Source organism: Podarcis cretensis (genome assembly GCF_951804945.1).
Source record: "Podarcis cretensis genome assembly, chromosome: 6".
Lineage (NCBI taxonomy): Eukaryota > Metazoa > Chordata > Lepidosauria > Squamata > Lacertidae > Podarcis > Podarcis cretensis.
In genome coordinates this window covers 5553574-5625393 of record NC_137175.1, presented here as the reverse complement: position 1 = coordinate 5625393, position 71820 = coordinate 5553574, and the positions used below count along the sequence as shown (strand labels likewise).

The 71820-nt window shown below is 47.4% G+C and overlaps 1 protein-coding gene across 1 annotated transcript; it reads right to left on the bottom strand.

Moving 5' to 3' along the window:
* Window positions 1-29808: 29808 nt before the first annotated feature.
* STK35 (serine/threonine kinase 35) lies at window positions 29809-55495 on the bottom strand. The gene is made up of 4 exons (XM_079979485.1): window positions 55264-55495; window positions 54379-55005; window positions 46957-47706; window positions 29809-35595 (listed from the first exon to the last, which is right to left on the bottom strand). The coding sequence occupies exons 1-3, from the start codon at window positions 55478-55480 to the stop codon at window positions 46994-46996; spliced, it is 1557 nt and encodes a 518-aa protein (XP_079835611.1). The 5' UTR covers window positions 55481-55495; the 3' UTR covers window positions 29809-35595; window positions 46957-46993.
* Window positions 55496-71820: the final 16325 nt, after the last annotated feature.

Below are 71820 nucleotides of genomic sequence, written 5' to 3'. Positions count from 1 at the left end.
TCTCTGTGTATGTGTGCAGGGTGTATGTGTGTGTCTTATGGCTGTTTTAAAGCTAGGAGGTTGTCTTTATCCCAGTATTGCTGTACCCTGCACTGCCTTTCTGGGCACCAAAAATGAGTCGTAGAGCACCACCCTAGAGCCGGTAATCGGATGGCACCGTGTATGTGTGCCACTCTGCCAGTGCAAAGAATTGCACTCAGGTTGCCAGACACCCCTCTGCCCTTCCTGGCATATCTGTGAAAAACTCTGTGCATATAGACGTTCCACTGGTGGCATTCCAATGGTTTTAGGATTGAAGGGACAGCCATGGATTTGTAGGTTCTTGAGTGCCCTCATTTTCTTGGCACAGTCAGAAGTGAGCTCTCAGTATGCCAGCTCTAGAGGTGGTGCCATGACCATCGTTTACTCATTTGTTGTTGTTGTTTAATCGTTTAGTCGTGTCCGCCTCTTCGTGACTCCATGGACCAGAGCACGCCAGGCACTCCTGTCTCCCACTGCCTCCCACAGTTTGGTCAAACTCATGCTGGTAGCTTCGAGAACACTGTCCCACCATCTCGTCCTCTGTCATCCCCTTCTCCTTGTACCCTCCATCTTTCCCAACATCAGGGTCTTTTCTAGGGGGTCTTCTCTTCTCATGAGGTGGCCAAAGTCTTGGAGCCTCAGCTTCAGTATCTGTCCTTCCAGTGAGCACTCAGGGCTGATTTCCTTCAGAATGGAGAGGTTTGATCTTCTTGCAGTCCATGGGACTCTCAAGAGTCTCCTCCAGCACCATAATTCAAAAGCATCAATTCTTTGGCGATCAGCCTTCTTTATGGTCCTGCTCTCACTTCCATACATCACTACTGGGAAAACCATCACTTTGACTATACGGGCCTTTGTTGGCAAGGTGACACCACTTAATGCCAAAATAGAATTCTTAAGTAGAAAGGTTTCCAAACCAGTCCCTTTGTCGCGGCAATGGCTTTGGCTGACTAAAAAGCACCATGATTAGCATAACAAAAGAAGTTGCTCGGTGCCTTGTAACAAAATTGGTGGGCCTTTCCTCCACCCCCTCACCTAGCTATACTGGGTAGGAGAACAGTAGCCAGTGTAGTGTGAGTGAGCAGAACTGCAAACAGGCTGGGAGCTGGAGACACAGAGACCTGCTTGCTCTGTGCTGGATCCAAAGCTGTGACTAATGGAGAAGCAAGAAGTGTTGGGGCGTCTGTGCTGTGAGCCCCTGCACCTTATGATGTAGGTTGCATATGTGTATAAATAAAACCATATATTCATGTTCTCCACTGACCTTCATTCCAAAGAAGCCAAACTTGAGCAAGTCCTGGAGTTCTCTCATCGCTCAAAGATTGGGGGATGGCATGTAGCAAGATAGACCAACGTGGTGTAGTGGTTCAGAGCGGTGGACTCGTAATCTGGGGAACCGGGTTCGCTTCCCCGCTCCTCCACATGCAGCTGCTGGGTGACCTTGGGCCAGTCACACTTCTCTGAAGTCTCTCAGCCCCACTCGCCTCACAGAGTGTTTGTTGTGGGGGAGGAAGGGAAAGGAGATTGTGAGCCGCTTTGAGACTCCTTAAGGGGAGTGAAAGGCAGGATATCAAGTCGAAACTTCTCCTCCTCCTCTTCTTCTTGTAATACAAAACGCAATCAAAACACACAGCAACCAGAGCAGGAGACTTGGTTCAAGCGATCAAGGAGTTCCCTGTGCAAACAGGTGTCTTAACACCTTCCCGTTGACTGCAGGGGGCAAGGGAGCAAAGGAATTGGCAAAGGAAAAATAGTAAGAAAAAGCTGCCCTCCAACATGCCCTGGATGTAGCCAGGGCTGAAATGGCAGTAGCTGTACCATGGAATTTACCCACCAATGGCACCCTAGGGGACTTACCAACTTTTCTCCTCTCCTACCACCCCCACTGATTGGTTTCCATCGTATATCTGCCACTCTGGATGTCTTATCCAGAGCCCACTCACTTCACCTTTCGATTCCCCAAGCACCTGAGTGATGCTTTCTTTCATTTCTGAGCCACCCGCCCACCCACCGCTTTCCTTTTATTTTTAACCCACTCTCGTCAGTTTCAGAGTTCTTGCTCAGTGCCCCTCACCTCCAACCCACAGCTTTGACACAACACATTTTGGATTGCTGTTTCAACCCCCCCCCAACTCCATCTCCATCAGTGAGCGAAATACAGACCACATCTGAGTGCGTGTGCTTTTGAACTCCTGCCAAGACGGAAGCCATTTCCAATGACAACTTGTGTGGGAGATGAAGAGATCAAGGCACACTGCATGTCCTGAGGGGAGGGGAGAAAGCTGGCATACAGGGCAGTCCTAATCACGTCTACTCGGAAGTAAGTTCCATTGAATATTGTGGGACTTATTCCTAGGCAAGCAGGGTTAAGATTGTGCTGATGGTATCAAGGTGGTTTTAAAGGTAAGGTAAAGAGACCCCTGACCATTAGGTACAGTCATGGCCAACTCTGGGGTTGCGGCGCTCATCTCGCTTTATTGGCTGAGGCAGCTGAGATACAGCTTCTGGGTCATGTGGCCAGCATGACTAAGCCGCTTCTGGCGAACCAGAGCAGTGCACGGAAACGCCATTTACCTTCCCGCCAGACCGGTACCTATTTATCTACTTGCACTTTGATGTGCTTTCGAACTGCTAGGTTGGCAGGAGCAGAGACCGAGCAATGGGAGCTCACCCCGTCGTGGGGATTCGAACTGCCAACCTTCTGATCAGCAAGGCCTAGGCTCTGTGGTTTAACCCACAGCGCCACCCGCGCCCACAAGGTGGTTTTAGGCCATCCCAATTTCAGTGTTCATGCCTATGAAAGCTTCAGGGTGGACAGACAGCTTCATTTCCAGTTAGTGCATGCCCCATAACTTACACCACAAAGGTTCCAGTTAACATTTTGTCCTATTATTTGTTGCTATAGCTCAGGAGAACCCCTGTCAGGGACTGGACTGAGAAGGAATGGTGGGGACCGCCCTCCCTCCCTCGCACCTTGCCAAGAAGAGGAGGACAGTATAGATTTAGAACAGCGGTTTGCAGAAGGTCACAGTTCAGAGGCTGCAGTGGGGAGAAGCTGGGAAATATTGGGAGAGCAGCGGGAAGAAGAAGTACCAGGGGAGAGACAGTTGACAGACTCGGAGTTTCTAGAAAGCATTCTTGACCCCCCCCCCCCCCCGACCAGGTGTGCCTAGAGAATAGTAGAACAGAAAGCTCAGAGGCAGAAAGCACAGATCAGCTGGCACAGGGGTGACGTAGAATAGGAGGGACTGAGGGGGTGGGACTTTACTTAGAGCAACGCCATTATCTAAGAAAGACCATATTCCTTCATCTTTCTCTGTGAATATTGAATAAACTACTACTTGGTAAGAACTCTTCTTGTTTTTCTGCTTCTTGGCATCCCACTGTGGGAAGAATAGCATTCTCTGAAGCCTGACAGCCCCTCCAGAAAGCAATAATGCTGTAAAGTTGGGGAAGGACCACAGAACAGCTAAGAAAGTGGAATGATGTGTGGATATGGTCCAGTACAAATCCACCACTAATTCCCTATTATTGCTTCAGTGACATGTTGCAGAATACATAGACACGGACACACAAAACCTACCTGCCTGGAAGGACCCTAGTGTCATTGCATACGAAACTGATCTATCAAACCTCAACTCTGCCATGAACTCAACAGGTAGCCTTAGGGTCCATCCATATTTCTGTTTTCCCTCCTGATTTCAAGTTGAGGATCCAAGGGGACTTATTGTCTTTTCCTCCTGCTACTTCCCCTGGGGAAACCTGTCTACTGCTGAATCAGAGCAAACATCAATTGGCAGAAAACCTGTGACTTGAAATCACACGACAAGTGTAAGTGTGGGAGCTAGTCTTGCAGCCAGGGGTGCACCTAGGGGTTGGATAGATTGGCCAATGCCAAGGGTGCAGGGCCCAGGTGGGTGCAAAAATTGCATCTCTCCACTCTGGCTCGGAGTGGCTAGGAGATCTCACCTGCCCATTCTCTCTTTCTGGCTTTGGAGATGCACATACATCTCTGTTATGTACTGAGACAATAGGATCCAAAAGGCAGCAGTCTGATTGGTCCTAGAACAATAGGATTCAGAATGCAGCAGTCTGATTGGTCCTAGAACAATGCAGCAGTATAATTGGTTGGCAGGAACCACCCAATCATGCTCCAGATAGAAGTGAATCCACAACCTGATAGGCTTACAGTAGAATTCCGGAATTAGCCAATCATGTGCAGCCCATTGTGTAAATAATGTATATAAAGCAGATACTTTGAGGGGACTTTCATTCATTCCTCCTCACCAGTATGAGCTGAATAAAGAGCATGAAATCACTTTGCGACTCTGAGTATATTTCAATCTCCATGCCACAGGTGGCAAGGGACCGGTGGTGGCAGTGGCCACAATACAGCTCTTTGCAGCTGGAGTCTAGGAAGGCTGACTATGTGTGAAACAAAACAGAAAAGGAAAAGCTCCCTTTGCATTCTTGTTAAAAGCATGTGTTAAAAGCAGGGGTTTGCTTACCTACCAGATGTTCAGTTTAACACATCATCAGCATATGGCTCACTGCTATATAATCAAAACAGCGATAGTTGCAATGCAATAAAGCGATGTTTCAATGGATGGAAGCGCTGTGTTTGGCCACAACAGTTCCTTCCCCAGAAAACATATATAGGCAGCTGAGTCCTATTTCCGAGTTCTTTGAGTAGAAGCCAGAATGTACAAATATTGCAAAACAAGCAAGCGGAGTGCCAAATTGACCAGCTTCCATTCCGATGTCCCAAACCTGCTTCTAGTGGAGGAGACTCCAGAACACCTTTAGCACAGATGTTGGGATGAGGGCTGCAGGTGCCTGAAGTGGTGAAGCAGAAACAGCACAAGAAAAACTAGAAAGTACAGAGCAAGGAGAAGGAGAGGAATATTTATTTCTTAGGCTGGTCATATTTTTATCTTTTTATTTCCCAGCGGGGAGGGGAATGACACAGTCAAAAGCGATGATTGAGCTTAGGGCTCACGTGCTTCAAGAAGGGACCTCCTCCAATATCTGCTGACCTGAGCCTGGAGATCGGCAGGGAAGCCCATCAACAGTCACATTGACAGGCGTAGCCTGTTTGGCACCCTGGAACACGCCCCCCCCCCCCCGGATTGTGGGATGTGAAACACAGGAGCAGTCAAGTACAACATTCTTAGAGTGAACATGTTTACACATGGGGAGGAATGTTTGTCCAGCCAACAGGTAAACTTCCTGTTTCCTTCTGGGCTGGGACAGACTTCCTCTGCATGTAACTAGAGGTGGGCGTGGCCTCACCTGTGCAGGTAACGACAAAAGCACAGGGCAGGGCAGCCATCTCTCTCTGTTTGACTACATGCATCGAAGAAGCAACATCTGCTTAGCCAAAGATGCTCTTGGCTTCCAGCCAAGAGAGGACAGAGGGACTGTCTCTTTATGAGACAGTTTCCAGGTATATGTTACTTTTCTAAGCTAAGTCTGCCTTATGGGATCTGATTGTGAACAGAATGTGAGTAAACTCTTTTTATACTTTTATAGAAGACTGTGTCATGTATTATCTTTTATGAGGGAATAAGGGGAAAATACCAGAACAGTTATTATAGAGGCTTTAGTGAGCCTGAGGAAATGTATCCGCTGTGAGTTTAAAAAGGGGGACGTTACTCTGCTAAATTGTGAACTTGTTAACACAAGTTGGAAAGGCTATAATCAAACAATATATCCTCTCCTGCATCCTTGAACATTCCCACATGGATTTATTTTTTTGTTTCATTTATAACCCAACTCCCCCCACCAAGGAATTCAAGGTGGTGTATGTGGTTCTCTTCCTCCCCATTTAATCCCCACAACAACAACAACCTTGCAAGGTAGGTTAGGTTGAGAGGCAGAGAGACTGACCCAAGGATATCCAGCGAGCTGGGCACTTGTCCCCCCAGCTGCCAACATTCTGGCATCGACCCAAGACGCTTATGTTCTCCTGAGCAGCTACTATCAGACTCCCATCATGCCTTGCAGCCAGAGTGGCCAAAGGTCAGAGGTGCCAGGTGTTGGATTCCTGCAACATCTGGAGGGTTGTTGATTAGCTCCCCATCCCTGATGTAGGGGAATAAAAATGAGAAACGATTTGGTTTTTACAACAAGTTACAGAACGTAGCTCGGTTGTACTTTTTTTAAAAAAAAGGTTTTATATTTTAAATATCTTTTTCTTAGCTCCTTCAGGAGGATGGGTGGTGTAGAAACATAATTAATCAAAAAACAAAACCCCAGATGCTGCTATGGTTGTTGTACAATTGTTGTTGTTTATTGGTTTTATTGGTTTTTAATTTGCATCTCTGTGATCTTTCTGCCCTGGGCAGGAGATAGACTCACTAAACAAATAAAATACATTTTCCCCCCTGTACTGCAGTCTATGCTTTATCCTGACAGGTCCTGCATTTGGGTAGATTGAGCCTGCGACATACTGGGGCATTGACCCAGTCATCACTCAGAGTGGCGATGAATGAGCTCGGTCAGCTGTTTCACAAGTCACTTGTGGAGAGTAAACACCTATCAGAGATACTGCAAATACAGCTTTTGCGCCACTCGGACATCGTCATTATCTTTGAACTGACAGCTTGAAGCATATATCTGGACGTTGACAGCGCGTGAGAGCATTCATCAAAAGCGAAAGGCTTCCCGTGGCCCAGGAACAGACCGCTGCTAAGTCTGTGAGAGTCCCAAAGACTAAAATGCAATCTTCCTCTGTCCAGGAATTATTCTTCTCGCCTTTATGGAATAGGCACTCTGCCCACGATGGTCAGAATGGGTGGTATTCATCCCACCATGAATCAGATTCAGGTTAGAACAGCTACAAGCAACTTAGATGCTAAAATCCTCTTTTTTAACCTGCTTAACTTCAACCCTGAGAAGATCTGACAGTGTCTCCAAAATAGAAAGTCTTTCATCTCATTGCCTCTTTCTTTGCCTTGCAAAGCCCAGAGAGAAGGATCTCGGTGGGACTAGGCTTTTGGTTTCTGGGAGGTTTTTCCTTTAGCTGAGCTGCGAGAACTTGTAGCTTGCCAAGTTAATCTTTATTTCTGGAGAGCAGAGGCAGCTGCCTGAGTTGGCTTGTGTGAAAGGAGAGGGGGTGGCAGGAGGTGTTACAGTCAGACATGGGAAGGTTCAGGCTTGTAAGCTTTCAGGCAGAATTTCCTTTCCCAAAAATGTGGGAGGTAAAAGAGTCTGCCTTATTCTGAGCCAGTCCAATTGACCCAGTTGGCGCAGTATTGCCTGTTCTGACAGACAGCCGCCCTCCAAGGTCTCTGGCAGAGGACTGTCCCAGCATCTACTGCTACCTGATATAATAATAATAATAATAATAATAATAATAATAATAATAATAATAAATTAAATTTATACCCTGCCCATCTGGCTGGGTTTCCCCGGCCACTCTGGGCAGCTCCCAACAGAATATTAAAAACAATAAAACATCAGACATTAAAAACTTCCCTAAACAGGGCTGCCTTCAGATGTCTTCTAAAAGTCAGATAGTTCTTTATTTCCTTGACATCTGATGAGAGGGCTTTCCACAGGGCGGGTGCCACTACCGAGAAGGCCCTGTGCCTGGTTTCCTGTAACCTCGCTTCTCTCAGGGAGGGAACCGCCAGAAGGCCCTCGGAGCTGGACCTCAGCGTCCGGGCAGAACGATGGGGGTGGAGACGCTCCTTCAGGTATACTGGACCGAGGCCGTTGAGGGCTTTAAAGGTCAACACCAACACTTTGAATTGTGCTCGGAAACGTACTGTGATCTCTTGGGGAGGGGGTTATGCTTTGAGCCCCACTCCCTTCTTATGCTCAATTTGTATTTATGTGTAAATGAAACCTTCTATCCTAGAGACACTGCAGTCTCTGCTGATCTTCATTCCAAAGAAACCAAACCCCAAGCAAGCTCTGGGAACCCCGGGATTCTCTTGCCTCTTGGAGACTGGGGCAGCATGTAATGAAGTCGTCTAAGACAGATGCAGACAGGGATAAGAATTGCAGTTAAAAGGCTCGCCGGAAAAGGAAGGTCTTCAGCAGGCAGCCAAATGACAGTAAAGATGGAGCCTGTCTGATGCGCAATGTGAGAGACTGCCAAAGGGTTGATGCTACCAGTTCCCACATTGCATGAAACAGACCTCCTGGGGAGATCGCACCTGCAGGAGGCCGCCTCCTGCAGAGCACAGAGATCGATTGAATATATAAGGGGTGAGACAATCTTTTAGTTCTGTTTCGAGCTGCAGTTTGCCTTCTTCCATAACCGAAGATCATAAGAACAAGACGTAGGAACATAGGAAGCTGCCTTGTTCTGAGTAAGAGCATTGGCTCATCCACCTCAGTACTGTCTACACTGACTGAAAGCAGATCGCCAGGATTTCAGACAGGGAGTATAGTAGTACAGTGGATGCTCGAGTTGCGAACGTGATCCGTGCGGGAGGCACTTTTGCAACACACAGCGCCACATCTGCGCAGGCGCGGGTTGTGATTTGGTGCTTATACGCATGTGCAAAGTGCGACTGCCAAAACCTGGAAGTAACACGTTCCGGTACTTCCGGGTTTTGGCGCTTCCATAACCTGAAATAACGCAACCTGAAGCGGCTGTAACCCAAGGTATGACTGTAGTAATAGTAGTAGTAGTAGTAGTAGTAGTAGTAATTTATTTATACCCCACCCATCTGGCTGGGTGCTCCCATCATCATCATCATCATCATCATCATCATCATGCGATAAAACATCAGACATTAAAAACTTCCCTAAACAGAGCTGCCTTCAGATGTCTTCTAAAAGTCAGAGAGCTGTTTATTTCCTTGACATCTGATTGGAGGGCGTTCCACAGGGCGGGTGCCACTGCCGAGAAGGCCCTCTGCCTGGTTCCCTGTAACCTCACTTCTCGCAAGGAGGTAACTGTCATTAGGTGGTGGACCTCAGTGTCCAGGATGAGCGATGGGGGTGGAGACGCTCCTTCAGGTATACTTGGCCAAGGCCGTTTAGGGCAGGCTTCCTCAACCTCAGCCCTCCAGATGTTTTTGGCCTACAACTCCCATGATCCCTAGCTAGCAGGACCAGTGGTCAGGGATGATGGGAATTGTAGTCTCAAAGCATCTGGGGGGGGGCGAGGTTGAGGAAGCCTTGTTTAGGGCTTTAAAGGTCAGCACCAACACTTTGAATTGTGCTCAAATACTTTGCCGACAAAGGTTAAAGCTATGGTTTCCCCAGTAGTGATGTATGGAAGTGACAGCTGGACCATGAAGAAGGCTGACTGCTGAAGAATTGATGCTTTTGAATTATGGTACTGGAGGAGACTCTTGAGAGTCCCATGGACTGCAAGAAGATCAAACCGATCCAATCTGCAGGAAATCAGCCCTGAGTGCTCACTGGAAGGACAGATCGTGAAGCTGAGGCTCCAAGACTTTGGCCACCTCATGAGAAGAGAAGACTCCCTGGAAAAAACCCTGATGCTGGGAAAGATGGAGGGCACAAGAAGGGGAAGACAGAGGACGAGATGGTGGGACAGTGTTCTCAAAGCTACCAGCATGAGTTTGACCAAACTGTGGGAGGCAGTGGAAGACAGGAGTGCCTGGCGTGCTCTGGTCCATGGGGTCATGAAGAGTCGGACACGACTAAACGACTAAACAACAACATACTGGGAGCCAAAGCAGATCTCTCAGGACAGGTGTTATATGGTGCCAGCGCCCACTCCCAGTTACCAGTCTAGCTGCTGCATTCTGGATTAATTGTAGTTCCCAGGTCACTTTCAAAGGTAGCCCGACATAGAGCGCATTGCAGTAGTCCAAGCAGGAGAAAACCAGAGCATGCACCACTCTGGCAAGACAGTGCGCAGGCAGGTAGGGTCTCATTCTGTGTAGGAGCTGGAGCTGGTAGACCATATCTCCCAACCCCATCTGGAGATACCAATGGATTGAACCTGAGACCTTCTGCTTGCAAGGCAGATATCGGCCTTGAAATTGGAAATCTCTGTAGGAAGCGAACATGGAGATTCAAGCTGAGCAGCTGGTGTGCGGGTTCGCAGAGGTGTCAGTTCTGGGGGGAATGCATAAATTTATGTGAAAGGGCCTGTGCCAGCACACAAATGAACTTCAGAGACATTACACCAGACCTCCACTTGGCCCAGTAAATTTTACAAGGCTATGAGTCTCTGGGAACTAATGCAAATATAAATTTATATGAAGGCGTCTCATCCCACGCTCCGCTTTATCAGCGAGATCTCCCTGTCAACGAGCTGCTTGCCGTTGTCCGAGGCATTAATCAGCCCGACCTTTTTGCAATCAAAATTAAGTGTGTGTCATCGTTCCTGCCTTCGGGATCAAAATATAAAGGAGCCGGATTGATTCTGCGCCCCCTCCTTTCTTGCTTGCTCTCTGATCTGACACTTAATAAAACATTATATTTCCTCGTGCCAGGAGTAAGCAAAAACGCTCGTATGCCACCTGTCTGCCGGGCCCCGACACCCGCGATCCATCTTCGTAGGAAATCGATCTCTCGGGGCGGAAGAACTAGCTGAACCCAAATTAAAAGTCTCTTGCAATCTCTGCCCTCGTAGTTCATGTCAGTTGAGTTTATGGGACAGCGATGCAGGGCGCTTGGGAAAACAGAGAGAGGAAAATAATGGACAGAGTAGCTTCATTCTGTCTCCATTTTGGGGGCATGCAGTGCCGGGGGGGGGGGGGGTCCTTGGCATCGTGATGTCAGAGAGGAAGAGAAGCAGGTGAGTAGCTATGATTCCTGCTTTTATTAAAGTTTTAAAAATTACAGAAATAAAAAGTAAAAATACCACATTAAACAAAAACAACACATCACAATATATATATATATATAAACAAAAACAGAGAAATAAGACCCATTAAACAAAAACAAAAACGCAGAGAAAAAAATACATCAGATCTCCTCATTACTAATCTTTCATTAGCTTATTTCCATGACCTCCTCACACCTCCCTTTTTTGTATTCTAGGTCAATTATCCATTTCAGCAAATCCTTTCCCTCTTTTAAAATTTTTGTCCTGTAAATTGTCTTAATATAATGTAACTTTACTTTTCCTCCTTTCACCAATTAACAGTCAGTTATTCCCAAATCCTTTATATCATTCCTGCTAAAATCATATAATATTATTCCAACATCCTTCTAACAAATATTAATTTTACAATGTTTCTGTAAATAGTCTTTAAATTTCCTCCAATCTTCCTCCACCGACTCTTCTCCCTGGTCTTGGATTCTGCCAGTCATTTCTGAGGGTCCTAGTTTTTTTGAGGGTAAATTCCCCAAGCCTAAAGACCACTTGCCTCTCATTTTGCTACAACTCCCAATTTCTGGGCTTGCTGGGAGTTGCAAACCCTATTTCTGGCAGGGTTGCCAAATGTCCAGACATACGTGATCCCAGTGATGGAATCAGTGTCAGTGGGAAATTTCTGGAAATTGTAAAAATGTCTGGGTTTTTGAAAGTTCCCCTCCACCTAAAAAACAAAACAGAAAAACAACTTCCCCAAGAAAGCTCGACGACTTTCTTTGGGTGATATATAAAAAGAAGCACAACTTTTTGCGTCTGGATTTTTACATCTTGCAATTTGGCAAATATTTTATGGGGGAATAAGAGGCAATGGGGCAGCTGGGGTTTGTGTGTGTGCTGGACTGCCTTTGGACAGGTACAAATGACTCTCAGACTTTTACTGGAAAGCTTGTATCACTGGATCAAGTCCATCCATTTTATTGAATTAATTCAATAGTTTTAATTGGGTTTTGAATAAATGTGCAATGAATTGCTACTGCTTTGAATTCCATGGTGCTGTTATCTTCTTTAGTGGGTCGTGCAAACTGCTATTCTGAACAATGCTTTTTATAGGGTAGGGGGCACTGGGGATGGGTTTATGGAACCAAGGAGGCAGTGGCCCCCAAAGGTCTGGGAACCATGGGTCTAGGGGCTGGTAACTGGTGGGCACCTGTTTGCAAAACTCAAAACCCGTTGAGGATGAAATGCTCTGCTTCCCACCTCCAGGCTTCCCACACTCAAGTGCCCATTTCTTGATTTGCAGTCCTCTCCGCAATGCTGTATTTTTTTGCACTTGTCACCCGAGCCAAGACTTTAATTTACTACCCCGAATGCACCTTTGTATAAGCAGCATAAATCGACGCTGAAGTTCTGCGCCCAAGGGGAAAAAAGAATGAAAGAAAAACAATACAGTGGTACCTCTGGATGCGAACGGGAGCCGTTCCGGAGTGCTGTTCGCATCCAGAAGTGAACACAACCCGTGTCCATGGGTCGCGATTCGCCGCTTCCGCGCATGTGCATGACGTCATTTTGACCATCTGCGCATGCATGAGCGGCGAAAACCGGAAGTAACACGCTCCGTTACTTCCGGATCGCCGCAGCACGCGACCTGAAAATACTTATTCTGTAGCTACTTCAAGCCAAGGTATGACTTTAAGTAAATTTAAATGTAGGGTGTGAATGTGGCCAGCAATGATGATGGATATGCCCCCCCCAGCATTCCAAAAGTGGGGAGAACAGTTGGGGGGGGGGAGGCAGCGGGCGGACCATTTCGGCAGCGTGGAGCCTGCGGGCGCCCAAGCCACAGTGTCTCTCCCAGGAGAGACACATGGCTCGGACACGCGGCAGGCCTTGCAGTGAGTGCCGCCTGGCATTTTGTCACCCCCCCCAGTGGTGACACCTGGGGTGAGCCGCCCCCACCGCACCCCCTTCCTCCGCCCCTGCCCCAAATCCAGCAAGCATCGGTAGCATCAAAATACTCCAAAGGCAGATGAACTTCCAGGGACCAAAGTTTGAGGCTGGAGGGGAGGAGGGGGAAGAGAACCCCAGAGCTCGTTTGGGGCTTCTGCTCCTCTGCCAAGGGAATGAGCTTTTAATTGTCTCATTTGCTCCGGGCTTTAGAACTTCTCTTCACAGGTGCTTAATTCTCAGCACTCTGGGCAGAGCAAAGAGCCGGGCTATTAATCCTGCATGGCAAAAAGAGCTCCGCTGGAGAACAGTTTTATCAGCCTGCTTCCCCACTGAGTCAGAATCAGCTTACAGAGCTACAGAAGTGGATGTCAAGGCGTCTGGTACCTGTTGTGTCAAGTGGATTGTACGTGCATCGCAGCCTCTGGGGCTTCAGACCAAGCAGAAACAACTTTGTCTTGTGTCTAATCCTAGGCCAACAACACCTTACACAAACTGCTTCAATTTCCAAGAAGTCTGCTTGCTACAGAACCTTGCAGAAATAATTAGCCTTACCATCTCACACTTTGTTCAAACTTACATTTATTTTATTATTTAAATACAAGTACCCATTGCTACAGGGACGCGGGTGGCGCTGTGGGTTAAACCACAGAGCCTAGGGCTTGACGATCAGAAGGTCGGTGGTTCGAATCCCCGTGACGGGGTGAGCTCCTGTTGCTCGGTCCCTGCGCCTGCCAACCTAGCAGTTTGAAAGCACGTCAAAGTGCACGTAGATAAATAGGTACCCCTCCGGCGGGAAGGTAAACGGCGTTTCCGTGCGCTGTTCTGGTTCGCCAGAAGTGGCTTAGTCATGCTGGCCACATGACCCGGCAGCTGTACGCTGGCTCCCTCGGCCAATAAAGCGAGATGAGCACCGCAACCCCAGAGTCGGCCACGACTGGACCTAATGGTCAGGGGTCCCTTTACCTTTACCTTACCCATTGCTACAGGGAAGGATCCCAATGAACACATTACGTTAATACTGTTGTCTGCACCCCCGTCTCCAAGCAGCAAGAGACTCCAGGGTTTCCAGTGCTTGCCCAGGGTTCGGGGTTTATTTGGAGTAAAGATCAGTGGGACTGTGGTGTCTTCACATGGTTTTGTTTACACTCATATATATCCTGAGCATAGGATGGAGGAGGGCTCACAACATTAACACCCCACATGATCTAGATTCACTGTTAGGTTCCCAGGGACATCTTTAAACCATTGTTATGGGTCTAGCATGCAGCAAACTTCTGGCATCAGCCAAAACTCAACCTCTCTTTGGCCTATTGTTCTCCATCCTAGGATGATGTGGGGTCCAGCTGGGCGAGGTGACGAAAAGCCCTCCCGTTTGTCTCTACGGCAACATAGCGACTTCTTTGGACATGTAAATGGCGGTGCTTAACTGGCCGGCTAAGGCCATCATCTGACCAGTTCATTGTCTTACTTCTAGTAGATTCTAAACCTCACAGACACAGGGTCACAGGTCTGGAAGGGATCCATAGATATCATCCAGACTGACCCCCAATCCTGTAATGCTTTGCTTAATGTATCTTTCTTATTTGCATTCTGAAAGGTGGAGCACAAATAATTGATAGGAATAAACTAACAGGGAAAAGGTGGGAATGGTTCGGGATCAATAAGTAGCAGTGGTGGGAGGAGAGGGCAGAAAACCCTAGCTGGAGTATTGAAAGGTTTTCTGCCTACTCGTAAGACAACCTGGGATGATGGTTGGAACCTGGACTGAGACAGAAGAAGAGACATGCCAAGGAAGAATGCCACAACTTCCCCTGCAATGGTGTAGCTAAAAGGGGGTCAAGCCAGGTAATGTGTGCATAGGCAGAGCTGTCATCCAGGCTGAGTCCCACCCAACACCAGCTAAAAGGACCAAACTCAGATGAGCCTTCTGGATCAGGCCAATGGCCCATATAATCCCACAGGTAGCATGGCTCAGAAATGACCCTTCTTAAGACCTGGGACAGCCACTGGCAGTAAGAGAATATTAAGACACATCAAGGAAGTGGTGACGGGTGACAGTGTGGTGGCCTGGGACTCGGGCTCGGACTCGGAACCAGAGGAGTCTCAGTCTGCACCAGATCCTCTGCCTAAGGTGGCATCTGAACCAAGTCTGGGGCCTGATTCTGAAGAGTTCCAGTCTGCACAGGTTCCCCTGCAACAAACACCAGCTGGGCCGAGTCAGGGGCCTGAGCCTGCCCTGGCTCCAGATGCGGGGATTACCTTGTTGCCTTCAGTTGGGTCAGGGGAGGCTGAGGCGGCCTCTGGGTCTAGTAACCCACCGACGTCTCCCGAGCTGCAGAGACTAAGGTCTGAGAGAAGGAGAGACCTGAGTACTTGCAGGAGGAGTGCTTGCCTTTGGGCGAGACAGGGAGGTGAGTCGCCGGGGGATCAGGACCGGCCGTTACCCCGACAAAGATAAAAGGCTGTCAGACCTCGCCCCAGGTTGCGGGAGCAACATTGCTGTTTGCTAGAACCTGCCTGAGACCCTGTGCCTGACCTAGCCTGGTTTCCTGCCTCGTGTCCTGCCTTGGCCCTGTCAGACAGACTCCTTGTGGAAACCTTGGATTCGGGACCGGACCTGGACCGTGTCACTCGGTACCAGCACAGACAGTCACGTTGTAGTCTGTCTTCACCCCAGGGCTTTCGAGGCTGCTCTTTAAACCCTTACATGTAACATAATTTTTGAAGTGTGACAATTAAAAAATAAACAAGGAATATTTGGAGTTATGTTGGAGGGGATGCCAGGAAACAGGGAATTATGTTCACATATGGTGGAGGTATAGTGGAAGACAGGAGTGCCTGGCGTGCTCTGGTCAATGCGGTCACGAAGAGTCGGACACGACTAAACAGCAACAACAATGTGGTGGAGGTGTAAATATGTACATATTTTTTTTTTTTGGCAAAGGGTGTTTAAGGCGATAACTAAAATCACTGGGTTAAAGCTGACCGAAAGTCCAGAGGTAGCATTATTATCAACTTACGACTGGGTGGGAGGTTCGCAGGCTATGAAGGGCTTGCTCACAAATTTATTGACAGCTGCACGAATTATTATTGCTAGGAAGTGGAAGGGGCAAGCAGAATATAAAATGGAAGAATGGTATAAAGAGGTGTGGGACATAGCTATTACTGATAAATTAACATATGCCATTAAAGTAAGACGGGGGATATGCAGGAGAAATGATTTGGGGGAGATATGGAGGGTATTTGTAGAATTTGTACTGTTAAAACGGAAAGGGGTCAAACCATCGCAAGAGGTGTTGAAATTTTGGGAGGTTGGATAGTTACAGTGGAATGGTCTCGGTGGTGGGCTGCACATTCTTATTCTTATTTATTTATGATTATTACAACAACAACAACAACAACAACAACAACAACAACAACAGCAACAACAACAACAACAAATTAATAAAAAAAGCCTCCGACCTCTTGCTTTGGATTCGGGTTGCAGGCACTCACATGTCTGCAAGGGGGCGCATGAGCCTTGGTTAAAGATCGGAACAATTGTGAGTCATTTCGCTGTGGGAAAGTTTCCTTACTCAGCTAAGCTCAGGTAAGCATAATGCCATTATGCAGCAGCTGGATGAATGAGACTGGATTCAGAAACCCAAGGATGCTATCAGTGAGTGGACTTTATCTCTGTCGCTTTTTAAAAGTTATTATAATAATAATTATTTTTTTAAAAAAACCATTATGACAGTGAGAGCCGTTTGGCAGTGGAACAGTCTCCTTCAGGAGGTGGTGGCCTCTCCCTCCTTGGAGGTTTCTAAGCAGAGGGTGGGTGGCCATCTGTTCTGGATGCTTTAGCTGTGATTCCTGTATTTCAGGGGGTTGGACTAGATGACCTTCGGGCATCTCTCCCAACTCTACAATTCTTTTTTTTAAAACTTTTTTATTAGGAATTTCAACATGACAATTTATCAAAAACACATAATCTTCACCCCCCCCCATTTTTTCCCTCCCCCCAAAATACCCCCCGACTTCCCTCAATTCCTCTCTCTGGTTTTTCAGCACATGTTATTCTCTGCATGTTGTCTTTGTCCATGGAGTTTTCTTGGCAGGGATACTGGAGTGGCTTGCCGGTTCCTCCTCCAGGTGGATCACGTTTGGTCAGAACTCTCCACTATGACCTGTTCATCTTGGGTGCCCTGCACGGCATAGCTCATAGCTTCTCTGAGTTCTTCAAGCCCCTTCGCCACGGCAAGGCAGTGATCCATGCTTTTGAATTATGGTGCTGGAGGAGACTCTTGAGAGTCCCATGGACTGCAAGAAGATCAAACCTCTCCATTCTGAAGGAAATCAGCCCTGAGTGCTCACTGGAAGGACAGATTGTGAAGCTGAGGCTCCAGTACTTTGGCCACCTCATGAGAAGAGAAGACTCCCTGGAGAAGACCCTGATGTTGGGAAAGATGGAGGGCACAAGGAGAAGGGGGCGACAGAGGACGAGATGGTTGGATAGTGTTTTCGAGGTTACCAGCATGAGTCTGACCAAGCTGCGGGGGGCAGTGGAGGACAGGAGTGCCTGGCGTTCTCTGGTCCATGGGGTCACAAAGAGTCGGACACGACTAAACGACTAAACAACAACAATTCTCTGCATATTATAAAATTGTAAAGATCCTGAAATATACTCAGAGTCACAAAGTGATTTCATGCTCTTTATTCAGCTGATAGTGATGAGGAGGAATGGAAGTCCCCTCAAAGTATCTGCTTTATATACATTATTTACACAATGGGCTGCACGTGATTGGCTAATTCCGGACTTCTCCTGTAGGCCAATCAGGTTGGGGATTCACTTCTATCTGGAGCTGGATTGGGTGGCTCCTGCCAACCAATCATACTGCAGCATTGTTCTAGTACCAATCAGACTGCTGCATTTTGGATCCTATTGTTCTAGGACCAATCAGACTGCTACAGTTTGGATCCTATTCAACTCAGTACATAACAGATCCTTAATTTAACTATCTATATACTACCAATAAAAAGTTTGTGGATGTTTATTCAAAACCTGCCAAGGAGTCCAGTTCATTTTGTTATTTCTTTAAGTACTTCGTAAAAGGTTCCCATACTTGTTTAAAGTCACAGTTGTCCTTATCACGTAGTTTGTGTATCAATTTCGCCAATTCTGCATAGTCTATTTCTTAGTTCTTCCACCCTTGTGCTATTAAGACTCTTGCCCCCGTTGTTGCGTACATGAAGATGTTTTTCAGTTTCCTTGGCAGGTCTTTTCCTACAATCCCTAACAAGAATGCTTCAGGCTTTTTTACAAATATTAATTGGAACATTTTCTTCAACTCATTGTATATCATTTCCCAAATTTTTTAAATTTTACCACAGTCCCACCACATATGGTAAAAAGTCCCTTCTTTTTCCTTACATTTCCAACATATATTTGAGCAAGTTTTATACATTCTTCCTATCTGCACTGGTGTTATATACCATCTATACATCATTTTCATGTACCGTAATTTTCTTTCAGCAAAGAACCAACTCTACAATTCTATGATTTATCTCTACATTTAATTTTTGCTTTTGCCCCTCTCCTCTAAAATTGCAAATTGTTTCTCTGGAGACACTGGCCAATAAGAGAGACACTTTGCAAGTGCTGAGCTGCAAAATACTGTCGAGTCTCAAGAGCAGAAGGCAGCTTTGCAAGAAGTCAGCTCTGAGTGTAGACCGTGAAAGTGTAAGAGATCAAAATTATTTATATTTCTTAACAGGGATCATTCCGGAAGGCCTTACTGAACACCTTTTGCAGCCATTTAGTCAAGTCAAGTCAAGTAACCTTTATCGGCATCACATAAGAACATTCAGAATAGATAGGTCAGTGTGATCTCGTCGCATGGCCCTTAAATGTGAAATGTATGATGATCTCTGCCAACAGTTTTTAGACCATCTAAGTATTCCAACATGGAAACCAGAGATGGAGGTTATGCATCCATTTAGGGCAATAACAGTGGAGACTCCTAGCTCAAGGCCAATAGTAGGGTTGCTTCTCTCCCCAACCTCTGCAACCCTGCCAGTGCTCCTGTTCCTTTAACATCTCTTTGCAGGCAGAAATTCAATAGGTGAAGCTTCTTTCCAGTAGGAGGGTGTGGGGCTGGGGTGAGTCCCACACAGTTTACTCTTTACCTGCTTCAGAGTTCATTAAAGAACCAGAACTGAACCAAGAAAGCAGCTGTTAAGGAAGGAAAACAATTAACAATAAAATAATAATAATAATAATAATAATAATAATAATAATAATAATAATAATAATAATATAATATTATTATTTGTACCCCGCCCATCTGGCTGGGTTTCCCCAGCCACTCTGGGCGGCTTCCAACAAGGATGAAAAATACACTAAAATGTCACATATTAAAAACTTCCCTGAACAGGGCAAAATCATCTGGACTTTTCCAAAGCACGACAGATGAAGGAATCTCTTCGAGGTTGTGCGGAGATGGAGGTGACCTGCGAGGTTTGTGAGGATGGAGCTAGCAAACTGCCAGCCCAATGTGCTCCTGTTGGCATGGCAACCCTGCTGGACCTCAACTGGGAGGTGGCGTTTAAAGTTATGTCTCTGTCAATCTCGAATTGAGGGTTAAACAATGAAAAATGCGGAGATACAAGAAACACGGCAAGGGAGGGGAGGACTGGCTTGGAAGCACACAGGTTTGCTGCTGCCACCTCTGTTGCAGTGGGCGTTTATTCTGTTATCAGCAGGGCGGTTGATGCTGGGAATGGGCATCGTGGTGCCTTTGCCTGTAGCTGAATGCGTCTGTCTGATCCAGCGCAGAGAGCAATTGCGTAGTGGCTCATTCAGAAGTGCAGGGTCCCTCCATGATAGTCACAGCCACGCCCCCTTCTTATACATAATCTCATGTAATAATAATATTAATATTAATAATAATAATAATAATAGATGCGACAGGAAGGATTCAAAGCTTGCGGGACCAGAGATTTACAGAAGATTGGAAGAAGTATATGAATTATTTGAAGAGCAACTGTAATCAACAAATTACGCTAGTAGGACTACAAGAAGTTTTGTAAGGGGAAATATACGCAGTGTTACAAAGTAGAAAAAGATAGAGATATTGGTTATGGGTTTGAAATGTAATAGGGAAAATAAGAAATGCATACTAAGAGACTAGATTGGAAAATTTTCAGACAGGATTGATGGAAGTCAAAAAAACTGAATAAGATGTAAAAGTATGTTTAATTACTGTTGAAAATGATATGTTAAAAAACTAATAAATTTATATATATATATATATATATATGATATAATGGATGCATTTCAACGATCAATGCAGATCTCCATTTGCAGCCATCCAGCTGGATATGCCATTGTCTTTGCACATTCATGGGCAATTGTTTCGGAGCGCTCCAGTGTCTTACTTTCGGAGTGAATTAAGTTGTGTTTCCCTTGAAGTTGCCACGGAACATGTGCACCGTACTCTGGAAGCAGAAGCACTTCCATTCCCTAGCATTGGAGCATGGAGAACAAATTCCTCCCCAGTGTTATTCCTGTACACTTACTCCAGAGTGACCCCAGGAGCCAATCCTCAGTGGCTGACCCACCTCCTTTCATTCTGATTGGCTCCAGAACTTTCCAAGTTCTAGCCAGGAACCAGGAAGCAGCCTGACCACAGCGAACTGAAGGGAGCAAGCAAAATGTTTGGGGTGTGGGAGACTCCCTGGTCTTGAATGGGGCAACTGTGCCCCTGAAGGACCAGGTGCACAGCCTGGGAGTCATTTTGGACTCACAGCTGTCCATGGAGGCACAGGTCAATTCTGTGTCCAGGGCAGCTGTCTACCAGCTCCATCTAGTACGCAGGCTGAGACCCTACCTGCCTGCGGACTGTCTCGCCAGAGTGGTGCATGCTCTAGTTATCTCCCGCTTGGACTACTGCAATGCGCTCTATGTGGGGCTACCTTTGAAGGTGACCAGGAAACTGCAATTAATCCAGAATGTGGCAGCTAGACTCGTGACTGGGAGTGGCTGCCATGACCACATAACACCGGTCCTGAGAGATCTGCATTGGCTCCTAGTATGCTTCCGAGCAAAATTCAAAGTGTTGGTGCTGACCTTTAAAGCCCTAAATGGCTTCGGTCCTGTATACCTGAAGAAGCATCTTCAGCCCGGACACTGAGGTCCAGCGCCGAGGGCCTTCTGGCAGTTCCCTCACTGCGAGAAGTGAGTTTGCAGGGAACCAGACAGAGGGCCTTCTCGGTGGTGGCGCCCACCCTGTGGAACGCCCTCCTTTTAGATGTGAAGGAAATAAGCAGCTATCCTATCTTTAAAAGACATCTGAAGGCAGCCCTGTTTAGGGAAGTTTTAAATATTTAATGCTGTATTGTTTTTAACACTCAACTGGAAGCCACCCAGAGTGGCTGGGGAAACTCAACCAGATGGGCGGGGTCTAAATAATAAATTTATTATTATTATATTTGCCAGCGGTGGAAGTCTGGGCTCCACAATCTCCTCTGTTTCTATAGTGCTTGGAGGGACTGATGAAGAAGACACTGGTCTCAGGACCTCAGTGGCCCCTGCTGCAGACCAGGTATACCATGAGATGGCCTAGGTCTTCTAGCCACGATGGCTATGTCCTGCCTCCACAATCAGAGGCAGCAACGCTTCTGAATCCCAGTCGCTGGAAGCCACAAGATGGGAGAGTTGCTCTTGCACAAGATGACGGACTTAGATGACCCATTCTCACATTCTTACATTGTTACAATGCTGGACAGACCCAATGACCTTAAGGAGAGAGACATTACAGTGGTACCTCGCAAGACGAATGCCTCATAAGACGAAAAACTCGCAAGACGAAAGAGTTTTTCGTTTTTTGAGTTGCTTCGCAAGACGAATTTCCCTATGGGCTTGCTTCGCAAGACGAAAACATCTTGCATATTTGTTTCCTTTGTCTTGCAAGTTTGTTTCCTTTTTCTTAAAACCGTGCATTCAGGGGGTGCAGTTGCGACTTGACTTCGAGGAGCAGCTCATAGCACGCGGTGTGGTAGCCTTTTTTGAGGTTTTTGAAGACTTTGGTGATTTTTGAAGCTTTTCCAAAATCCGTGCTTCGCAAGACGAAAAAATCGCAAGACAAAAAAACTCGCAGAACGAATTAATTTTGTCTTGCGAGGTACCACTGTATTCTTCACAACTTTTTCTTTGGGCTTGTTTTGGTGCTGGAAAAGAACTCCTAAAACGCCAGCCAGAGGGCCTTGCAGTGCTCCTGTTCTTTGAGCAATTGTGCTTAATGATCTATAAGGGGTTTGGAGGGAATAAACTTCACGCTCATGCAGGCACCTGGGGGGAAAAGCCATTAGGGGGACGGTGCTAATGGCAGTTCCCATTACGGTCTTCCAGCACCTTGAGGAAGAAGGGAAGAACAAGAGTTGGGTGGACTCTCCTGAGACAAGAGCAGAAGGAGGCCGCCTGTTCTTCACTGAAAGGGGAAAGAGGGACGGAGGGAGGTCATGTTTCAAAGAAGCCGTGTGTGCAACAACTAGGTGGGTGTTTCAGTCTTGCGCTTTACCTCCTTTTTACGATACGATACAATAATCTTTATTGTCATTGTCCCATACAGAACAACGAGATTGAAAAATCTACATCAGACATTCAAAAACCAACAAGCCTGCTATCCCAGCTATCCCAACCTGGTTAGCCTCCTAAAAACTCTGATACCCCATTTTTAAATACAATATACTAGAGACACTCCTTACACTGCATTTAGAACCTAATTGCATTTGCGTAGAAACTGTTTCTCAGATGGCTAGTCCTGGTCTTTATAACCCTGTACCTTCTTCCAGAAGGCAGAAGCTGAAGGAGATCGTTTCCGGGGTGCGCACTATCCTGCACTATCTCTGCAGAAATCACTGGGTTAAATATTTGATCCAAGATGGGAAGAGTGCACCCAATTCTTCTCTCCGCAGTCTTTACAACCCTGGACAGCATTGTTTTTCCCCTGACCGTGCAGCTCCCAAACCACACAGAGACCATAAGTTAATACACTCTCAACAGTACAATGGTAAAATGCCATCAACAGGTCCTTTGAGAGATTGTTTTTCCTGAGGATTCTCAGAAAATATAACCTCTGCTGTGCTCTCCTCATCATCAGGTCTTTGCTGTTTTCTCCCCAGGTTAGGTCATCTCTCAACTCCATTCCCAGAAATCGAAACACCGAGACCTGTTCCACGCACTTCCCCTCAATAATCAGTGGCTGAATATTCAATTTACATTTCCTAAAGTCCACAATAATCTCTTTTGTTTTGTTTGAGTTAAGGAGTAAGTTGTGGGTTGCCTGTGGGATACCCGCAAGCAGGATTTGAAATGAAAATCAGCCTCCTATTCCCCTGTCTCCGTGGAAACAGAGCGCAGCCACCTTGTCTAGTAGCCATTAATAGCCTCCTCCTGCACTGCAGGGGGTTGGACTAGATTGCCCTTGGGGTTCCCTTCCAACTACAATTCTGTGATCCTTCATGAGTTTGTTGAATCCTCTTTCAAAGCCATCTAGCTTGGTGCCCATCCCTGCCTGCTGTGGAAGCGAGTTCCACAGTTCAACTACTTGGTACACGAATATGTCCTTTCTTTTATGTGTCCTGAATCTTCCAACATACGCAGCTTCACTGCATGCCCACGAGCTCCAGAATTAGGAGAGAGGGAGAAAAACTTCCCTCTATCCTCTTTCTGCATGCTATGCATGATTTCATAAACTCCCATCATGTCGCCTCCTGCTTGACTTTTCTCTAAACTTAAGTCCTAAACCAGGGCTGTCGAATTTTTTCACACCAAATGGGCTGCTAAAATACAGAACCTGCAGGTTGCACCCTGAATTAAATTTCCATCTTGTAAATTGAAGTGTTTCCAATATATCTGATATTATTTAATATGCGCAATCTATTTAACTAAATATATCTAATTAAATGCACAATAGATTTAATTATCAAATTTAATACACAAACAGATGTAAGCGCTTCCGTTAACAAGGCATCTTTTTTTCTGGGATGTTGCTATGAGCCGCGAAAGGAGGACTCATGCACAGCCTGCAGCCCACAGGCTGCAGGTTGGAGCACCTTGACCCTGTCGCTTCAGCCGCTTGATCATCTGTTGTTCAAGAAGAAAAGGAGCAAAGCTGGCCTGGAAGATGCTCTTCTGGAGGTGAGGCCTCATCATAGAGGGTGACACAGAGCAGGGGCACCTCATCTTAGAAATTATGGCAGAACGTAAGGGAGGAACCTTAAGGAGGTTTGCCAGTGATACAACGGTGGTTGGTTTAGTTACGGCTGGAGAGGGGGAGGCAGCCCAAAGGAAGGAAGTTGAGCAGTTGGGAGAGTGGTGCAGGAAAAACAACTTACTCCTTAACTTAAAGAAAACAAAAGAGATTATTGTGGACTTTAGGAAATGTAAATTGAACATTCAGTCACTTATTATTGAGGGGAAGTGTGTGGAACAGGTCTCGGTGTTTCGATTTCTGGGAATGGAGTTGAGAGATGACCTAACCTGGGGAGAAAACAGCAAAGACCTGATGATGAGGAGAGCACAGCAGAGGTTATATTTTCTGAGAATCCTCTGGAAAAACAATCTCTCAAAGGACCTGTTGATGGCATTTCACCACTGTACTGTGGAGAGTGTATTATGGTCTGTGTGTGGTTTGGGAGCTGCACGGTCAGGGAAAAAACAAGGTTGCAAAGACTGCGGAGAGAATAATTGGGTGCACTCTTCCCACCTTCAATCAAATCTATGCTTCCAGGTGCCATAAGAAAGCTGCAGAGATAGCACAGGACAATGTGCACCCCGGAAATGATCTCTTTCAGCTTCTGCCTTCTGGAAGAAGGTACAGGGTTATAAAGACTAGGACTAGCCGCCTGAGAAACAGTTTCTATCCAAATGCGATTTTGATTTTAAATGCAGTGTAAGGAGTCTCTAGGGACCTGGGTGCACTGTGGGTTAAGCCACAGAGCCTAGGACTTGCCGATCAGAAGGTCGGTGGTTCAAATCCCCGCGACAGGTGAGCTCCCGTTGCTCGGTCCCTGTTCCTGCCAAACTAGCAGTTCGAAAGCACGAAGTGCAACTAGATAAATAGGTACTGCTCCGGCGGGAAGGTAAATGGTGTTTCCGTGCGCTGCTCTGGTTCGCCAGAAGCGGCTTAGTCATGCTGGCCACATGACCTGGAAGCTGTACGCCGGCTCTCTCGGCCAATCAAGCAAGATGAGCGCCGCAACCCCAGAGTCGGCCACAACCTAATGGTCAGGGTTCCTTTTACCTTTAAGGAGTCTCTATGGGAGGATATTGTATTTAAAAATGGGGTATCAAGAGTTTTTAGGCGGCTAACCAGGCTGGGATAGCAGGCTTGTTGGTTTTTTAATGTCTTATGTAGATTTTTTCAATTTCGTTGTTCTGTATGGGACAATGACAATAAAGAGTATCGTATCTTATTTGGTTGGACCCTGTGAGAACAGGATGCTGGACTAGACGGGCCATTGGCTGGATTCAGCAGACTCCCCTTGTGATAAAAGTTGAGTGGAGCAGATAAACAGCAGTTTTCCAAGGCACTGAATGATCCCAGCCCCCGGCCAGCTCGACTTGGTGGAAATCAGAGGCCCTGGGGAGGCGAGCGAAGTCTCCTGTGGCCCAGGCTTGGAGCCACGCCAGGGCCTTGTCTCGCTGGCCAGCTAGCTGGGATTGACAGGCGGCATTCAAACCGAGTCGGGCCGAATCAATCCATTTCAGGTCGTTGTCGGAAACCATTAAGGGACACAATGCTGACGAGGTCTGTCCGTGGGAGCTGGAGGCTGCTGCCTTCGGCGTATTTGGTAGATTCCAGCGCCCGGCTGGGATGGGATGGGAGACAAAGGCCCGCCCACAAAGCACGGCCAAAACAAACCGGCCACGTTCCCAGGGATGTGCGGCTTGGGCCGATTACGTAAGGCGGCTTGAGCTGCCAGCTGCGCTGCCAGTTATGTAACTCCCTGGAAGTCTGCGTCACGCAACGCTCTCCTGAGCTGCTGCTGTTCGCCACTCCGAACGCCGATTTGCGCAGCGCAGGCCCCTCCGGGAAGCACCATGGCCTGCCCCTCTGCACATCTTGAGACCCTCATCATGCAGGGCTGGTTCACACGTGATGTGGAAGCAAGCGCAGCTCTGCCACACAATGGGAGCTGCAGCCTGGACGAGTCCCCTGTGCAGCATGCGTATTGCTGTGATGCGCTTGCATATCGGTGAAGATTACCAACGCATGAAAGTGTTGTGATTCGTGTTACTTTCCTGGGTTGCCAGACCTGCAGGTCTGGCCTGAAGTCACCAGGGTTGGTTGGCACCATCCAGGAAGTAGGAGGGAAGCTTTAATTTCTGGGTGGTCTTTAATTTCTTGTTGGCATCCAACTGCCCCTTGAGTGAACAATAAGTGTGCCAAGAATTAATGGATGCTCTGAGGTACACCTTGAAAGAGAGCCAGTGTGTTGCAGTGGTTAGAGTGTTGGCCTGTGACCTTGGAGACCAGGGTTTGAACCCCCACTTAGCCATGAAGCTCACTGGGTGACCTTGGGCCATTCAATGCCTCTCAGCCTAACCTACCTCACAGGGCTGTTGTGCAGAGGACAACCAGGTATACCACCTTGAGCTCCGTGGAGAAAGAAACGTGGTATACAAGTGTCCATAACAAATAAAACAGCTTTCCTCCCTTAAAAAAAACCTGGCTGATTCAAGGAACCTTGTTTTACACACACACCATCCTGGCATGTTCTGCTCTGCCAACTAAGCTGTGAGCAACTAGGAAAACTACATCCAAATTATACAAGAGAGAGAGAGAGAGAAAAAAAAATAATTGAGTGGTTGTTATGGCAGGAGTTTATACTAACCTCTTGTCAACTTGAGACAGGGTGGAGTGCTGGAAGCCAAGCAGCTGGAGGAACTATGGTACTGTCTGGCCAAACTGGGAGTATCTGATTTCCCCCCCCCTACTAAAGGCATAAAAGGACAATTATCTTTTTTTCTAATGTGGCTTTTGACTATACCCAAGGCAGTTGATAAGAGCCATTTGGTTTCACTGTATACTTGGAGGGTGTATTTGTGCAACCAACCACTTTGACGTCAAAAATGCAGAAGACAAAGGACCTTAGGAGAGGACCCCAGGTAGGGACGCTTTTGCCCTCAGCTTATCAGAAAGTACAGTGGTGCCTCGCAAGACGAAATTAATCCATTCCGTGAGTTTCTTCGTCTTGCAGTTTTTTCGTCTTGCGAAGCACGGCTATTAGCGGCTTAGCGGATTAGTGCTATTAGCGGTTTAGCGGCTTAGAAAAAGGGGGGAAAAAGGGGGGAAACTCGCAAGAACTCGCCCGACGTTTCGTCTTGCGAAGCAAGCCCATAGGGAAATTCGTCTTGCGAAGCACCTCAAAATACGGAAAACTCTTTCGTCTAGTGAGTTTTTCGTCTTGCGGGGCACCACTGTAATTGTCTGTGAAGGGCAATGTGTGGGGGAGGGACTTCTGTAGCTGGAGGGCCACATTCGCTTCTGGCTAGCCTCCTGAGGGCCAAATGTCAGCGGTGGGTGGGGACAGAGAAGAGTTCAGCAGAGAAACACATGATATTTTTAAAGCTTTGTACAGCACCTTGCATCTCTTCAAGTCACTCTAGATTATTGCCACGGCTAAGAGAACAGAAAGCTGAAATGTGGTATGCAAACAGAGGTGTTCCAATTGCAAGTTTGTGGGGTTATACTTCACAACACCCCAAAAGATGTAAAATGTGTCAAAGTCTCTTTTAACAGAGGCCAGGATAGAGCAAACCAAGGCAAACTGGGAGTGTCTGCATCAATGCTCCCCTAAAATGGTGAACTCTCCTTCCTTGGATATTTTTAAGCCGAGGTTGGAGGGCCATCTGTCAGGGATGCTTCAGTTGGGATTCCTGCACTGCAGGGGGGTGGACTAGATGTCCCTAGGCAGTCCCCTCCAACTCTCTAATTCTGCGAAATGCCAGCAGGAGGGGTCCGTATTGAAATAGATTCAGATGGATGGAGGTTTTTGCTTTTACAGTGGCATGCAGCAAGTGAAAGCTGCATCGTACCAGGGCAAAACGAATTAGGCAGCAACTTGCTGAAGCAGCTCAGGAGAGCCCCAACCCTATACCTTTCCCTCAAGAGGTTCATGCCCCCGGTTCGGATCAGATGCTACTCAGCCTGTTATAGTCCTGGCCTAATTGATTCTTTCCGCAAAGGAAAACCTAGACAATCCCCAAAGCCTTGCTGCAACCTGCCACTGCTATTTAAAAGTTAGCGTAACAAGAATGTAATTATTGGATCAGCCATAAGAACCCAGCATCCTGTTTCCAATGGAGACTAGACAAGGGAGGGCCTGAAGGCAACACTGTGTAACTCCTTTCACTTGCTTCATTTCCTACAGTGCATGAAGCCATTTTTAGCTCGCTAATTGTGGTGGGTTCTGTAGTTCCATTTGCTGCATCAGACAGTCTGTTCTTAAACCCTCGCCACACCTCTTTTCCTGGCTCTTACTTGCCTTTTGAAATCTCTCCGTTCTCCAAATCCCTATGCCCACCCTTTCTTCCTCCCATTAACCAAATTCCACCCCAACCCTTTGTAGAGATATGCAGAGCAACACAATTTGTGTGTATCTCCCTGCCTAGGTAAGGGATGCGGGTGGCGCTGTGGTCTAAACCAGAGCCTAGGACTTGCTGATCAGAAGGTCCGCGGTTCAAATCCCCGCGACAGGGTGAGCTTCCGTTGCTCGGTCCCTGCTCCTGCCAACCTAGCAGTTTGAAAGCACGTCAAAGTGCAAGTAGATAAATAGGTACCGCTCCGGCGGGAAGGTAAATGGCGTTTCTGTGTGCGGCTCTGGTTCGCCAGAAGCGGCTTAGTCATGCTGGCCACATGACCGAGAAGCTGTACGCCGGCTCCCTCGGCCAGTAAAGTGAGATGAGCGCTGAAACCCCAGAGTCGGCCACAACTGGACCTAATGGTCAGGGGTCCCCTTTACCTTTACACCCTGCCTAGAATCATAGAATTGTAGGCTTGGGTCATCTTGTTCAACCTCCTGCAATGCAAGAATCTCAACTAAAACATCCATCTCTGAAGGCAATCCAACCTCTGCTTTAAGACCTCCAATGGAGGAGAGTCCACCGTCTTTCAAGGGAGACTGTTCCACTGTCAAACAGCTTACAGTCAGGAAAATTCTTCCCGATGTTTAGTCGAAATCTCCTTTCTTGTAACTTGAGTCCTACCCCCCCCCACCCAGAGCACTCAGAAACAAGCTTGCTCCATCTCCCATTGACAGCCCTTGAGATATCTTTTCCAGGCTAAACATACCCAACTCCTTCAACCGCTCATCATCAGGCTTGGTTTCCAGAACCTTTATAGCATCTTGGTCGCCCTCCTCTGCCCATGTTCCAGCTTGTCAACATCCTTCTTAAATGGTGGTGCCTAGAACGGGGCATTCCAGGTGTGATCTGATCATGACACAATAGAGCAGTGGGAGACGCTGTGGGTTAAACCACAGAGACTAGGACTTGCCGATCAGAAGGTTGGCGGTTTGAATCCCCGCGACGGAGTGAGCTCCTGTTGCTCGGTCCCTGCTCCTGCCCACCTAGCAGTTCGAAAGCACGTCAAAGTGCAAGTAGATAAATAGGTACCACTCTGTCGGGAAGGAAAATGGCTCTGGTTCGTCAGAAGCGGCTTAATCATGCTGGCCACATGACTCGGAAGCTGTACGCTGGCTCCCTTGGCCAGTAAAGCAAGATGAGTCCCGCAACCCCAGAGTCGGCCACGAATGGACCTAATACTTCCCTTGACCTGGATACTAATCTTCTGTTGATGAAGTCTAGAATAGCATCAGCTTTTTTTGCTGCTGCATCACATGTGCAGCTTTTCATCTTCTGGAAGCTTGTCACCAGGAGAAGTTAATCCAAGCCCTTCCACAGCTGCTGGTGGTCAAGATTAAAAAAAAGGGGGGGAGAGGGTTGTGGCACCCCATGCCCCAGTGCTCATGGCTGGATCCTCACCTACCAAACATAGCTGTAAAAGGAATAATGAACACAAAGACAAAGACGCTTCATCTCAAAACTGGGTATGGCTTTTCAACCCCATCCTCTACGTTTATTCACACAAACGTTTCTTTAATTTACAAAACTGCTGCCATTCATACACAATCAGGGTTTCCACAGTGTTCAAGAAACTTAAATACAAGGTCGCACACCAACCCAAGTAAACCAAATAGCTTAAAAAAAACAACAACCAACAACATATAAAGTTGTTCACACACACACGCACACGCACACAGGTCCTAGGTTACCAGCTTCTGTGCAAAGAAAAATGAGAAATTGCAAACTTGGAAACTGTGTTTTGGAGTCTGGGTTTAAGCCTTTCCCTTGTGTGTGTGCAGGTTTTCCAGGTTTAAGAAGACACCATGTCCAGTCAAGCTTAAGGTGGGCCAAACTCGCAACTGGACCAAATGGAAAAAAAGGGGAGAGAGAAAGGGATGAGGCTGGAGGCAGGGGGAGGGAAGGCTGGACTACGGCCAGTTCAGACCAAGGTGGGCTACCTTTGCTGTGTCATTTCAGACTGCAAGTGTGTGTGGATGTGTTTTGGGTGGTGGGGGTGCTGCATAATGGAGTGCTCCTCCAGCCCTCTGCTCAGAAAACTTGGTGTAGGGCAGAGAGGCGGCTAGATCTTCTTGTCCATGACATGCCAGTTTCCTATGTGGTGGGTTTTTTTAAAGAAAACAAGTGACTTCCATATACGAGACCTCACCTACACTCTCAAATGGTACAGCTAAACACAGAGTGACCACCTGAGCGAGAAGCTGTGACTTGGATGCATGCATCCCGCTTTCTCCTTCGACTTGGCTTCCTTGCAACTAGGAAAGCTCTAGAGCAGAGAAACACACCCAAGCAAGGAGGGGTGAGGTGGCTTTTCCATCTTGCCGATCAAGCACTGGCGCCCCATGACTCTGGCAGAAAAGCAACCCAGATAGTAGCTCTGGGCAGCTTTCCGCAACAGACACTTCATTCCGATCAGCAGAAAGCTGCTGCTTGTGTTGGGACGTCCGGATAGAGACTCATGCCGAGGAAGCGGTCCAAGCTGAGTGGACATATGGCACTGGGCACCCAGAATGCAGCTTCCAAGGTAACTGGTCACCCACCCTCAGTTAGGTACCTTGGACTCAAGTAAATAGGAAAGCGTTTCTCAAACTTTGGTCTCTGGCTGTTGTTGGGACTACAACTCTCATCACCCCTAGTTAGCAGGACCAGTGGTCAGGGATGATGGGATTTGTAGTCCAACAACAGCCGGAGACCCAAAGTTTGAGAAACACTGAGATTGGGGAAACAACAGACGGTGACATATGTCATAAGAGGGAGGTCCAACAGCCTCTTCCCCAGCCAATGGTGGATGGGAGAGGTCTATTTCGGAGAGAGGGGATTTAAGTCCCTCATTGTGCCTCTGCCCTTCCACATACAACCTCTGATAGAAGGGGCGCAAGTCTGTTTAAATGGAAGAGCAATCCAGTCTCTTAGGTGCATTTGCTTCAGAGATGTGTTTTTGTTGAAAGGAGAAGCCAGGTGCAGCCCAGGTAAAAAATACCCCTTGGCTTAAACTGTAAGCTGCGCTAGAGTGAAACCCAGCAAGGTTAAATACGGACTAGACAAATGCATATAGGGAGAGAGGGGGAGAAAGACAAGGAATTCAGAGACTGCGTTCTCTCTCCCACCAGGAGTGGGGGATGTTTATTGCTCTACTCTGACAGTGTTTGGAGATGTCTGAGTGGGATCCTGAGGGAACCAAAGTGCCAGGGGAAAAGGAAGACAATTGCCACCCATTATTAGCACCTCAATCCTGAAAACAGCAGCAGCAGCAGCAGGAGGAGGAGAAAGAGAAAGAGGGGCCCCTTAAGTATACTGATTCCCCTTGACCTCTGCCACGGAAGAAAAACAAGGTTCAGGGAGATACTGGAGGAGTAGCAAAGGGATCAACGTTGCCAGGAGAACAGCCACGTTAGCTTAAGAGAAACTGGTGGGTTTCCTGCGGCATTTAATTCTCAAGGAGCAGCACTGGAAGCATGGAAGCACCCGGGGCATCAAATATCACTGGCCAATCTTCCCTACGGATTGTAAATCCAACCAAACCACGAAAGGCTGGTGAGGACCATCACGGCCTGCTTGCCCAGAGGCTTCACGCAGGAGCATGACATGAGCAGCACAGGAAGAGACTTTTTGATGGGACAGTGCCATTGTGGCCCAAAATTTCATGCCCTGGTTCTACCAACGGTGCTGTCCCTGAAAAGGACGTCCAAAATAGCCTGCAAGGAGGTGGCAGTCCTAAGTCTCGGGAGTGCTGCAACAAACTGCTCAGCAGTAGCCCCTGGGACAGTTGTACCCTGTGGTGAGGTTAGGAGTCACACTGTCCTCATCCTCCATCCCAACTTCACAGTGGCCCACTCTGGTACAGAAGGTGACAGCACCCACTGTGTGCTTGCAAAAGAGATTACTAAAACAAGCAATGTTGCTAATTTTGTGCCTGCAACACACAAGGAGGAGTCAAAGGAAAGGGAGGTGGTGGTTGTAGTGGTCAGGGACTTTGGAAGCCAGTTGTGAAATTCCCCCCTCAGGCCGTCTGCTGTCGCTTGCCGCACCCATACAAGACAATGTCCGGCAGGTCTGAGCCCACACTGCCAGCTCCGACGACCTGGATGTAAACAGTTTTAATGTAAAGTCATACACACGACGCATGAAAGTGGTGTCAGTCAAACCCCTCCAAAACAACTGTGACGTGGACCTTCAGTGATATTTCACATTCCTCAGGAATAAGCTGGCAATCCCCATGCCAAATTCATCCAAGGATGAAGGATTCTTGCCACCCATCCCTATAGGAGTGAAGTTGGGAGACAAAACACCAGGCTACAGTATGGGACTCCAAGGATCGATGTGTTCACACAAACAACCGTAAACGGGACAGCATCCAGAAATGGGGGCAGCTCATCGGGCAGGTGGTCTCCTCAAGAGAAACTTGCGTGTGTGCCTGCTCTTTCAAAGAAGGAACGCTGCTCTCATTCAGATGCCATCTTGCAGATCTCCCACCCTGCCCATAAAAGTTTGTTGCAGATTCACAAGAACAAAGCAAAAACATTTAAGGTCTTTCCAAAGAGATTTAGCTGTATTCCGTGGGCAACCGAACAAAGCTGCCCCAGAGAATAAGAGGGAAGAGACGACATTTTGGGGGCAACAATGAAATACAAGTGAGAGGGGAAAACTCCTTCCTTGGCCCAGTGCTGCCTCCTTCAAGCCCCACACCCCTCCAAATAAAGGCACTATGGTCAAGCTACCACCACAAAACCACAAGCATTTACTGCAGCGTGAGCACGAGAGGGGCATGTGTGCCTGAAGTCCCAGAAGCAGCGAGGATGAACTGGGCTACGGGTTGGCATTTGCTTGCAGAGCTTATCCCAGAGTCTGGGTCATGCATCCGCTCCTGTGGATTCCTCCCTGCCTCAAAGGCACAGGAGTGAGAAGCAAGGACTAATCTACTCCGACAAAGACCGCTACACACAGATGCTCTGGAGAAGAGGAAGGGAAACCGCCTATCTTGCTCTTGCTAGCATTCAGAAATATGAAAGGGTTAAGCCTAAGGATCTCACTGATCTCTTGGTTTCAAAACTTGCCAGCTAACCGAGTTGCAAACTCAAAGCAACCCTTGGTGAACCTTCTCGACAGACTGTTTCTCCCCATCAACACATCTTGCTGTTCTGGCCATGAGCACAGTTGTTTGGAACAGCAACAGAGGACAAATTGCTGAGCAAAAGAATGCCGTTATGAGACTCTGGCTGTTCTATGGTTGACTCACCTACTTCAAGCTGCTTTGTTCTAACTGGCTGAAATATATTCCTGGTTAGGAGGAGCAAGACCTGTGTATCACCTGGAACCTTCTAGTTCAGCAGCAAGGAAACTGGTAGATTAGCCCCAAGTGGCATGGTCAGTGGTCAGGGATTATAGGAACTGCAACAATCTCTGGAGGGCCAAAGGTTCCTCAACCCTGTTCTAGGCCAGTCAAGGTGAATCATTTTCACTTTAAGGGAATCACTGAAGGGTCAAGAGACAGAGACAGAGAGAGACAGACAGACACAGAGGTCGTGGCTTAGATCAAGAGCAAAAAGTCTATAGCCTACACCGAGATTTCTTGACGGCTAATTAAATGAGGGTTTTTCTGGGTAGTGTGCAAAGGAAGTTCAACACAAATTGATCCCCAGCGTTAGGAAATCCAGTTGAGACCAGGACTTGCAAATGGTAGGCCTTGAAATAAGCAGGCAAGCCTTCTCAGCCACAAATAACCATCCAGGAAAGAATCTGGTTGATTCGTGCCCTGGTTGTGGCTGCCCACATCCCAGAAAGAAGGGGATACAAAGAGCAAGACAGTAGGCAAAGCAGAGACTTCTTTCATGGCCTTCCAAGAGCCGCAGAATAAACAGCACAGCATCTCCTCCAGAGTCTCACCAATCCTGGCCACGGCCACAGCCATCAGCCTCAGTAGTAGTGTGGAGGTATGCGGGCAACCCAGCTAGTGGACTGCCAACAAGTGTTAACCGAATTGCGCTGGCTTGGCAAAGCCGCTCCCTTCACTTCCATGGGTCTGGACAGTGCCTGGAACAAACAGCCTCACCCCCAAGTAGTAGCACCATTGCCAATCAAGACCGATGGAAGAAGAGATGGACAGGATTAGAAACTCCCTCTGCAACAGCTGGTAAGTTTAGTGTAAAGACCCGCTCATTGCTGGAAGAGATCAGCTAAAAACAGTTGCTGGAATGCCAGCTAGGAAATGGGATATTTGAAAGAGTTAAGAGTGTTTCAAACTAGAAGACTGCAGGAGAGGGAGGGTATTAAGTGTGAGTTTGAGTGGGTTTATGTATAAGTATTTGCTAGCACAAACAAGCCCCAAGGGCAAGCTGGGCTAGGCTTAATACACACTCTCTTTAACACCAAGGCAGTTCTGGGCAAGATCTACCAAGCCAAAGTAGCCAAAATGAGCCCAAAGTTAAGGGATCAGTTTGATGTGTCCAGGCTCTCACGGTCATTTAAGTAGCCAAGCAAGCCACCAAACCCATTGGCGGACTTTTCAGGGGCAGAAAAAACACCTGCCCATGTGTGGGCTCTCTTCACTCCCCCCCAAATACTATGTTCTTGACCTGTGAAATTTGGCATGCAAAACTGCAGGTGTTTCTCAGGCACCACACTGCCTGTAGTCCTGTAGCCACATAAAAAAAGGAAAGAGAGTTTATTCTTGTAATCATGACTTCTTATTGCCAAGTTCCACTGGTGAAGAACACTTTTAGGAAAGGGAGGAGAAAGGTTTATCCCAGCTTGCTTTTTGTTCCCCAAATCAGCAGCAACCTCTAGAGTTGACAACTTGTGTTCAGCTCTAGGTCTCCCAACATCCCTTCTGAATCTCTTCCAGCTAAAAACAAACACTAAGAAAAACAGATCTTGGACCCAGAGTTCTGGTGTTTAGCAGCAGTAGAAAAAAAATGTTTTGCATATCCCAACCCCGTATTTTGTTTAGGTAAAAAAAGGAATTCTCCAGAAGTATGTGCACAGATTTAGTTGGTCAGCAAAGCTGAGTGAGCAGAAGGGAGGGGAAGGGGAAAGGGAACAAGGGGAGAGGAAGGGGGGAACATAAATTTGATAAACTTTTAAGTCTCAATAATGAAATGGGTTACAACAGCTCCTGCTCCTCTTAGGTGTCTCATGTGACTTTTAAGAAGAATCTCGATGCTTAACGTCGCCAGAGATCCCGGTGATCGGCCTGGAGCCTCCTCAGTTTTCCTCTATGCATGTAAGTCGTGGAGATTGTAGGTCCCTGGTGAGAAATCAAGAAAGAGAAAAGAAAATGAATTATGACAACTCTGGTGGAACAAATACTGGTTACATTTGCTGGCCCTCCAAACCTTTTGCATTCCTTTGGCCACAAACAACCAGCCTTGGCATAGCAAGTCCATCGATTTTATGATTCATTTCATAATACGTACACACTGCCTCACTGTAAAAACATATCCTCAAAGCAGTTATAAAAAAAGATTAAACATGGAAATTATCAATGAGAAAAATTAGCAACAATAATTTAAGCCTATCCAAAAGTTAAAATAACAATAGATTAAAAACAGATTTAAACACGCATCAACTTTCTAAACATCTGGGTGGGCTTGTTTAAACAATTTTTGGGGGTTTTATCTTCTTTTTCAAGGAATACAGTCTCCCAGTTAGATGCCAGCAGCAACTGTGGATGTTCAGAAGAAACCAATGAGGCACTTCGACCTCTAACAAGGCAGGGATGTTCTTGACTTTTGTTCAGAGATTCCACCTGCCGCTTAAGAAGATCTTTTCAAATTAAAATATACGCAAACTGCCTTTTAGCCCTAAAACAAGGGCCCCAAAGGCAGTGCACAAAAGACTAAAACCAAATTTAAACAATGAACCAGATTAAGATTGGACCTCCCTAGTGTTGACTGCTGCACCTGGGCTGGGCAATGGTCCCAGTGAAACAGCAAAGAGATCCTCTCAGGACCTTGGAGATTAGAGGGACAAGCTTCTGGCCGAGTGTATCAGGATTCTACCAGTGTCACCAGACTCATTTGCAAAGCTGGCTGAGTGTTTTGCTCTGCAGTTTATCCTGTAACTTCTCCGCTGCGGCTCTCTGAGGTCTGTGCTTAATTATATTGTTTCATCGAAGTTGTAATGGTGGAGGCGGCAGCATCTCTCTCCCCTGAGTGCCGAAAGCAAGCATTTGTAGATTTCCTGGCCAAACACCAGCTCCTCTACACTGCAGACGGTGGTGGAGAAGCTGGCTGACTGCTGCAATGCACTGAAGAAGTTCAGAGCACTCGCTTCATCCAAAGGCTAAATCAAGAGTCTCTATATAGTTGCTATATCTCCTGTCCTCCACACAATGAAACCGTCTGCACCATTCCAGTTCACCTCCACCTTAAATGGCAGGAGACGCAAGCTGCGCCAACACTGCTGTCACTTGGCTACTGCATGATGCTTTACATGCTCAGTTCAAGAGCTACAGTCCCCCAACTAACTGCTAATTTTGGCCTCTTCCAGTGCACACACAGTCTTTCAGTTCTGGTTTCATCTGCTCAAGCATCTTGTGGCCTGGGCTTACGGGCAGCTGCACTACCTCAGCCTTGATATCTTCTTCCCTGTGAACTGCATTTTCTTCCCCATTTTGTGTCACCATCTTTTGGGTAAGAATCTTATTACACGGTCACTTCTAAATAGAGGCACCGAAAGAGGCTGGGACCATAATGGGGGAGTCATAAACTGGGAGGGGTGGCTAACACCCCAGAGGACAGGATCACACTTCAAAACGACCTTGACAGATTAGAGAACTGGGCCAAAACAAACAAGATGAATTTTAACAGGGAGAAATGTAAAGTATTGCACTTGGGCAAAAAAAATGAGAGGCACAAATACAAGATGGGTGACAAGGATCTAGGAGTCTTGGTTGACCACAAACTTGACATGAGCCAACAGTGTGACACGGCAGCTAAAAAAGCCAATGCAATTCTGGGCTGCATCAATAGGAGTATAGCATCTAGATCAAGGGAAGTAATAGTGCCACTGTATTCTGCTCTGGTCAGACCTCACCTGGAGTACTGTGTCCAGTTCTGGGCACCACAGTTCAAGAAGGACACGGACAAACTGGAACGTGTCCAGAGGAGGGCAACCAAAATGGTCAAAGGCCTGGAAACGATGCCTTATGAGGAACGGCTAAGGGAGCTGGGCATGTTTAGCCTGGAAAAGAGGAGGTTAAGGGGGGATATGCTAGCCATGTTCAAATATATAAAAGGATGTCACATAGAGGAGGGAGAAAGGTTGTTTTCTGCTGCTCCAGAGAAGCGGACACGGAGCAATGGATCCAAACTACAAGAAAGAAGATTCCACCTAAACATTAGGAAGAACTTCCTGACAGTAAGAGCTGTTCGACAGTGGAATTTGCTGCCAAGGAGTGCGGTGGAGTCTCCTTCTTTGGAGGTCTTTAAGCAGAGGCTTGACAACCATATGTCAGGAGTGCTCTGATGGTGTTTCCTGCTTGGCAGGGGGTTGGACTCGATGGCCCTTATGGTCTCTTCCAACTCTATGATTCTATAATGTCAAACTGGACCACGCAACATTCATGCGGTTTGTAGTTTTTTGAAAGTAAGCAGATATGTCCCAAAGTTCACCAGGATCAGGACTGCAGCGGGGGCAGGAAGGGTTAAAGCACCTATTTCCATCTAGATAGCACAAGTCTATGCCCAGCAAAATAATATCCCCAGCCAGAGCTGGTGTGTTGTAAAAGTGAAGGAGAGTTTTTTCCAATGCAAATCTCATCCTAGCTCACTCTTAAAGTAACATCATGATTTCATCAGTCCCTTTACAGGGCTATTGTAGGGGTTGCTAGAATGTATTTTCAGTCTTCTGTACACAAAGCCCTTTATAAATGCTAAATATAACATGAATGACATCACATCTAAGTCACTTAGCCCTTAGCTCCCAATGGTGAGAATTAACTGAGGAGCATGGTCAGATTTTCTGTTTCACAGCCCTGCAGCTTAATAGTTCTAAAAGGCACAGGGCTTCCAGGTGTTGCTTTCTGTACTGAATTAGCAGAACAAGACAAGCTTTGCCACCGCTGCACAGACCTCAAGTTAGCCTGGCTGGGAGCGTAAAGAGGCATTAAGCCAATTATTGGGCTCATAACTCAGGCAAACTGCCTCATACCTCACTGACAAAATGCACCTGGGAGTAAGGTTTAGGCTAGTTTTCGCTTCAGCATCCAAACTCAGGAACCAAGTTTCTTGTGACAAACCCTCCAGTGGAAAGCCCAATTAGTTGAAGCAGAAAATAATGGTTAAAGGGTATGCGATAATTGGCAATGCATTTTCCCAGGCTCTAATTTTCTTGTTGGATTTGGCAAAGGTGCTTCATAAACGCTTAGATACAGTTAAAATTGGCCCCTTAAGAGAGGAGGGTTCAGGTGAGGCTGAGGCAATTAGAGCAACGTTTAAACAGACAGGGCAACCTATTTGACAAAATCAGCTGAAGCAGAAAGGCAGGTAAATTTTGGCTTAAGATGGTGCCTGACCTATCAGACCCTGTGGAATGCGCTGTCATTTCGAAAGCTCTGATTCTGACGTATCGTTTGAAGGTTTCTATGTACATGGCTGTGCACTTGGTGTCACTGCAAATATATCTCACTCCTGCAAACATCATAGGCCCCCTTACGAAACTAAAGTTTTGACTCTTCCTAATCCTATTCATCTCTTTCGTCACCTCAGATCCTTGCCAGAAATTCCGAATTTTATGGAACTCCAAATACTGAAATAATCCAAAACTGGTATGTTTGCTGTATTCCACAAACACACAGACTATGCTTATAAATCAGTGGGGTGGGGAGAAAAATACTCCATTACCTAAATTCCATCAATATGTTTGTGCGTGCACCCACAGCCCCTCAATGGTCTACCCGAACCCTTGCAATTTGAGGGACTGAACATGACAACCATCAAGTTAGATCATGGCAATAAGTCTTATGTGAGCCTTTGCAAGATTAATGGTTCTGATCTTGCCAATGGAAGGAAAAGGCTTAGTCACTAGCCCTGACCCTGTGAGAAGGCAGGCCACACCAAGGATTAGTCCTGCCTAATATACAAAGTGGGTACAGGTGACAGGCAGACACTCCTGTGTGTCCAAAAACACTTTTTGCAGAGCAAACAGAGGGCAACAGTCTAGGTGAATTCCAACACCACCAGCAAGAGAAAAGGCATTACAGAGCAGTAGCTCTGGCGAATGCAAAGCTTTGAGATCTTTGTGTTTCCAACTTCAGCTTGAGATGGGGGAAAGAACCCTACTGCAGATACAGTGGTACCTCAGGATGCGAACGGGATAAGTTCCAGAGCCCCATTCACACCCTGAAGCCAACGCAACCCACGACTGTGCGTCTGCACGTGTCGCGATTCACCGCTTCTGCGCATGACGTCATTTTGAGCATCTGCGCATGTGTGAGTGGCGAAACCCGGAAGTAACGTGCTCCCTTACTTCCGGGTCGCTGCGGAGCGCAACCCGAAAAGGCTTAACCTGAAGCGACTTCAACCCGAGCTATGACTGTACAGAGAGGCGTTTTAGTCCAGAGATCCCCATCTTCTGTTGGTTGGGCACAACAGTTCTTGCCTTCAGTTCTGAAATCATTCACTTGCGATTTAGCAAGAGCTCATGTGAACAAGCAAGCCTCCGTTTCTGTCATAGTTAGGACAGCCTCCCCATCTTACATTAACAAGGAATTGTAGGGTGTGTTCCAACCACTCCTCCTCACTGCCTGTTCCAGTTCACTGTGAATCTCTGAGGAATTGTGCTGCAGGGATAATACCGGGGTGGGGGTGGGGAGTGTTTACATTATTTACTTATCCCAGGACAAGCATGAGAGACAAGCATGCCCTGACTGAGCCAAAGGTTGGTGACTTTCAGCTCACATCAACCCTTGAACGCAAATGAATCATGCGAGAAGAGTGGCCTATGACTCAATAATTAAGGACAAGACCAATACGCAATTAAAGTCCCAGGTTCAAATCCAGGCATCTTCCATGAAAAATATTTCAGGAAGTAGGGCAGGTATTGGACATGTACCCGCCGTCAAACCTCTCACACATGAGGAAGAATGAATGGGCTAATGGACTGAATAGTCTGGTATAAGGCAGATCCATAGGCTTGTGGCCCAGGCTAAATGATTACGTTAAGAGCACTGCAACAAGCAAACTCCAGCGCCTGCAGAAATCTGGCCTCAGCTGCCATAGCTCAGTGGGAGAGCATCTGCCTTGCAAGCAGAAGGTTGCTGGTTCGATCTCCTGCCTCTCCAGGAAGGATTGGGAGAAACTGCTGCCTGAAATCCTGACAGTCAGTGTAGACAAACACTGAGCTAGATGCACCAATGGTCTGACTTGCTATTAGTCAGCTGCCTGCGCCTCTGTTCTCCAAGGTATTCAAGTCAGGATGAGAAGCCAACAGCACCAATGAAAGCAGCGGGAAATCAGTGCCCATCAAAGAACACGACACCCATTTCTAAGAGCACATGGCTGGCACTTTGCTCAGAAGCGAGCAAGGGGGATATGCAGAGTGGCACGTCCCTGCCCCTTACATAACAGGGCAGCCTCTTCTTCGCTGCAGCTGCGCTTTGGATGGAGATGCTACCAGCTCTGGGCCCAGGGTGGGTGGAACGAGGCAGCTGGGCCTTAGAATAAACAGCCACAGGGCAGGTCTGTGCCCTCGCAGTGCTTATTACGTTTGCATTTTACCATTCTGAAGCGATGTGCAGGAGGGATTTCCCCCGAGGGCACAGCCTGGTTACGCAACTCAGCAGCAGCATCATGTTAGCAGAGCACGAGTGACTGCAGATGGCAAAAACACAGGCTGCCCAAAAAGGGGGGGGGGGAGAGAAGAGAGAGGAGGGAAAGCAGAAAGGATCTTGGATGCCAGTACCCTCACCCCTCTCAAACCCCCATGAGCCAGAAAAAAAGAAGAGGTCACCCACATCAGATAGAATACCTACCCAGCCCAGGTTCCAGACACCAGCCAACCTTATGTCTCTAGATGCCCACAAAATAGGACATGGGGGACAATAGTCTTTCCTACTGTTCCCAATGCCTGGTACTCAACATTTTGGAGGTGGTATACAACCATCATGGCTGGCAGCTATTGACAGCCTTATCCTGCAGGAATCAGCACAATTGCCTTTAGAAGCAACCTAACCCTTTGGTTATATCTTGTGATATAGTTTAATATCATGCTGTGGAGAAGTACTTCCTTTTGCCCGTTTTCCAAAAAACTGCAAAAGGTTAGTGAGACAGATCTTTCTCTTTGCAAGCAGAGGAAACTGCCTTATACTGAATCAAGATCATGGGTTTATGTAGCTCTGTGGTTCCCAAACATTTGGGGGCCAACCCCCTCCTTCCATAAACTCAACCCATGCCCTCTACCCTGTAAAAAGATTAAGAATAGCAGTTTGTACAACCCACCAAAGAAGATACTAGCACATTAAAATTGAAAACAGTAACAATTAATTGCACATTTGCTCAAAATCCAATTAAAACTATTTAGGTTGGTTAATTGAACAAAACTGATAACCAGTGATTCCTGCTTTTCAAAGCCTGATAGTCATTTACACCTCCATTACCCTGTTAAGTAATGCTGCCCCTCCCCGGGGGGCAGGACCAGAGTTTGGGAACTGCCAATCTAACTCAAAGGTGTCTACACTGATTGGCAGTGGCTCTCTGGGGTAGCAGAGAGGTGTCTTATCTGGAAATGTTGCAGATTTCATCTGGGACCTTTTGCATGCAAACAGTGCACTCTATCATTGGGCTATGGAAAAGCCCATATAGTCCTGTTAGCTATTCCTTGGCAAAACCTATTCTTCTATATGAAATATTTTTATCCTTAAGAATGCTTTCTACCAATTTAGGCAGAACAGACATTAACTGGCCTGCAAGTTCCTTGATCCCTGTCCTTTGGATTCACTTATGCCCCTATTATTTTACCAGTTTCAGATACGGCTGCAATTGCATCAGAGACTAGCTTATGGATCCAAACTTGAGACAAATTTTAACATGTGCTTATCCATGGAGGTTGAAGGAGTGAAATTCTTTTATGTTCATTTCTTAGAAAACTTGGAGAAGGTTGCTTAAGAAGAGGATGTTAGGAACTCTTAAAAGATAAAAGTTCCCACATCAAGCATGGTCTCACAGTGGTACTGAGGGCCCTCCCTCCCCATTGGGCATCATCTCAGATGTATGCAATGTCTCCTAAGGAGATGTGGCAATAGATTGGGGCACAGGACGCATTTTGGCTACATCCACCATCTGGAGAGTACCGTATTTTTTGCTCTATAAGACTCACTTTTTCCCTCCTAAAAAATAAGGGGAAATGTGTGTGCGTCTTATGGAGTGAATGCAGGCTGCGCAGCTATCCCAGAAGCTAGAACAGCAAGAGGGATCGCTTCTTTCGCTGCACAGCGATCCCTCTTGCTGTTCTGGCTTCTGGGATTCAGAATATTTTTTTTTCTTGTTTTCTTCCTCCAAAAACTAGCTGCGTCTTATGATCTGGTGCGTCTTATAGAGCGAAAAATACGGTACTTTCTTCCTGGAATTTAAAGTCTGCATCAAATATAGGACTGGATAAAGGAAGGTGTGCAGAAGCATGCCGGGCTACATATTGCTGTTTACTTTGAATGACAATTCCACCTACTTTGTCCGCAGGTTTTGTAATGATGTTAGGATCGTGTGAAAGAGCTTTCAAACAATCGTGTTGTGACTTGGACAAATTGTCCTTAATTTTGGGACTCTTCTTTTCTAATTTTTCCAAATCTCATAATACCAGTTGGTGAAATAAAGTAAATCATTATTTACTCCAGCTAATACGAATCCGTCCATTTTTTTATTTCATCAATTTCACCTGTGAACAAAGGGGGTGGAATTGTCATTCAAAATAAACAGCAATATGTAGCCATTCGAAATAAGATGGGTTTATGAAACAATTTTATATTCTCCCACCACGCTGATGAAGATCTACAAAACAGCAGTCAATATCTGGAATCTGTTCAGTGTTGGACATTATATTTGCTGAATACACTAAGCTCCACAGCTTGTCTTTCATCGTACAAAGTCTGGTACCTCGCTTCATTTAAAGATTTCCAGAGACTTTGAGACTAAGATTTCATTTTGAACTTGTTATTGTTTGAAGGAATTCTATAAAGATTGTCTATTACGTATGTATATGGTCATCGTGTTGCCTAAACATTGTTGACAGTTCAGCACAGACAGAACTGGGCCAAATTATAGGCCACAGCCCTGACACCAAACCTGGCCAACCCATGGAAAAGTAGTGCACAAGTTTTATTTTAGAACAGTAACCGTTCAACAAGAATTTTTAAGAAGCTAAACAGGCACCACTAGGCAACACCCCACACAACATTCTTATCTAAGCTCATTCCGGACTGGTGAGCGGAAAGAACAGCACACCACTTTTTATGTAACTTCTGGAATGTACGCTGGAGGGCAAGACAGTCCCGACAGCTGAAGGAAATTGGAAGGCAAAGCCTGCCAAGAGCACTTTTCACATCATCTTCCTGAGTAGGAATGAATGAGGTCGCTTTCAGCGCAGAGAGAAGATGCACCTGAAGACAGATTCATTCTTAGGAAGCCAATTCAATGGTTTGGGCTTGAGGGAGGGAGGCCTGCACAACTTGCGATGCAGCAAGACAAATGCAGCCCGTGAGTCACTTATGGTGGTCTGTTAGGTCCCTAAAAATCCCTTGTTTTTGGGGATCGCCAAACAGAAGGTTGTTTGGACCCTTTACGGCTGGTGGGCTGAATTTAGGGTGATGAACCGCGAGCTGTGCAAGCCCGCCCTGGGCAGAGAAAGCTCCCACCAAGCCTCACCTTTCTCTGTCCTTCAGGTTATCTAAAGTCTCACTGCTACTTACTAAGTAGTCATCTTTTCATGCTATACTTGCTCTAAAGATCATATTGACTTGCATTTTGCAGTCCAGTTAAATACTGGGTTCTGCCAATCTACTGTAATAAAATGGAGAAGAAATGGCCTGCCAAGACAAATTTATCACTTCACTTGCTGCAGCGTTCAACTACTGTTGCAGCATTCTGATCGCCTACTGAAATTAACAACCATTTTCCATAATTTCAGCCAAGTTCTCTGCACATCCTTGGTAACAGATTGTTTGTATATGGCTTTGCAAATGGTTCAAGGGTCCTCCCATTCCTGAAATGTGAAAGTGTTTTGCAAGCAGTGCTTGGAAGGGAAACAAGATTCCTGTTTCTGCTGTGTTTTCAATCCAGGAGCACGTGGCAGGATTCGGAGACTCAAAAGCATGGTCACCGAGCCCTGCTGACTGGCTAGCTGGCACCTACTCTGGAGGAGGCTTCCGCCTTCCTGCTGCAAGTACATGAGAGGGACACAGCTATAAGTACTGTGCGTGCACTGTGCAAAAAGAGCAGGACGGCCCTCGCTCAGCCCTGCGAAGGTGAAGCGAAACAAGGACAACTGCATTCCTTACTGGTGAAGCCAAAAGAGAAGGAAGCCTCTATAAGGAAGCTAATGAGGGACTCTCCAGAAGCAGTTGCATCATGGGTAATTTGTACTGAGGGAAGGGTGGGAACATTGGTTCTGGGTGAAGAAACTAAGGAGAATGGAAGACTTTTAGGGAAGCTTTTAATGTTTAATAGACTATTGTATTTTAATATTCCGTTGGAAGCTGCCCAGAGAGGCTGGGGAAACCCAGCCAGATGGGCAGGATATAAATAATATATTATTATTATTAATTATTAATTATTATTATTATTATTATTATTATTATTATTATTATTATATTACTTCTCAGGTGTTGGGGAGCACATAGTTCTGCTCTTTAAAATGCCCAATTCAGGGCATTTGCGGCTAATGAATGAATGAATGCCTGAACTAGACAAGCTGTTTTTATTTCATGCCCGTATGTTCATATTCAGAAGCTACTGCCCCTTTTCTGCAATGAACCTGAACATGGGATAGAAGGTGTAAATCACAGAGCTAATAATGGCCATTAACACTCGCCCCTGTTGGGAACAGCTGCATGTCACAAGAGACCTACAGGATCAGACCAAAGGTCCATCTAGTCCAGAATCAAATTTCCCGCAGCAGCTAACTTAGATGCCTTCTGTAGCTGCCCCCAGCACACACTATTCAGAGGGATACACTGCCTCTGAACATGGCAGTTCTAAAACTTAGCCATCATTCTGAAGCGGAGATAAAAAACAAAGTTTGGCAAAATTCCCCAAGCCATTACTTAAGGACCCAGAGCATCACAGGACCACTACCCCAACAAGCAAGGGCTCACAGCTGCAGTCACCAGATTGCCATTGGCAGGTGGAAAGGGCATCTTTTAACCTGGCAATTGCAGCATACTTGCCCCGAGTCTGCAGAAGAATGGGGTCCTCTGCCTAATAGTCTGCAGAGATGCTTGGAAAGCACAGAGGCTTTCTCACAGCTCTTGGTGTGTTGCTGTGACTCTGCAAAACAGGGGTGACCCTTCCCCTCCATCCTTCATTGCCTCAGCTCAGAGCTGGAGTCGGAAGGAGCAACTTCCCTTACCCCACTTTCCCTGAGCCTAAAGCACTGGGTGATGTCAAACCAGACTCTGACCTTTCCTCTGCTGCTTGTTGCAAGCACAAATCTTTGCTGGCTACCGAAGGCAACTAGTGTCTTGAGGGTCCAACACATACTTGTTTCAGAACACAAAGGGGTTCCGCTGCTGCTTCACATCACCAATATGAAAAAAGCGGAGAGCAGGCCCACTGCCTCAAAGGAGGAGGAAGGACCCACTGAAGTTATTGACCCAGGAGTGACACTGCATTCACAATTTTAGGGTGAAAGGTATCTGTGAGGAAGGGAGTGCACCAACCTTTCTTATAAACAGCAGCTCACTGCTCTCATATAAGCCATCAAGTATGCTGCCTTTAGGGCTGCAATGTTTAACCAATTACAGCATTGGTTAAATGTGTTTATCTATTAAACACACTCCTGATTAATTGAGCATTTAAAAAAAGGTTTTGACATGACTATAAAAACTGCAGGTGGCAAGCAACATCTTGGAAGAGGCTTTCTCTCTTTTCTTGAACACAGGATGAATGCTTCTTTCAAGGTGATGTCTGCTGTTATTTCAAAAACAATGCTTTTTACCTGTATGCAAATTCATACAAATACTTGCCTTTGTATACAGGGTTCATGGTATCCTTGTAACAACAAGGATCTGATTTTTAGTGGTTCAGCATCTTGCTCCTTAATCTCATTCACTGCACAGAACCTCATCTTATTCAGGTAGAAAGGAAGGGAGCAGACATGCACAAACTGCTCTTGCACCATTTGAACAGTTGAACAGAGAGCAGAGCTGTAGGTTATGTTTTATTATCATTTGTTATGTATTGAATTTATATACCGCCCTATACCCGGAGTTCTCAGAACAATTTTTGCGATGGTTGTTAAAGGGAAAAACCAAGGAAAACCAGGTGGAAATGCTATCAAAGGAAGAAATTCTTAGGCAACTGAATGTCTATATAGCCCCAAGCAGCTTAACAGACAGAAAATGGCTTCATTGCCCTACTAAGTTGTGCAGAGAAGAGAGAAACTGCAGAGCACTTACCCCAGTTTTCAAAGCACACCAACACTTTGACCTGAGTTTAAGCAGCACAAGTAACCTGGTCCATCCTGGATTCAAGCTCAAAGGCATCGGGTCGGTCCTGCGGGTTAGCAGCCAACATGTCTTTCAAGAGCTGCTTGATCCCCTCGGACATGGAAGTCCTGCGTTTCTGGGGGATGTGCAACTCCATCTTTGGGTTTTCTAGCAGCGCCTCCCCGACGGGCACAATCTCAGTCCCCTGCTTGATGTAGGTCCCCAGCAGCTCCTTCTTGGTCTCGGCATCGATGAACGTTATCCTCTCGATCATTGCCCAGATGATGATGCCCAGGGCAAAGATGTCTGCCTTGGCAGTGTAGTGCCCCTCCCAGACCTCAGGAGCCATGTAGAAGTCTGAGCCGCAAGCCGAAGACAGCCAGTATTTGTTCACATTCACATTTTTGTTATCGTTCCCCCCGTCCTTGCCTCGAGCAGTCAAGCCGGCGCACACCTTGCTGAGCCCAAAGTCTGCCACCTTGAGGACAGGAGCGCCCGACTGCTCCGTGATGAGGATGTTGTCCGGCTTCAGGTCTCTGTGCACAATGTGGTTCTTGTGAAGGAAGGCAATGGCGCTCGTCAGCTGCAACATGAAACTCTTGTTGGTGGCCGGGTCAGGCCTGCGGGAAAGGATGTACTGGTTCAGGTCTCCCCCTTCGCAGTACTCCATGACGAACCAGAGATAACAAGGTTCTTCAGCATAGCCCAGGATCCTCTCACCTTGCCGGGGGAAGAGAAAGGAGAAGGGTTACTGCATGAGCAAGACGGGGAGACTACAAAGATAAATCGGAACCTGGGAAGGGAGTGTGCAATTGGACAGCACATCTTCCTAGAGGTCTATTATACACAAAACTGCACCGATTTGTTTTGTGAAAACTGGATGTGCCGTAGTGAATCCATCACTGGAGGCCATGTCAACCGGTCAGGACATGGCCTGGCTCTTTGATGAACACAGATGAACAGAAATGCTTTCAGAAATCTCTCTATTAAAGATCAACACACTTTTGACTTCTGTGCAACATTTCAGATCTCACAGGAACAGACCTCCAGCAATATTCTGAGATCCCGTGGGCAATATTTTAATACACTTTCTCCCATGCTGACTAGCAGCTATCTCCTAGGCACCCTCTTCCAAGGCCTCTAGCCACAAAAGCACCACAAAAATGGCTGCCAGGGTGTGTTTCATTGCAAACAATGACTTGGAGCCATCTGACTGAACTGGCTGCTTGAATGGGAAGGCAGGTAGTCCTCAACAGCACGCAGCCCATCAGCAGATGGAATTTATTAAATCCAGGAGACAAGTTATTGCTCAATCAAGCTAATCTGGTTTCGCTTTTGAAACGAAAAGCATTTGATACCATATTACAAAGGCTATGCCCTGTGTGCATTTTCCTTTGGTGTGTGTATGTTTTTATGGGGTGAGTGCTGCACACTGCGAGGGTGGATGTACCTTAGCCAGAGGGAGAGAGGGATGGTGATCCTGTTTCTGTGGTTATGGTTGGAGGGGAAGGGTCCAAATGTTTGTGGACCATACCTTTTTTCAATCCTCCATCCACTGTACAGGTATTTTGTTGCCAGGCTACTGACTGATTTCCCTGGAAACATATTTAAAGTCCAAGTATGCCACTATGTTTTTGTTATTCTGAGATGCTATTCTTTCATCTGGTATTACAGCCTCTTAGTTCCATTACAGTGGTACCTTGTGTTACGGACAGGATCCGTTCCGGAGGCCCGTCCATAACATGGAAAGCCCACAACTTGAAGCGCTGTGTCTGCGCAGGCGCGATTTAGCGCTTCTGCGCATGTGGCAAAACCCGGAAGTAACCCATTCCAGTACTTCTGGGTTGCCGTGGGATGCAAGGCAAAAACACGCAACCTGAAGCGGACGTAACATGAGGTATGACTGTATTACATATATGTTTATATTTTGGGAAACCACTTAAGACAGTACTAAGCGATATATAAATATAAGAAATAATAACACTCCTGCATGTAAGCTTTGAATTGCTTTTCCTTTTCCTACTGAAATGTCTTTTGGGCTCTCGCACATCTTGTCGCTTCACCTTGCAGCAAGCCAAGGGCCTTGGGAAGTGGGCAAGATAGCAAAACAGACCTTCCAAAGAGAAGACGCCAAGTATGACCAAACAGAACCAGAGATAAGTTGCTTCCAGGTCTTTGATAATAGTGAGGAGCACAGGCTATTTGCATAAACAAGTCTGTTCCCATGACTACTGCTATGGTAATTGAAGGCTATATCACCACTTGGCTATCCTGCCCTGTCAACAGCAAGTAGGGAAAACTTTAGAAAGAAAAAAAATACATGAAAAAGGGTGTGGGCTACAGGCCTCTAGAAGGATTTGATTGTATACAGGGGGAGCGGGCGGAAAAAGAGAGTATTCTTTCCTGTTATAAGCTGGAGGTGAACAAGAGGATGAGAGGGAAGGCAGTGAGAAAATGGAAACTGAAGAGACTGTTGCTGCACTCAGAAAATAAAAATCAGAAGCTCTTATGGGGGTCACTCCATTCACTAAATTACAAGCCACGCAGGTGCTCCCTCTGTTCCATTAATGCCTCAAACCCAAGTTTCTTTCAGTCTAAAGAAAAACATGAAAAAGTTTGTAACATAACCAAGATTAAACAATTTAATGTTTCAGTTGTTCCGTCTCAAGTATTAAACACGGTAAGCAATTTCATAGCCAGGAATGGGTCATGAGGAATAAGCATCCGTTTAGAGCGTCCTTTGCAATTAACAGCCACACGGTATAAACAGCCACACACAGAAACTGTAACCCCTATGCACACTTACCTGAAAGAAAGCCTAGCTGAACACAATTAGAATTACTTTCAAGTCAATGTGTGTAGGATTGGACTGTGAAATCCCTCATTTGAAGTTTTCATCCCCAAAAAGTTTTTGATTTGAGTTTCTACTGAAATGAGGCTGCATTTTAATACTTTAATCTTCTTTTTAAGTTGTATTTTGATCAATTGTTTTTATACCTGGTGTTAGCCGCCCTGAGCCCGGACTTGGCTGGGGAGGGCAGGGTATAAATAAAAATCATCATCATCATCATCATTAATGCTAAGATGCCTAGTGCACATTAGCAGAAAGTCAATTCATCAAAACTAGCTAAAGGGCTATGGGAAAAGCACCCCTCTCCCATATTAATTAGACACACTGGAAAGTTAGTGATCACCTTCTCTTTCCAATGTTGAGTGACCCCCCCATGTTGTGTTGACGAGGCAACAGTGAGTGACTAGCCATGAGTTCGAGGCAATAAAGCAAGAAACTCAAAAGGTTGCCAACGCACAGCAAATGGATGCTGCACGTTTTTCTGTGGTGCCCATTTGGGCATTTTGTGAGCTCCCGCATGGCACGCAGCTGAGCAGGCTCTGTGGCACGCCAGCCGACACGTGAAGGGGCTTGGCTTAGCTATAATAAGCCAGCTCTGTACACTGACAGTATGCCTTGCAAAGAACACACAGTCCAGCACAAGCTCAGACTGGGTGATGCTGCTGGGTCCAAGGCTGCACATTGCCTACACACATGCTCTCCACACATGCACTCTCTTCTCCCCATCCCCCACCCTCACCGCTCTCCACACGCGGTAGATTTACTTGGGTCTAAGGAATGCCCTTTATTAAAAGAGGGCTTACGCTAAATGCAGAGAAATAATAAAAGAAAATCTGTGGCAACCTTCTGCTAAAGAATTGTCCCACAGAAAGCTCAGTTGCTGTTTGCTCTCTTTCCCTCCTTATTAGGCACCTCACCCCCCCCCCCAAGAGGATCATCCTCACCACCTGAGCCTTCGGCGTAATTGTGGTGCCTGCTATTCCAAAGGGCATGGCGACAGTGACTCCTGACGGCATACGAGGTTGACTAGTGTGGAGGTGGATCACTAGGGAAAGGAATACAGAGCGAGGTGGTGGTGGTGGGAGTTGGGTATGAGGAAAGAAATAAAAGCTATTTCCAGGAGGTCTCTGCTCATCCCAAAGGAAATGAACTACTATCAGAGGAGAGATGAGGGACAAGGAGATAGGTGCGCATGTGCAGAGGTTAGATATATGCATTAAAATGACTCTTTCACACACTAGACTGGCCTGAACAAAGTTGGAAAATATTTACAGATGGGCTGCAAGCTAATTGCTTGTTCCAGAGATCATGTTGAGATCTTTAAAGGTAAAGGTAAAGGTACCCCTGCCCGTACGGGCCAGTCTTGACAGACTCTGGGGTTGTGCGCCCATCTCACTTAAGAGGCCAGGGGCCAGCGCTGTCCGGAGACACTTCCGGGTCACGTGGCCAGCGTGACATCGCTGCTCTGGCCAGAGCCAGAGCCAGAGCCGCACACGGAAACGCCGTTTACCTTCCCGCCGGTAAGCGGTCCCTATTTATCTACTTGCACCCGGAGGTGCTTTCGAACTGCTAGGTTGGCAGGCGCTGGGACCGAGCAGCGGGAGCGCACCCCGCCGCAGGGATTCGAACCGCCGACCTTTCGATCGGCAAGCCCTAGGCGCTGAGGCTTTAACCCAGAGCTCTTTATTGCACTGACTGAAGCCACCATGAGATGCGGCTTCAACTTATGAAGTCAGGAAGGCGAAAAGGGGGAACAGAAAAGACAACAACTGCAAAGAACCATCAAAGACACACACACACAACTGTTAAGCAAACTTTCAGAGGATTTTTATAAAAAAGCACTTCAGGGGCTGGTATTTTGTAAGCATTCACGCATCTTTGGAGGGCCTACATACTCAGTGCTCTCTCTGAGGAAGGTCTCTGTACATGATTCAGGTCTCTGTACATGATTCAGTCAGCTTGGATTTGGAGAAGGGACCTAAGAGGACCACATGCAAATTTCCTATACAGTGGTACCTCAGGTTAAGTATTTAATTCGTTTCGGAGGTCCGTACATAACCTGAAACTGTTCTTAATCTGAAGCAACACTTTAGCTAATGGGGCCTCCTGCTGCTGCCGCGCCGCAGGAGCACGATTTCTGTTCTCATCCTGAAGCAAAGTTCTTAACCTGAAGCACTATTTCTGGGTTAGCGGAGTCTGTAACCTGAAGCGTATGTAACCTGAAGCGTATGTAACCTGAGGTACCACTGTACTCAGGGAATAGGCACAGCTCAGTGGTAAAAACATAAGAAAAGCCAGTGGTCAATTTAGTCTAGCATACTGTTCTCACAGCAGCCAGCGCACTACTGGAGGTAGAACTTAGCCACACTGTCTGTGTCCCACTGAGGATGTGCCCATCTTTCCCCATGACTCTTTGCGCTATACTTCCATAACCAAAGGAGTCCAGCAGGGCTGGTCCAATTAAAGGGGTGAAGCAAGATCTACACCAGGAAGTGTAAGTGTGTGTGTGTGTGTGTATTACATTGAGACCTGCTACCCCGGTGGATCCTGCCACCCGAGGCAGTCATCTCACAGATGGTCTGGCCCTGGGGTCCAGTATATTGTAGGATATGTAAGCAAGATGCTTAGCACCCCCTTCTCATACTCGTTTTAAAATTGTGTACCTATTACATATAAAGATCCATTCATGGGCCCCAATACTTTGGTGTATGCACACACCAGGCATCTACAGCGGACGCTCGGGTTGCGAACATGATCCGTGCAGGATGCACGTTCGCAACCTGCAGCGTTTGCAACCCGCATCTGCGCACACACGGGTTGCGATTTGGCGCTTCTGCGCATAGCGTGATTTAGTGCTTCTGCGCATGTGCGACCGCCGAAACCTGGAAGTAACCCGGTCCTGTACTTCCGGGTTTCGGCAATCCGTAACCCAAAAAAAACGCAACCTGGATTGGCTGTAACCTGAGGTATGACTGTATAGGGATCATTGCATAGGGATTTTCCCCTGTCCCTCCCCCAACATCTCCACAAGGTCCAGTACCTTGAAGTGTATGCATATACAGTCATACCTCGGGTTGAAGTCGCTTCAGGTTAAGCCTTTTCGGGCTGCGCTCTGCGGTGACCCGGAAGTAATGGAGCGCGTTGCCTCCGGGTTTCGCCACTTGCGCAGACACTCAAAATGACATCATGTGCATGTGCGGAAGCAGAGAATCACGACCGGCGCATGCGAGTTGCGTTCGCTTCAGGATGCGAACAGGGCTCCGGAACGGATCCCGTTCGCATCCAGAGGTACCACTGTACAAAAGTTTCATGTGCCACGCAACCGCTATTTACGCACCTTTTTGCTTCTGCTACGAATACAAAGGGCAGTTTGCAGGACCCATCCCTTAAATGTAGCCACACAAGATTACCCCACATAAGGCACCCTAGGAAGGATTCCCCCTCACATACACACCTCAGTTTAGTGAGGGGAAGTTTAGTAGCCCAACCTGGGGAGAAAAAACTCCCTCCTTTCCATAGAGTCTTGCCCTGAACCAAAGCTCCAGTACCCCTCCTTTCACCAGATGCCACTTAACATAATAAGAGGCTGGCTGTTGGGATCAGGCCTTTCAAGGCGGAAGGGGCACCTGTCCTCTGCCCTCACCCCCCCCAGAAGAAAACTCGCAAGCAGGAAGTAGGCATTCCCAGACACCCAACACATGGGCAGCATTAGGCCCCGTGCCTAAAGGTAAAGGTAAAGGTACCCCTGCCCGTACGGGCCAGTCTTGACAGACTCTGGGGTTGTGCGCCCATCTCACTTAAGAGGCCAGGGGCCAGCGCTGTCCGGAGACACTTCCGGGTCACGTGGCCAGCGTGACATCGCTGCTCTGGCCAGAGCCAGAGCCAGAGCCGCACACGGAAACGCCGTTTACCTTCCCGCTGGTAAGCGGTCCCTATTTATCTACTTGCACCCGGAGGTGCTTTCGAACTGCTAGGTTGGCAGGCGCTGGGACCGAGCAGCGGGAGCGCACCCCGCCGCAGGGATTCGAACCGCCGACCTTTCGATCGGCAAGCCCTAGGCGCTGAGGCTTTAACCCACAGCGCCACCTGCGTCCCTAGGGCCCCGTGCCTTAAGCACCCCATTTTAAGGCACAAGCGACTTGCAAACTACTCCGGGGATCATTTCCCCAGAGCAGCATGCAGATCGAACAAGCAAAACAAACTGAAAGTGGAGGGAAGGGGACGCGCGGACCTGCTGTAGCGTGCACGCGCGTGTGCTGGGCCCGCACAGAGCAGCAGCAGCAGCAGTCTCCTTACCTTTGCACAGGATCCTCGCCCAGCACACCCCCTCCCTCCGACTCCCGAGGAGCGCCAGCAAAGGCGGCGGGGGGGGGACTCTCTCGTGGTGGGCCCCTTACTCCCGAGGTGGGGCATTTACTCCCGAGGTATGCAGGGCGAGGGCTGGCTGGGGGTTTTTTTTGGGGGGGGGACACCCTCCATGGGTGGCCCCCCTCCCCCCTGGGTGGTATATGGCGCCCCTCCCCCCCCCGCGCGCGGCCTACCTTTGAGGGAGGTCTCGACGAGGCGGAGGTAGAGGGCGCTCTGCTTGTTGCCGTGGCTCATGCGCTGCCCGAGGCCGTCTCTCTGCAGGACGCACTCCTCGAAGCGCACCACGTTGGGGTGTCGGCGGCGGAGGCTGGTCAGGGCCCAGAACTCGGCCAGCGCCAGCTCCACGTTCTCGGGCGCGTCGCAGCGGATGCGCTTGACGGCCAGGCGGGCTCCGCTGCGGCCCGACACGGCCTCGTACACCACGCCGTAGGCGCCGCGCCCGATCTCGGCCACCAGGCGGTAGCGAGGCGGGGAAGCCGCCGCCTGGCTCGGGCCGCCTCCTACCTCCATGGCGGCGGCGGCGGCGGCGGCTCCCTCCTTCAGCAGCGGCGCGGCCCGCTCGCGCCTCAAGCGCCGCTCCGGCAGCCTTTGTGTCCCTCGGCGGCCGCCGTCGCCGCCCGTTTCCATGGCAGCGCCGCGGCGGGGCCTAGCTGGTGGGGCCGCCGCCGTCGTCGTGGCCGGGGGAGCCCCTTCTTCATCCCGCCCGCCCGGCTGCTCCGGGACGGGGCTCGGACGGTCCTCGGGCTCGCCGCCGCCGCCGCCGCCGCCTCGGACGCGCTTCCTCCGGGCCGCCTCAGGAACTGCGGAAGGGAGGGGAGGGGGGAGGGGAGGGCGGCGTCGGGTGCGAGGCAAAGGGGGGGGGGAGAAAGAGAGAGAGAGAGAGAAACACACAGGAGGGCGGCTGGTCAGTGAGGAGGAAAGCGCGTCGGGGGATGGGAGAAGCGAAAGGTCGGAGGGGAGAAAGCGCGCCCTGCCTGCCCCTTTAAAAAGCGCGCAGCCAATCGCCGCTCGCGGCAGCCAGGTGGACGTCGGGGCGGGGGGAGAGAAGCGGGCCGTACCATCTTCCTCCTCGAAAGGGGGAGGGGCACAGAGCAACCCCTTCTCAAAATCCGAACGGGAGCCGCCGTTCTCCCCAGCGCGGATGGTTTTCACGGGAGGAACGTTAAACAATAACGCGCGTAATAAACCCCTTTCCCTCGCCGTAGCGCGAGGTGAGCCGAGAGCACCCGTCGTTAACCCCCCCTCCCCCCCCTTCGGAATAGCTCCTCCCTTCATGGACTGTCAACATTTCATTCATAGCTTCAGGGAGGCGGACGAGTCCATTCTGCAGCTTGGGATGGGGAACGGGAGATCAGCCCATTCAAATGCTCCATTGTATTGCTTTCCCTACTTCCTTCCTTGACAACTTTTGCAACCCTGGATTTTTTGGGGGGAGGGGAGGGGGGGGAACTGCTGGACTGCAAAGAAATCTCGACTTACCTGGAACGAGGAGACGACCCTCTCCCTCCTCTGAGCGCCCCCTCCCCAGCTTGCGCGGTTGGAGGTGTCGGTTCCCAAGCTGAGAAGGAGGAAAGCGAGGCGAGGGAGATGCTCTGAACCTCTGAATGGATGCAGAGAAGCTGGGAGCTTAGCTGATGCTGTCGCTAGGAGAGGAGCGAAAGAGGTGGACGGCGGGGAATGGGGGCGGGGGAGGGGATCATTGCATAAGCCCCCTTATGTAATAGCAACTGGCCATCCCCGGTGAGGAGAGAGAGGGACATGCAGCCAGGCAGGCAACCAACATCTGCTTATCCTCACGAAGAGGCACCAAAAGCGGTGCGCGCGCTACTGCCTGGGAACGGGGGTATGAATCTGGGAGGGAAGACTCACCTCTTTCCCTTGGTGGGTTTTTCAAATTGGAAGAGGGTGGTGGCGGTGAGGAATTATTTAATCTGAATGCAGACTTCCCTTAAGTTTAGGAAGGCCATAGCACGCAAAAGATCCCAGATTTCAACCTCCTGCTGTTACTGATTCGCAGGATTTCTTTGCTGCCATAAAACATGAACACCCTGATCGCTGGCACCCACCAACAGCACATGTAGGTTTATGGGAACACTTGATGCACTAATCATCTGTTCCGGGGGAAACCCAACTACTTTGATAATATTTAAAAAATAATAATAAATGTTAAGTAGCACCTTAGAGACCAACTAAGTTTGTTCTTAGGGACGCGGGTGGCGCTGTGGGTTAAGCCACAGAGCCTAGGGCTTGCCGATCAGAAGATGGGGTGAGCTCCCGTTGCTCGGTCCCTGCTCCTGCCAACCTTGCAGTTCGAAAGCATGAAGTGCAAGTAGATAAATAGGTACCGCTCCGGCGGGAAGGTAAACGGCGTTTCCGTGCGCTGCTCTGGTACGCCAGAAGCGGCTTAGTCATGCTGGCCACATAACCCGGAAGTTGTTTGCCGGCTCCCTCGGCCAATAAAGCGAGATGAGCGCCGCAACCCCAGAGTCGGCCACGACTGGACCTAATGGTCAGGGGTCCCTTTACTTTAAGTTTGTTCTTGGTGTAAGCTTTCGTGTGCATGCACACTTATTCAGAATTGTGCATGCACATGAAAGCTTATACAGTCATACCTCTTGTTACATTAGCTTCAGGTTACATCTTTTCAGGTTGTGTCCCTTGGTGACCTGGAAGTACCGGAAAGGGTTACTTTCGGGTTTCGCCACTCACGCATGTGCGCAAAATGACATCATGCACAGAAGCGGCGAATTGCAACTGCTGCGTTCCTTTCAGGTTGTGAACGGGGCTCTGGAATGGATCCCGTTCGCAACCAGAGGTACCACTGTACAAAGAACAAACTTAGTTGGTCTCTAAGGTGCTACTGGACATTTAAAAAAAAAATTATATGTATTTCGACTGCGTCAGACCAACACGGCTACCTACCTGAATCTAGTACTTTGATAATGTTTACGTTCATGCCTATGTTCTTTCTTTTGAAAATTAATAAAATATTAAAGGGGGGGGGACAGATGAAACCACTTCAATCATAAAATGACAAAAATACAACAACAGCCCAAATGGATCAGAGCTGTATAAATCCAGGTAGCCCTGGAAGAGACCCTTGTCTGAAATACTGCTGTCATTCAGTGTAGACAGTACCAAGCTAGATGGATCAATGATAAAGCAGCTGTCTACGTTACTATGATGACACATCTAACACAGAAGCTTTTCTGATGCTTTTAAAACCAAGCACATGCTAGTCTTCTGGAATGTATTGGTTACATGAACTTTAGCCAATCTGACCCTAACCATGATTTGCTTGGGATGTTACTTCTGTTTTGGAATGACAACCTTGCAAAGTGGCTTATCGGCAGGTGCTCCAAAGTGCAAATGCCTTTTTAATGTGTTTTTTAAGATTGCATTTCCAAATAAAAACCAGAAGCAGAACACAATAGAAGTGCTGGAACTCTCAACTGGCTTGCAGTTTGCTGAGTTTGTCCTCACAACTTGGTGAGGTGTCACCTGAGGAATGGCAGCTGCTTGGCAGACTCTTAATCCTCATCATAAAGGGAGGGCTAATATGTGGAAGTGAGGCAGTGCGTGGGCTTTGCATATAGAGCGGGACCCACAGTTCAGTCCCCAGGATCTCCCAGTCAATGTCAAACTGACATAGCTTTCTTTTTATTTAACAAAATGGCACACGGCTTGTTTGTGAAAACAACAACTCAGCAACCCGCTAAGCAATCTACAAAAATAGAGAATATTAATGCTATCCCTCGAAACAAGATTTGAAATATTTTATGGATTCTAGTTTTAACTATGGAAACTTGGTTGACCTGTCGAGATGCAATAAAAGTGCTGTTGGGTCGGAGCTTCCCCGAGATCTGCTCTCTAGAATTAGCGAATATGAAGAAGATTGGCGGAAGGGATGTGGAGATGAGTTAAGAGCCTTGGACATAAGATCTCCAGGTTGATGGACTATATGGAATAGACGGAAAGGACTGGCAGAGGCCGAGACCAGGAAGAGGAGACGGTGAAGAAGATTGGAAAATTTAAAGTCTATATAGGGAAATTTTGTAAAATTTAATGAGGGATAGAAAAATCTTGGAATTGAATTTTTTTTTGGCCTTAGTGGAAATGTTTTAAGGGGTTAAGTGTAAATAGGTATATTAGATTTAATGGGGAATAAGATTAAAAATATTTTAAGATAAAGGATTTGCTGAGATAACGTATAGAAGTGGAATACAAGGAGGGAGGTGAGAGGAGGTCATCGAAACAAGGGAATGAAAGATAGATTATGGTAAAGGTATGATGTGTGTAAAATTGTTTTTGTTTTGTTTTGTTTTGTATAGTTTATGGTGTTTAGATGTTAAGGTTGTGTTTTGTATTGTCTATATTGTATTGTTTCTTTTGTTTTTCTTTTTTTTGTAAGCCTTAAAAGTAATAAATATCATTAAAAAAAAAGAGAGAATATTAATGCTGTCAATAAAAAAACAGGAAATGCCTCTGGATTTGAGCTGCAATCCACCAAGGCAGCTAGACAATACCAGATGGTGAGTCTTGGTATAAGGAAGCCACATATCAAGTTGGCGTGAACCTGCCGGAGTCTCATCAATTCAACACAACAAAGCACTGCTAAAAGCCTAGTCTCAGGTAGCAGAGGTGACCTTCAAGCAGGATAGACTGACATGGGCTTAGACCAGTAGCGGGGGAACCCTCAGGTCCTGGAGGCTGAATGTAGCCCTGGAGGCCTCTCTCTTTGCGCTTGGGATCCCCCAAGCCACTCCTCCTTATGCCACACGCATTACTAGCCCTGCTGTGCTCAAAGGCTTTTGCCTGGTTGGCACAGGTCCTTGGACTCTGCTTGGCCAGATGAGGGAAGGATGTATGTGTGCACATGTAGAACCCCCTGACACTTGCTTAGATGGAACGTAGCTTACTGTACAATGGTAAGAACCAAGTTGTGGGATGCGGGTGGCGCTGTGGGTTAAACCACAGAACCTAGGGCTTGCAGATCAGTAGGTCGGCGGTTCGAATCCCCGCGATGGGGTGAGCTCCCGTTGCTCGGTCCCTGCTCCTGCCAACCTAGCAGTTCGAAAGCACGTCAAAGTGCAAGTAGATAAATAGGTACCTCTCTGGTGGGAAGGTAAACTGCGTTTCTGTGCGCTGCTCTGGTTCGCCAGAAGCGGCTTAGTCATGCTGGCCACATGACCCGGAAGCTTTATGCCGGCTCCCTTGGCCAATAAAGCGAGATGAGCGCCACAACCCCAGAGCCGACCATGACTGAACCTAATAATAATAATAATAATAATTTATTATTTGTACCCCGCCCATCTGGCTGGGTTTCCCCAGCCACTCTGGGCGGCTTCCAACAGAGATGAAAAATACACTAAAATGTCACATATTAAAAACTTCCCTGAACAGGGCTGCCTTCAGATGTTTTCTGAATGTCAGGTAGTTGTCCATCGCCTTGACATCTGATGGGAGGGCATTCCACAGGGTGGGCGCCACTACCGAGAAGGCCCTCTGCCTGGTTCCCTGCAACTTGGCCTCTCGCAGTGAGGGAACCGCCAGAAGGCCCTCGGAGCTGGACCTCAGTGTCCGGGCAGACCGATGGGGGAGGAGACGCTCCTTCAGATATACTGGACCGAGGCCATTTAGGGCTTTAAAGGTCAGCACCAACACTTTGAATTGTGCTCGGAAACGTACTGGGAGCCAATGTAGGTCTTTCAAGACCGGTGTTATATGGTCTCGGCGGCCGCTCCCAGTCACCAGTCTAGCTGCCCCATCTGGATTAGTTGTAGTTTCCGGGTCACCTTCAAAGGTAGCCCCACGTAGAGCGCATTGCAGTAGTCCAAGCGGGAGATAACCAGAGCATGTACCACTCTGGCGAGACAGTCTGCAGGCAGATAGGGTCTCAGCCTACGTACCAGATGGAGCTGGTAAACAGCTGCCCTGGATACAGATTTGACCTGTGCCTCCATGGACAGCTGTGAGTCCAAAATGACTCCCAGGCTGCGCACCTGGTCCTTCAGGGGCACAGTTACCCCATTCAGGACCAGGGAATCCTCCACACCTGCCCGCCTCCTGTCCCCCAAAAACAGTACTTCTGTCTTGTCAGGATTCAACCTCAATCTGTTACCTAATGGTCAGGGGCCCCTTTAAGAACCAAGTTCATAGCTCTGCCCACGTCCATAGCTCTGCATATGGTCTCTGGAAGGTTGGGCAGGAGCGAATGTGGCTTTTTGGCTGAAAAAGTACCCTTGCTCCTGGCTTAGACAGAAATGGACCCGACTCTGCACAGGGCAACTGCTCCAGATTAGAGTGATCAAGCTCATCTACGTATCATGCCTTTCAAATTCACCTGCCACCATAATCGGTCCGAGGGAAACGCTCACTTTGACACATTCCATTTTCCATAACGTTAGCATTCCACATTTGCTGAGACACCACTGTCATTTTCTTAATGTTCTTCAACGTATTATTATCCTGAGGCCATGATGCTTTTCATGATGCCTACGGTCAGCAAGTTGTCCCAAGCAACCTGCACAAACTTAACACAGAGCTTTTCGATCTTGGTCACATCCATTTTAATCCATCGTGGCTGCTCTACGGTTTGCTGAAACTGATGGTTCCCCAGGCCTTGTAGGGCTCAGATTAACGCCCACCTCTTGGCAGAGGTCAGGTTAGGGAACAGGAACAGAATGCACCATATTTTTCTGCAAGTCTAGCCATGACCAATTTCCTTCTGGGCCCATTTCAAGATGTTGCAATTTAAGCCCTCTCTGACTTTTCAAAGTTAAAGTGTTGGACTTGGAGATTCGTCCCAAGGTTTCCCTTGTCCATCAGCCATGAATCTCACCGGATTGCTTCTTGCAAGTCTCAGCCTCTAGCCTCTTAACAGTGTTGCTGGAAGGATAAAGAGGCACTTCTTGTAGGAGATTCAAATGCAATAACTAAAAAGACGCATTCAACACAATAGAAGCTCAGGCCGCTATCTTAGGGGAATGGACACATCAAAGAAGGTGTGTTCATCTCATGGACCATGCCTGACCAAAGGGTCAAAGGCAGCACCAGCTCCCCTGTAGCACCCTGCAATTCAGGTTTCATTTCAAGTGCATCGCTTCGCTTCACTCACCTTCTTCCCTCCCATGTCTTGGGTTACTGTCACAGGTAAGTCTACCAGCAGGCCTTCTCTCTAGGGTTGACTGCATCAGTGTCAACCCCTTCTCCAGGCCTTTCAGTTCTCCATTTTGCCCACTCTGGCCTCCTCAAGAGTAAATCCCCAGAGAGAGTGCACTCCTCCCAGAGTGGCTACAGGGTTCTGGAGAAGGCTGTTGCCAAAGAGAGAATGGGGTGTCTTGCTTCAGTGCTTTTGGCCTCAAGAGGTCCAGAAATTCATGGAGGAGAAGTTATGGTGAACCTGGGATGCTTGCATTCCCCCTCTGGCCCCATGCAATGGGACTTAAGTGGGTGGGGGGCAGCCTAAAGGTGGCTTCTGGTAAGGGAGTGAGGGCCAAAACTCCCCATGGTGGAGCCTCACTATTCTCACCTTTCACTCCACTGGGCTTCCACCTCTCTGCAAGGCCTCCAGGCTTTTTATATCTTCTCTGTGTCCCCACCCTTCCTTCTGCCTGAGGCAGCGCAGCTTGGCTTCTTCCTTCCTATCAGGCAGAAGGTTGAGAATGCCCCACCTTGATGCTTTGCTCACAGATTGGGACCTCAAGGCAGTACCTGCATGTGGACTCATGTGGGAGCTGTTGCCCTCTTAAAGGGCCAGATGGTCTCTCTCACGCACACACACACACACACACCACCAAAAATGGTGAGCCTTGTTGGCCCACCGCAGTCATCTTTGTATTTGTCAGGAAGCAGATGCGTTGGGGCAAAAAGCAACCGGCTAGCATGGTCTCACAGCTGTCCATGGAGGCGCAGGTCAATTCTGTGTCCAGGGCAGCTGTCTACCAGCTCCACCTGGTACGCAGGCTGAGACCCTACCTGCCTGCAGACTGTCTCGCCAGAGTGGTGGATGCTCTAATTATCTCCCGCTTGGACTACTGCAATGCGCTCTACGTGGGGCTACCTTTGAAGGTGACCCGGAAACTGCAATTAATCCAGAATGCGGCAGCTAGACTGGTGACTGGGAGTGGCCGCCGGGACCACATAACACCGGTTCTGAGAGATCTGCATTGGCTCCCAGTACGTTTCCGACCACAGTTCAAAGTGTTGGTGCTGACCTTTAAAGCCCTAAACGGCCTCAGTCCTGTATACCTGAAGGAGCATCTCCACCCCCATCATTCAGCCCGGACACTGAGGTCCAGCTCCGAGGGCCTTCTGGCGGTTCCCTCATTGCGAGAAGCCAAGTTACAGGGAACCAGACAGAGGGCCTTCTCGGTGGTGGCGTTCTCCCTTCAGATGTGAAGGAAATAAGCAGCTATCCTATCTTTAAAAGACATCTGAAGGCAGCCCTGTTCAGGGAAGTTTTTAATATTTAATGCTCTACTGTTTTTAACACTTGATTGGGAGCCGCCCAGAGTGGCTGGGGAGACTCGGCCAGATGGGCGGGGTATAAATAATAAATTATTATATTATTATTATGGTCGCATGCGGATGAATAGAAACAGGAGTCTAGAACTGGAAATGTAATGCCTTTCTGAATAACACCGGAACTTGCACACTAAGTAAGATCCATGGAAGTGTGCAGCGGGAAGCCATATCTGCAGGAGATACACAGCGGTATATATTTTTTTATTCAAAATTAAAACAAGACATATTACCCAAAAACATATCATTCCCCCCCCCATTTTTCCTCCCTCCCCCCACCCTCCCACACAGAACCCACCCACCCCCACCCCCCGAATTCCCTCAGTTCCAGTCTTTGGTTTCTTTGAGACTGCTGTTTTCTGCATGTTACAAAGTTGTATAGATCCTCAAGCTATTTAGCTGATTATTATCAATGAAAAGTTTGTGAATGTTTATTCAAAATCTGCCAAGGAGTCCAGTTCATTTTGTTGCGTCTTCAAATACTTTGTAAAGGGTTCCCATTTATCTTTAAAGCACAGCAGTATCTAAAGGGCTTCTCCTGCAAGGCACAACTAGAACTTGCCGTTTTGGTGTGTAAGGATTTATTCATTTATATAAGTGATCTCTGTCTGTGGGGATGGATAATATTACTGATGCACCCACAAATCTGGGGTGCTGGCTAAACGGCATTCCTTTTGCCTCTAGTGCTCCATTGCACACCCAAGTAAGTTTCCGGATGGCAACTGAGTACTTTGTGTTGCTGCCTGATAGTTACCATTTTAATTAAAGAATCGTCAGAGTGTTTGGAGTTGCTTTTGTGGGCGCTGTGGGTTAAAGCCTCAGCGCCTAGGACTTGCCGATCGAAAGGTCGGCGGTTCGAATCCCTGCGGCGGGGTGCGCTCCCGCTGCTCGGTCCCAGCGCCTGCCAACCTAGCAGTTCGAAAGCACCTCCGGGTGCAAGTAGATAAATAGGAACCGCTTACCAGCGGGAAGGTAAACGGCGTTTCCGTGTGCGGCTCTGGCTCGTCAGAGCAGCGATGTCACGCTGGCCACGTGACCCGGAAGTGTCTCCGGACAGCGCTGGCCCCTGGCCTCTTAAGTGAGATGGGCGCACAACCCCAGAGTCTGTCAAGACTGGCCCGTACGGGCAGGGGTACCTTTACCTTTACCTTTATACTCTAGAAAGCTTGAGGCTTGTTAATACATAAAGGGGTTAAGTTCATAGAAATGTATTCCTAGACTCAGGTAGGTCATGCCCCTCACCTGGAAGGAAGTTATGTTTCCTCCTTCGTTCATTCTCTCTATCACCGAGATAGGACATTTCACTATATATTGTATCCCCAGATTTCTGCTTGTGTTTGCTTGCTGCTGCATGGAATAAAGCATGAATCTGACTTTTGGAGTTTGTAAGTAAAGCTTACCAAACTGTGGTCTTTTCAGTGTGAGAGGGGAAGTGTGGTAAGTGGACTAGAACAGGATATGTAAAAGGTCTGCTATTCCCACGCTTCACTGTGCTGGATGTTTCGGTGATTTTAAACTCTGCTAGGGGCTCTCTCCTGGAGAGTGTGCTTAGCCCCACTTATTGGATATAGGGATCCAGCCAGTTCTGCTATTATTTACTCCACACAGGTGATCTATATCTATATTTCCACCCCACAGTTTACACATTTTCAGAGCTGGAAAATCAATTTGGAGAGACCCAAGCAGAAATATCTCTTTTGTCAGAGGTGCGGTTTGGCAGTTCATTTTTTCTCTGACGCTTCTGTCCCTGGGTCAGGCCTGACCCAGGTGTGGAGCTGCAGCCGTCTCACAATGTTGGGCCGCCACACGAGAAAGCACCCGTTCCCCTCACAGAGCTACAGTTCCCAAAGTTCTCTGGGAAGAGGGATTGATTGTTAAACCACTCTCAGCACCCTTACCGGTACCTGGGATTGTTTGAGGGAAACCGTAACCCTTTAAAATGGTATGGCAATGCTTTAAACGCATAGCGCAGATGAGGCCTGAGTCATTAAGGTGCCACAATACTATTTGTCGTTCCATTTGTTACTGAATCTCAATTGCCCCTGCCTTGTTGGAGGTTTCTTCTGTTTTAATATATAACTCAACCTCCCCCGGAGGTGTTCCGAAATGTGCTAAGGAGTCAATTTGCTTTACTCACTCAATACTGCTGAATAAACCCGTCAAGCCAATTTGCTCTTCCACCTTGCCGCTTAATCTTGTTGTGCAGAACTCTATTGGGCTGGCAGTGCCCCAACACACCCCTGGCACAGAACACAATTGTGTAGGTTGCCTGTTGATTTAACCAGAGCCTCTCTGCAGCACTGACTTGATTAGTTTGGTTTAATGAAGGCAATATTTTGGAAATCCATTCAGACCGATATCTCTGATATGTTAGGATATCATATGCCCTTGGAACCTAAAATAGTTCTGCTTGGTTGTATAAAAAACGTTCTTCTGGGAAATGACCAAGAAGCGGTGCTTATTTGAACACTGAGATTCTAAAGGCTTCTATACATTATGATGTTTCAGTACCCCAGATCAACCTATCTCTATTAACCAAATAAAATAAACTTTGTCAAACCATAACATGAACTGGAATTATTTTAATCATATTCAAAGAGGAACATGTAAAAGCACAAGCTCTGAGATCCTTAACACAATCTGAATTATTTTGTTTAAGCACAAAGAGGGGGCAAAGGATTAGTTTCTAAATTGTATTTTGTATTGCTAAGTGTAACTTACAGATCTATGGAACCCCTTAAAAAGATATGGGAACTGGACACAAATTTTTCCCAAGGATGAGAATAAAATTTCGGAATTGCGACGCTTAAAATCTGTTCTCACTATACAGATGGCATTGCACTCCTTCAAAAATGTCAAAAATGTTTTATTTTTTATCACCTAATTGCTGGAGGGGTTGTAATAAACTTAGTACAGTGGTACCTCAGGTTACATATGCTTCAGGTTACAGACTCCTCTAACCCAGAAATAGTACCTCAGGTTAAGAACTTTGCTTCAGGATGAGAACAGAAATTGCATGGCGGCAGCAGGAGGCCCCATTAGCTAAAGTGGTGCTTCAGATTAAGAACAGTTTCAGGTTAAGAACAGACCTCCAGAACGAATTAAGTTCTTAACCCGAGGTACCACTGTACATACCATCATTTGTGGTGGGAATGTCATTTGGTACAAGATTTTTTAAATTTAAATTTGGACCAAAATGTAAATATTACTAAAGAAACTATTGCTTGTTGTCCAAAATCAATGTTACTAAATCTTTTTGATGATATGAACGTTTTGTCAAAAGAACTGGTCTTGTATATGATCTCAACAGCAGGAATAGTAATTGCAACACAAATTGAAAACATCCTCAAATATTACACCGGACACTTGGTACCACTCACTCTGGAATATAGGGTTTCATGCCACCCCAATCTCTGAGTGATAAGAGGCAAATCAAGGGGCAATTTTGGAGAATCAACGTTGCTGACACCTGGGAACCATCAGGGAGAGAAGACTGCAGCATAGCTTGCCAGTTTGCAGAAACCACCAGATTTGGCATTAGCACGGCTAATTTTTGAGGAGATATATACGGAGACCTTTTGTGATCACCACCGAAGAAAATCTTTACTATACAATGTGCAATGAAGTTTACAAATGTATGTTGTTGTTTTTCGTTTAAAGGGCAGAGAAACTTCTCATAATGAACTGTTTCCTGGCATTGAAAATGGTGGTTCTGCTTCAGTTTTTTAAAAAATATATAATTAGTTCCAATAAGGTACAGCCACTACAAAGGCAAATCTTTATTAAGAAATCAAGAACAGGGCTTTATTTAATCCCCTCTCTAGGTTACTAACAATGTAAGATATAAAAGGGAACCTTTTTATACCTTACATCGATAAACAGGCATTTAGAGAAAGTTGTTTGGTTTACCTGGGCTCCTTGCAGCTTTTAATTGGTGAGTAAGCTGCTCCCTTATTAACAGATTAGATTCCAGATTTCAGAATGCTACCGCAGGGATTATTGCTGGTCTCCAAAATTGGACAATCACATGCTTTGTAGCTAATAACAGAGAAGTTAGCAGACATTAATCCTAGAGTGACTTTTAAAGTACTGGAGTAACTAATTAACTTTCACAGTGCTACCTCATTTATCACCCATCACCGTATCATAGACACCAGGCCAGAGAGGCTAGAGTGCCTGATGATACAAACAGAGGATTACCTGGAAAGGGGAGCGTATGGGGTGCCATGCTCCTTATGGGGGAGACTGTCCACCTTTGGTCCCCACCATGCGCTCAGCTCTCATCTGTGGCTCCTAGAAGCCATCAGCATGTGACAGCGGTCACAGCCTGGGAAACAGCTTTGACTGGTTGGCTAAACCAGGTGAGGGAAGCCGATGGGTCTCAGACCCTTGGTGACTTAGGGGTCTCCCCTGCATGCGAAGACAGGCTCCGGCGGACTGAGTGGATGAGACCCATAGTGGGTCCCATTGTCAAGAAGGCTGCAGAGGGAAGTGATGGGCAGTTGGGGCTCATCAACCTGGGAAGGTGGACTGTCTGGGAGAAGGAAAACTCAGATCCCAAACCTCCACTGCCTTTTGGAGAAGAAAAAGCTAAGAAGTAAATCCTACACAAATCCTGAGTGAAGTTCCCAAGAAGGATTTTGGACACCTTGTATGCCCCCTTCTCCCCTTTATGGATCACTGTCTTGCCGTGGCAAAGGGGCTTCAGGATCTGTCCTTCCAGTGAGCACTCAGGGCTGATTTCCTTAAGAATGGAGAGGTTTGATCTTCTTGCAGTCCATGGGACTCTCAAGAGTCTCCTCCAGCCTTGCCGTGGTGAAGGGACTTGAATAACTCAAAGAAGCTATGAGCTATGCCATGCAGGGCCACCCAAGATGGACAGGTCATAGTGGAGAATTTTGACCAAAGGTGATCCACCTGGAGCAGGAACCAGCAAGCCACTCCAGTGTCCCTGCCAAGAAAACACCATGGACAAAGACAACAGGCATATATCACTGCAGATGGTGACAGCAGTCACAAAATTAAAAGACGCCTGTTTCTTGGGAGAAAAGCAATGACAAACCTAGACAGTGTCTTTAAAAGCAGAGACATCACCTTGCCAACAAAGGTCCGTATAGTTAAAGCTATGGTTTTCCCAGTAGTGATGTATGGAAGTGAGAGCTGGACCATAAAGAAGTCTGATCTCCAAAGAATTGATGCTTTTGAATTCTGGTGCTGGAGGAGACTCTTAAGAGTCCCATGGACTGCAAGAAGATCAAACCTGTCCATTCTGAAGGAAATCAGCCCTGAGTGCTCACTGGAAGGACAGATCCTGAAGCTGAGGCTCCAATACTTTGGCCACCTCATGAGAAGAGAAGACTCCCTGGAAAAGACCCTAATGTTGGGAAAGATGGAGGGCACAAGGAGAAGGGGACGACAGAGAATGAGATGGTTGGACAGTGTTCTCAAAGCTACTAACATGAGTTTGACCAAACTGGGGGAGGCAGTGGAAGACAGGAGTGCCTGGCGTGCTCTGGTCCATGGGGTCATGAAGAGTCAGATACGACTAAACGACTAAACAACAACAATGCCAGCACACCTGGAAATGGTGTGAAGCTACTCTGAGCCTCTTTGGGAAAAGGCAGGCTGTACATTTTTAAAACAAATAAGACACAGTGGTACCTCAGGTTAAGTACTTAATTCATTCCGGAGGTCCGTTCTTAACCTGAAACTGTTCTTAACCTGAAGCACCACTTTAGCTAATGGGGCCTCCTGCTGCTGCCATGCCACTGGAGCATAATTTCTGTTCTCATCCTGAAGCAAAGTTCTTAACCCGAGGTAATATTTCTAGTGGAGTCTGTAACCTGAAGTGTATGTAACCTGAAGCGTATGTAATCCGAGGTACCAATGTATAAACATTAAATGTACCCTCTTCTTCACCCATTTTCTAAGCAGCTGTTGTTGTTATTGATGATGATGATGTTGTTGTTATTTTAATATCAAAAGGATCCCTTAGCTACGATGAGGGAGATACATTGTTGTTTCTACTGCAGGGGTGGCTAACTGCTAGCTGTCGAGTTGTTGCCCTTTCCTGGTCATCAGTCAAGCTGTCTGGGCCTGATGGGAGTTGTAGTTCAGCAACGTCCGGAGAGCAATGGGCTAGCCACCCCCATCTTGAGGACTCTGCAGTGGTACCTCTGTTTACGAACACTTCTGGTTATGCACACTGCGGGCTACGAGTTCCGCAAACCCAGAAGTAGCTGCTCCTGGTTGCGAACATTGCCCCAGGATGCAAGCGGAAATCTAGTGAAAGCGTGCCTCAGGATAAGAACGGTTTCCGGTTACAAACAGACCTCCGGAGCAGATTCAGTTCATAACCAGAGGTACCACTGTACTTTCACTGTGTCTTGCTTCCCCGTGAGAGGCAGTATGCCTCTGAATGTCAGATGCTGGGAACTGAAGGACCCCTCTTGTGCCCGGGTCCTGGTTTCAGGCTCCCGATAGGCATCCGGTCAGCCACTGCGAGAACAGGCTGCTGGGCTAAACATGCCACTGGCCTGATCTTACGGGCTCTTCTTCGGTCCTTAGAGAATCCCAACATCCCAGGCAATGAGGCATGATTCACACACACACACACACACACACACACACACACACACACACACAATATTTCAGACGTGAGGTCATGTAAAATGGCTTGCTTCCAGCTTCCACACCCACACAGTGGGACTCGAATCCGCATCGGAGATGCTTTTCAAACAGAGTGGCAATTGCTATTCACGTACCGCTCAAAAGCGCCTTTTGATTCTCGTAATTGGTAAATCAGTACTTTTATACAATACGCCCCTGCCCAGTCGCTTAACCCATGGCTCTTTAACAATCGTCCCCGTGGCTAATTATACCTCGTACTTATTGCTTCCCAGGGAGAAGGTTTAGTACACTGTTCCTTACATCTCCTCCCACAAAGTTACAAACCCTTCTCAGCCATGGCATTTAAAAGCTGAGTGAGAGCAGTTCTTTCCCTGTTGGTTTTTTCTCTCTCCATTCAGGTGACATTGAAGTGCACCTTATAAAAGCTTTCGGGGACAATGGATTGCGTGACGGTTACTCTTTGTGGCATCTGTGCCTTTTTGTTCTTTGTTGTCGAAGAACTGCCCTCCCAGAATCTCCTGTCAAGGACACTTCAGAACAAATCACTCCCATCAAGGAGGCATCTGTGGCCAGATTACACATTATGGGAGCATGTAAACACTGTGGGAAACGGGGACAATGGCTACTCCTTGCAACAAAATAGATGTGTGAAGGTAGTTCTCAAGTGGTCCGTGTGATTTTCGCTGTGCTGACTCCCCTTTTCATTGTGATTTGCATTTTGGTGGGTTGAAAGCTTCCTGGGTCATGTGAGCAGCTACTTTGCACAAATAGCCTTGACATGCATTTGTGTCTCAAGAAATTCCTACGGTGTCATTTGCTCAGGAGAGCTGAGACAAAGAAAGTACGTGCTGCAAAGGGCCTTTTTGTAAGACGACCGGATGCAAAGGAGGGTTATTTCTGGACTAAGCTGGAAGCTGAATGAAAACAGCAGTCCCACAGGGCACTAAACAATAGCACTAAGCTCCCCATTAAAAAACAACAACAACAGCAGCAGCAATGCCCATTCTCATAGTCAATATCATGTTTCGTTCAAAGTGTAAACGGGCACGGAGGAAGCTTCTAACAAAAGGGACAGGAGCCTCCCAAAAACTGCAGTAGCACTTTGCTGCTGGATGAGTTGATGCTGCATTTTCATCTGAAGAAGAAGAAGAAGAAGAAGAAGAAGAAGAAGAAGAAGAGGAGGAGGAGGAGGAGGAGGAGGAGGAGGAGGAGGAGTTGGAAGAATAATGTGTGAAACAGTGGAATGAACTGGGTGCTCAGTAAAAATGTCTGGCTTCTCTGTAAAAACCAAGTGAGGAAATGATGCCATTTTGTAGAATCAGAACAGAAAGTTGGAGGTCACCTTGTAGTTTGTCTAGACCAGCAACCCAGTGCACAATGCAGAGTATTCAGAACAAGAGCCCCCCCCCCCCGCAAGTGAGAGACCAGCACCCCTATAGGCAATTGGCTCCATTGTCAATCTGCTCCTACTGCCAATAAGTTTCTCCCAACATTCAGCTGAGATCTAGCTCCCTGTCACATGAGCCCATTAGATCTACTCCTGCCTTGGCAGAAAACAAATATTTAGAATCATAGAATTGTCGAGTTGGAGGGGCCCTGAGGGTCATCTAGTTCAACCCCTTGCAATGCAGGAATCTTTTGCCCAATTTGGGACTCGAACCCACAACCTTGAGATTAAGAGCCTCATGCTCTACTGACCGAGCTATCGAATTGCCATCTATGATGGTCCATCCTCTGGCCACCCTTGGACTGTCTGGAGGAAATAGCTAGCGTGGAAGCAACTGATGGAAGGATCCCTTTAATATCCACATAGAAAGGGGGATTTCAGAAGGTGCAACTTTTTATGAGGACAAAAGCATTGTCCCCGTGAATTAGAGCAGACAGCTCTGCCCTGGTACCCTACAGATGTTGATGTTGCCCATCACTCCCTCTTGTGCCTGGATTATTGCCTTCTCTGGGTGTGACATTCTTTCTTCTGCAAGTCTTCTGGCCTTTTTTGACAATGAGGGGCCAGAGATGTACAGTGTTCTAACAGCAAATCTTCACGAGTCCCACTGCGTTCAATGGTGCTTGCTTCTATATGGGCATGGGATTGCCAAAAACGTGGCCTCGCCAAAGATCTATATACATTATGGCACGATACTACTTCAATGCGCTCTACGTGGGGCTACCTTTGAAGGTGACCCGGAAACTGCAATTAATCCAGAATGCGGCAGCTAGACTGGTGACTGGGCGTGGCCGCCGGGACCACATAACACCAGTCCTGAGAGATCTGCATTGACTCCTAGTACGTTTCCGAGCACAATTCAGAGTGCTGGTGCTGACCTTTAAAGCCCTGAACAGCCTTGGTCCTGTATAGCTGAAGGAGCGTCTCCACCCCCATCATTCTGCCCGGACACTGAGATCCAGCGCCGAGGGCCTTCTGGTGGTTCCCTCATTGCGAGAAAGCCACTTCCGGGCCT

Bases quoted from the DNA above. Each gene is read 5' to 3' on its own strand.
- STK35 (XM_079979485.1), bottom strand. From the start codon at position 55,480: ATGAAGGGAGGAGCTATTCCGAAGGGGGGGGAGGGGGGGTTAACGACG. The intron at 55,006-55,263 runs GTACGGCCCGCT...TCCCTTCCGCAG, and splicing joins CCCTTTCGAGGAGGAAGATG to TTCCTGAGGCGGCCCGGAGG. The intron at 47,707-54,378 runs GTAGGCCGCGCG...TCCCCCGGCAAG, and splicing joins CGTCGAGACCTCCCTCAAAG to GTGAGAGGATCCTGGGCTAT.